The sequence below is a fragment of the Pseudophryne corroboree genome, chromosome 10 (assembly GCF_028390025.1).
Source record: "Pseudophryne corroboree isolate aPseCor3 chromosome 10, aPseCor3.hap2, whole genome shotgun sequence".
In the NCBI taxonomy this organism is placed as follows: Eukaryota; Metazoa; Chordata; class Amphibia; order Anura; family Myobatrachidae; genus Pseudophryne; species Pseudophryne corroboree.
Window position 1 is genome coordinate 361,283,172 of NC_086453.1, and position 72,089 is coordinate 361,355,260.

Genomic DNA, 72,089 nt, shown 5'->3' on the forward strand with positions numbered 1-72,089 from the left:
TGGTAGGTTAATTGGCTCCCAACAAAAATTAACCTTAGCATAAATGTGTCTGTGTGTACATGTGATAGGGAATATAGATTATAAGCTCCACTGGGGAAGGGACTGATGTGAATGGGCAAATATTCTCTGTAAAGCGCTGCAGAATATGTGTGCGCTATATACATAACTGGTAATAAATAATAATAAGTAAATAAATAAAGTATGGGTAACCATTCTGTTGGCTGTTTGTTATTGACTTCTTGTGGTAATTGAATGAACATATTATTAAGTCAGATCAATTAAAGTACTGACATCTACTTTTATAGGTGGGATGCAGCCAGTGGCGGGCTGGGATGGGGGCATGGTGCCACCTGCCATCTTAGCACCGGCGCCATCTGCAGCCATGCTCTGCTTGCACATGGCCTGTTGTGGAGGCAGGAATGAAGTAGGCAGAGAGGATGCTCCATGCCTGACCATTCTGCACTATAACACAATAAGAGTAGCTGGCCAGGCAGCTCTTCCTCCCTGAGCTCCTCTGTCACTGACAGTCAGGTGTGGCTACGCATATGCATTGGGCTGCTGTGTACCACTGCTGGGGAGCTTGCATCATCAGACAAAAAGACCTGAGCAGCCACAGGGGACTAGGAAAAAGTAGAGCAGGTAAGTTTGTTTGTGCTGATGAGTGGTGGTTATTGGAGGAACCAGAAAGATTGCTGTGGACTGGGTCGGGGAGAGAGAGAGTGCTGTGGGGTACACACTGAGGGGGTCTGAGTAGAATGTTGATGTGAGGTGGACTTTGAAAGGGTTAGGGAGTGCTGAGGGGTGATTGTTAGAAGGGGCTGGGGAAGGGGGGACTAAATGCAGGGAGGACTAAATGAGGCAGCTATGGAGGAGACAGTCAGGATAATATGTGGCACCCCACCAAAAGGTCACTTTCCCTTTTCATATTGACTGTGGAATGTCTTATTTGTACTCATATTTGTATTATGTGTTGTTGTGGTATATTTATTTATTTATATCTACAAATGTATAGAGTGCCTCTTCTACATTGGTGACAGTAGACAGGAGTGTGCAGTGCTGAAAGTAGGGTGGTATGGGGTGGTACGACGTACCATTAAGAAAAAGGTGGTGGTCCTCAGTACCACCAGCCCACAGCTGGGGCATAATTTATTAGGGACATTTTTTGTGTGGGACATAAAATGGTGAAGGAATTTATTTTTTTAAGACATTGCACAGTTTAACCATACATGCAGCTAGAGTAATGTGTGCAAAGTATACACCAAGAATACCTGAACAACAATAACAGAAATAGAGAAATAATACAAACTTCCCAGCACAGAGTATAGTACCATGTTTAACACCAGTGGAACAACACCACAATTAATAGATGTATATCACCTAAATGAAATAGGAATCCTAGAATCTTTGAATATCGCAATTATGTAGATAAAGAGACAAAAGAAACAAGGAAATAGTGAGGCAAGTTTTCACAAACTGCACACTATTTTATTTCCAAGTTTGCACTTACAAAAGAAGATGTAATCAGGCATGTAGTGTGGTTTCCATAGTAGCCACAAATCACTCCAGATGCACCACCTGATTTAGAGCTGAATAGTGCAGGGGCTTTCCTCAGCAATATATAAAGAAAAATAATAAAACAAAATAGTGCAGTGTCTCAATTAAAAAACACATTTAACACAAGATGCACTTCCAACATAAATGATAAAACACAGCATGTAACATCCCCACAAAGGCTAAACAGCAGCAGGCTGGATCCTTCAATGTCCAGATGTAGTAAAGGACAGGATGGGTTTGCAGGTCCGGACACTCAAAAACCATTCACGTAACCAGGACAGAAGTGGTACTAGCCAGGGGGGAAACAGAGCCACTCTTAATGCGGTTCAGACTTACGTCCTTTGTCATAAGCGTGTACTGGCTCTGCTGGATATTCCTTATATATCATGATGAACCCCGGCACCTAAGTAAACTTAATTATCGCTAATCAGTATCCGTTCTGTGTGTGCACGTCTCAGGAACGCCACAGTTGGAACCAAGAAGTCTGTGCATTCTATATGGGCAGAAGTCCTGTGTGTGCACGCCCCAGAAGCGCTGCAGCTGGGATCAAAATGGCCGTGCTTTCCAAATGGATGGAAGTCTCTTCATATGTGTTCCAAATAGGTGGAAGTCAGTTTATATGCGTTCCACAAGCGGGATTTAGACGTCAGGATACGTTACAATGTACACAATGGTTAGAAGTAGTTTCCATAGTTTCCAGACTAACAATCTAGTCCCAGAAAGTCCATATTAAACTTAGATGTAAAAAATACTAATACATATAAAAAGCAAAAAAATAATTAGAAATATACAATACAACAATAAAATACATCAATAAAAAAGATCAGAGACGGCACATCATACATGTAAAGCAAAGTGCTGACATCCATATATAAAACAAAGGGAGGAATACTCCTATGTTATAAAGCATTTCAACTCAAAATCAGTGTAAAGACCATTGGGAACAACGTTGCTCAACTTATATATCCAACGCATCTCAGATTGGAATAAATGTTTTTTTCACATCACTTGTTCTTACTCTCGGGAGTACTTGCTCGACACCCCAAAAGTTTTCAATATGACATTCTTCAGAGTTGTGCTTACATTTAAAATGTGCTGAGAATGTATGCAATTCTAATGACTTGCGGATGTTATATATGTGTTCAGCCAATCTAACTTTCAGTTGTCTTGAGGTCTTCCCAACATACAACAAACCGAAAGCACATTCCAGCACATATATAAAATTTTCAGAGTTGCAGGAAATAATTTCCTTGATATTGAATATCTTCCCATTAACCACTAAACTAGTGAATTTTGTGTCTTTAGTTTTTACTGTCCGACACATTAAGCAGCAACCGCAGCGATGAAAGCCTTTGGTTCTAATGCTTTATCTATATTCAGTTTCAATGCTGCTTTTAAGAAGATGATTTTTTAAATAAGGTGCTTTCCTATATATAAAAGATGGGTAATGGGGTAGAACTTTCCCCAATATTGGGTCTTGTTGCAAAAGCTTCCAATTATTTTTAAAGACACCCTCAATTTCCTTGTGTCGATTATTAAATTGACTAATACAAGACCATTGCTGTTTTTCTTCAATGGGATTTATGTTTCTTTTTTTCTTTTAAGAGTTCTACCCTTTCTATGGCATCAATATTTAACTTTGCTTTATTCAAGAATTCAGAGGAATAGCCTCTCACAGCAAATCTTTGAGGTACCTCATTAATTTGTTCTTCACAAATCTTGATGTCAGTGCAGTTTCTCTTGATCCTAGAAAATGTACCAAAAGGTATTGCCTCAAGCCAATTATGATGGTGTTGACTGGACATTTCAATGTAACTATTAGAATCTGTTACCTTCCTAAAAGTTTTAGTTTTTAGTGAACCATTTTCCACATAAATTGTTAAATCCAAAAAGGAGACCTCTAATGGACTCCGAGAAAATGTAAACTTAATGGAAAAGGGGTTATCATTAAGTCCTGTACAGAAAATGGTGAAGGACTATTCATCACCCCTCCATGTAATTAGGACATCATCAATAAAGCACTGCCATGACACCAGGCAAGCCACCAGGACACGATCACACCAAATGTGATGGTCCTCCAAGTACGCAATATAAAGGTTGGCATAACTGGGGGTGAACCTGGTGCCCATGGCAGTGCCAATACATTGTAAATAAAAATTTAACTCAAACTGAAAATAATTATTAATAAAAATAAATTCAATGCTCAATAAAATAAAGTTCTTTAGGTCCTCACCCAAATCTCTTCTATTAAAAAAATATGAAACTGCTTTCAGGCCCAGATCTTTATAAATTATTGTGTAGAGAGTGCTTTCATCAGCATTACACAGTATGTCATTATCCCTCCAATCAAGATTTGCCACCTTCCGTAGAACATCCCCAGTGTCCTTTAGATATGCTTTGGTCTGTACTATGAGGGGCTGCAAATATGAGTCAATCATAGCTGACAAATGACTGGTAATACTATTGCAACCAGAAATAATCAGTCTCCCTGGAGGTTGGAGGGGGTCCTTATGTACTTTGGGTAGACCATAGATACATGGGACTGATGCATCCTTAATATTTAGAAAATCAAATTCACTTTCAGTAATAATGTTCTTCCCCAGAGTGTCTGTACATAACTTTTCAAGAGCTTTTCCAATTTTTATTGTGGGATACCCTTTTAATTTTTTATATGTATTCCCCTCGTACAGTTTGTTTATGGATCTCACTGACATACATATTTTTTCCATAAGGACCACCCCTCCACCCTTGTCAGCTGGCTTAGTAACAAAAGATTTGTCCTCCTTTATGGACTTCTTTTTTATTTAAAATAATTTTGTTTTCTATTGTTGCCCTTTAACACTATTTTCTCAATTTCCTCACAAACTACTTTATTAAAACTCTCAAGAAAACTCCCCTAAAAATAAGTGGGGTTAAAATTGGATGGTAATTTAAACTTAAATGTCACAATTGGACTATTTGGGACCTCTCCCTCCTTATTTTCATTTAAGAAAAAACGTTTGATGGATAATTTTCTGATGTATTTCTGAACATCTAAAAATAAATCAAAAGAGTTTGGATGATAGGAAGGGGCACTCCTGGGATGTGCATACACAGGACTTCCACCCATATGGAATGCACGGCCATCTTGGTTCCAGCCATGGTGTTCCTGAGACATGCACTCACAGGACGGATACCAATTAGTGGTAATTAAGTTTACCCTGGTGCCGGGGATCATCAGGATATATAAGGAATATCCAGCAGAGCCAGTACACACTTATGACGAAGGAAGTAAGTCTGAAATGCATTAAGCGTGGCTCTGATTCCCTCTGGCTAGTAACACTGCTGTCCTGGTTACTTGGATGGTTTTCGAGTGTCTGGATCTGCAATCCCATCCTGTCCTTTACTACATCTTGACATTGAAGGATCCAGCCTGTTGCTGTTTAGCCTTTGTGGGTATGTTACATGCTGTGTTTTATCATTTATGTTGGAAGTGCATCTTGTATTAAATGTGTTTTTTAATTGAGACATTCTACACTATTTTGTTTTATTACTTGTCTTTTATATTGCTGAGGAAAGCCCCTGCACTATTCAGCTCTAAATCAGGAGGTGCATCTGGACTGATTTGTGGCTACTATGGAAACCACACTACATTCCTGATTACATCTTCTTTTGTAAGTGCAAACTTGGTAATAAAATAGCATGCTATTTGTGAAAACTTGCAGCACTATTTACTTGTTTCTTTTGTTTCTTTATCTACATGATCAAGATATTCAAAGATTCTAGGATTCCTATTTCATTTAGGTAATATATATCTATTAGTTGTGGTGTTCCACTGGTGTTACACTTGGTACTATACTCTGCGCTGGGAAGTTTGTATTATTTTTTCATTTTGGACATAAAAAGGTGTCACTGGCATATCTGGCATAACATGTAATAGGCCTTATGGTGTGTGATATAATTTATAAGATATTACAGTGTGTATCATAATGTTTAATGTGCATTATGGTGTGTGGAATAATGTGTAATTAGCATTACAATGTTTGGCATAATGTGTAATGGGCATTATGGTGTGTGGAATAATGTGTAATGGTCATAACAGTGTTTGGCATGATGTGTAAGGAGCATTACGGTGTGTGGCATAATTTGGCCATGCCCCTATTGTCATGTAGCCACTCCCCTTGTTTTGTTGGACCATGCTACCTTGTGACATGTGATCACACCCATTTTTAGAGGTAATTAACAGACTACAAGGTATGATATATATATTCTCTGCAAATTACCAAACTGTTTCCTCATCAAAAGACAAATGTGGGCGCTGATTAGTTCAAAATTAGCAAGGATAATATTAATTTTTTTATATAAATTGCTAACTACCCTTCTGGCTGCCCACAATGGTAGACCTGGGTATCTACCGTACTCAAGCAAAAAAAGAAAGAAAATATTGTGGGCGCTCGGAGGGGATGTTGCACTATCATCCCCTCCGAGCACCCACAATATTTTCTTTCTGTTTCCTCATCAGCCAGCACTAATAGATGTGAGAAGGTATAGAACAACTTTTTATCAAAGTAATTGATTTTGACAGTTACCATGCCCCACTACCACAACCCTGCCAATACCCTTTAGATAGGAACTTGATATAAAGTTTATAGAATTTTATATCAAGTTTATAACAAAAGATAACTGTTTTGAATAGAATGTCGCGCAATGCCGCACGTCAAAACAATCAGATGAAAATTGCATATTACACCTTTTTTTAAAACTGGTAGTTTTTGCGGTTTTGATAACTACTATGAATCGGTTAAAAATAAATTTAAAAGAGCCGACGTAAGAAAATGGTTACAAGAGCAAGACACATACACATTTCACAAGCCAGCAAGATAAAACTATAAAAGGAACATTATTTGCCTATCAGGTAGAAATCACCAGTGTCAACGCAATGTATTTTTGCTCATAGATCTTTCAAATTACAACTACGGTATTAAATATATATTAACCATCATCGATATATTAAGTAAGAGGGCCTAGGATGAAAGTCTGACTGATAAGAATGCCACAACAGTCACTAATGCTTTTGAAAAAAAAATTCAGCAGGGGAGGTGCCGAAGAAGCTATATACCGATAATGGTAAAGAGTTTCTAATCAATTTCCTAAAAAATAGAATTAGAAAAATATGGTATACAGCATTTCACAACCAATAACTATGTGAAAGTGGCTGTTAAAGAGCATTTCAATAGGACTTTAAAAACACAAATGTGGCACTATTTTACGTCGAATAATACCTAAAGATATATAGACATTTTACAAAACTTCATATGTAGCTTTTTTAACACTTACTATAGAACGATTAAGTGCACTTCAAGCGATGTGAATGACTCTAATGCTTTGATAATATTCAAGATGACGTACAGTGATTATGTTAAAAGTAAAAAAAACACGTGTTTGTTTAGGAATTGGTGACCACATCCGTATATCCAAATATAAGGACATATTTCAGAAAGGCTATGAACACAGCTTTTCTGAGGAAATATTTGTAGTACGCAGCATGAGCACAAAAGGTCTTAAGCCGCTTTACACATTGGCAGATCTCTACGGTGAGACTTTTACACTCTGTTTTTACCCTGAAGATCTCCAAAGCATACCAAAAAACTATAATAGAATTTGTAAAGTGGAAAAGATTTAAAAAAATAAGATGGTCAGAGGTTGGAAATACGCATTAGTCAAGTGACAAGGATACCCCGAAAAATTAACAGTTGGGTTGCAGCATCAGAGATAAAATATATATAAACATATATGCAAATTGTTTGTTCCGGCACTCAATATAAGTCAATGGTGTCTTACCCCGGTGTCCACGTCCTAGGCCGGAAACCAGCATACAAAGATACAGAGGGGGACGGCACTCAGAGGATTTTGAAAAAAGCTTGTATTCAAATAGAAGTATCCATCAACATTTCGGTGCTCGACAACACCGTCTTCAGGATGTACAAAACAACAGTGAAATGACAATACACATAAACCACACTTACCCTGCTTATAAAGGTGCTCACATAAAAAATCCACCAATCCACTCTAATCAGGGCTCGTGTCTCGCGCCCCCGCCGCTAGGCGCACAGTGGTGACGTCACGCAGCTACCCACACCACGTAGGCTGGCGCACGCTACGTCTCCTACGACGTGCACCCGTTGCCATGGGGACTTACTTAAACAGCAACATGGGTTACTAGGGACGCGTCCAGCGTCTCCCTGGCGCCGTCAGCTCTTTGTAAAAAGGGCCCGCGGTTAACACAGCCATCCGATCTATTATAACAGAACAAGACATGTATAGTTAAAACCGTGGTGAGAGTGCAGATATCTGCACACTCCCACAAACCAAACTGCCATCTACTAAGTGAAACATTGTTTAAACCATGAACGATTATTCATTATTATTTCTAAACGCTATTTACTGTAGCGTATTCTACATAACCAAGATCAGTAATATGATTATACTCAAAAATGCATTGCATATGCTTATATCAAAGACCCAGTGCATCCCCCAGGCCGTCCCATTGTGTCAGCAATGGGATCTCTGTACCAACCGGTGTCTAAGTATCTAGATACGTTATTACAACCATGTATTACTCAGGAGAAATCATACATAAAAGATACTACCAGCTTCTTAGAGCGTATTCAACTATTCTGCAGCGCACCTTTTGATCTACTAATGTGTACATTAGACGTACAGAGTTTATATACATCTATACCCCATCATGAAGGTCTTAAAGCAGTGGAAAAATTCCTTAATACAAGCCAACACTACTGTGGTCCCCCTATTTCATTTGTCATTCAATTACTTACATTAGTGCTGTATAGGAATTATTTTTTATTTGACGGGCAATATTATTTACAGAAATCTGGTTGTTCAATGGGTCTAATGTCTCTCCCACTTATGCAAACATCTACATGTATCTACAGGAACAAGTCCTATTTTTTGATAACCCAGTATTTGTACAACATGCTAGGCTGTTCCTTAGATACATAGATGATCTGATTATCTTTTGGGCTGGGACGCAATTAGAGTTTGAGCATTTTGTACAGTCCATTAATGACATCAATGGTCCTATCAAATTCACTTATAAGAGTAGTTTCCAAGAGATTGAGTATTTTGATGTCAAATTAACTAATTGTGGGTGACGCTTAATTAGCTCCATGTACAGTAAAACCACTGACCGGAACACATTGTTGAGATACTCTAGCCACCACCCGGTGTCATTAAAATCTGGATTACCTTATTCCCAGATGTTAAGAGTGGCCAGGATCAACAATGACAGAGGGTTATTAGAAACACAATTGGATCAGATGGTAAAAAAATTCTCCCTTAGGGGATATCCTGTACAATTATTATTAAAGCAGAAACAGAAAGTATTGAATACCTCACGGGAACTCCTCTTTTAATCATCTCCAAGTAGTAAGCACGCCAACAAAGCAAAGGAAGATCGGATCATATGGACTTCGACATATTCTACTAGCAGTCGTATTACTCAACCAGCTACTAAGGCATTGTGGCCTATTGTAAGCACGGACAAGGAGCTACAGAGCTTTAAGAACCGAACACCGATGGCAAGCTTCCGACGTGGAAGGAATATAAAAGATATAGTAGTACGCACAGACATTACTGATTTTAAACAACCCACTAGTTGCTTTTTAGGGACTAGACGAAAGGGATGTTATAAATGCATCAACTGTGCCACATGCAGCCATATGAATGTAGGCACTACATTTAGACACCCCCATAGTGGTAAATATATCACCATAAACCATGCGGTGACCTGCACAACACCATTTGTTATATATATAATAAGATGCCCCTGTGGGTACTACTACGTGGGCAAAACCATTCGGCCCTTTAAGGAACGAGCCACGCAACACCGGTCTGCGATTAAAGCAGCCATACAAACTGGGGATAGTGATCAGCCAGTGGCTAAACACTTCGCAGTGCGGGGTCACAGTATGTCGAGTGTTAAGTATATGATCATTGATCATCTTCCCGAAAATAGGAAAGGGGGTGACCGGAGTAAACAACTTCTGATTATGGAGGCGAGATGGATCACAAGGTTGGACACTGTATGGCCCAGAGGCCTTAATGAAAAGATCTGCTGGAACTCTTTGATATAAGCATATGCAATGCATTTTTGAGTATAATCATATTACTGATCTTGGTTATGTAGAATACGCTACAGTAAATAGCGTTTAGAAATAATAATGAATAATCGTTCATGGTTTAAACAATGTTTCACTTAGTAGATGGCAGTTTGGTTTGTGGGAGTGTGCAGATATCTGCACTCTCACCACGGTTTTAACTATACATGTCTTGTTCTGTTATAATAGATCGGATGGCTGTGTTAACCGCGGGCCCTTATTACAAACAGCTGACGGCGCCAGGGAGACGCTGGCCGCGTCCCTAGTAACCCATGTTGCTGTTTAAGTAAGTCCCCATGGCAACGGGTGCACGTCGTAGGAGACGTAGCGTGCGCCGGCCCACGTGGTGTGGGTAGCTGCGTGACGTCACCACCGTGCGCCTAGCGGCGGGGGCGCGAGACACGAGCCCTGATCAGAGTGGATTGGTGAATTTTTTATGTGGGCACCTTTATAAGCAGGGTAAGTGTGGTTTATGTGTATTGTCATTTCACTGTTGTTTTGTACATCCTGAAGACGGTGTTGTCGAGCACCGAAACGTTGATGGATACTTCTATTTGAATACAAGCTTTTTTCAAAATCCTCTGAGTACCGTCCCCCTCTGTATCTTTATAAACATATATATATATATACATATATATATATATATATATATAAAAACAAAGAGGTTGATAGATGATTAATCGTTCTACATAACACTGTCAAGTAACGCCTCAGCTGCTACATTTCCGCAAAATAAGATTTCTAACTATACGACAAAGTTGGCTATGTCGATAGACTTAAACCTTGAATGGGAAGTAGCTCTTACAGAAATAGAATATCTGCACACATGGAGTACATTGTGTCAAAGTCAAAAATATTACATAGAGAGAACATACAAACTACACACATTTAAGTCGCTATACTTGCAAATACGCGCAGCGAGCACAGCAATAAATGGTAGCACACGCATTTACACGGACATGCCACAGAGATGGATTCGACACTTATTTCATACAGTACATAATTATAATAATATCAAGCGCCAGTCATCATGATGATTTAAAATTATCTAATGAATTAATGTAATGTATGTGTATTATTTGAACGAAACCAGATACACTGTTCATATTTACTATTAAAACAACCAGCTTAATGTGTAGATTAATTTGATACTTGTTATTAAGTTGTAGGACATTGCAGCAGATAGTTATGATTACATGTATAAAAGCTAAAATCGCTCTTATTAGAACAATAGATATTCCTAGAGGTAGAGGACAGGAAACTCAGGCCAGGCCTTTGGATGTCTTCAAGGCTGAACCTGATCAGCATATGCAAAGAAACTGGTGACTCATCATGAACCCCTCCCCCAGAAACTAGATAACATATTGATTACACAGGAGGTCACTTACTTGCTTTTTGGTCTCAGAGGATGATGGAGGAGTTGCTGGCAGTTCAATTCCTGTATTTATCTACAGAGAGAGGGAGACAAAAGCTGCAATGGAGGGAATGGTAATTGTATCGCTGGCATGTAACTGAAATTGTAAGTAATTGTATGTAACTGTATGTTTTTAACTGCCTACTGTGTGAGTGTAACCATGTAACTATAGGTATACTGTACTTTGTAATATATATTGAATCCATATCCTTTTTAATAACAAATATATACATCAATGAGCTTTGGAACTCAGATAATGTGTGGGTGTATTGTTTTCTCTTATGGGATACAGTGTTTTGCGATGTACAGCGCACTTTTATCGTATATGGTAATAAGATGTGCCTGGCGTCTGCAATATATATTAGAGTGGGCATTTTAAATATTTGTGAGAAATCAATTTTGCATTCATAGATGAGGGCTCTTACGGGATATCAGGGTCTTAATGATGCACTGTACATTACAAACGCGGCTGTAATTGACTGGCTCCAATGGACGCATTGAGAAGCTGATGAAAATAACATCCACGTGTATTGTTGTGGTATCAGTAAGCCAATGATATGAAATTCAAGGGACAATGCATTTCTCAAAATATTTAAGATGCTAAAATGTATTTTTATTGTTGCAAAACATGGTTCAAATAAGTCATATTGTGTTTGATTCAGATTGGATTGTTTATCTGTTTAAGTAGGTTTAAAAGTATATTTAAAAGTTGCTGCATAGCTTTGATATAGTTTTTATTTTTAACTCAGGCCTAAAATAACTTCAAGTGCTTGTATGATGTGTGATTTCTTTGTGACAAAGGAAGCCGCATGGTCTATCCTCCATTTTGGACTAACCACATGGCCTGTCCACCATTTTGTGTAACCCTCATGGATGTGGAAGCGGGAGGAGCAGCAGCCATTTGGGGAAGGTCATTTTTCTAAATAGCTGATTTTCACTGCTCAGAAAAATCAGCTTTCCTTGGTCACATGAAACACGATTTATGAGTTACCAATGCATTTATTTAACCCATGCCATAGTCAATTACAAATAGTTTCAATGGGGCCTAGTGAAAGTTAAAAGTGAGATGAATACTTGATGTAAGAACTACACACAGATAAAAACATAGTTTTTTTTATCTATAGGATTCAGTTAACTCTGCTTGCTATAAGATAGCCATTGAAATGCAAATTAACCTATCTAACTGCTTTTTCTTAGCAGTGAAGAACCACTTTTACAGGCAGACAAAAGCACACAGCATTGATATGCAAATTAGAAGCACTGAATGGGTAAATGAGTCTCAGAGGAGACCAGTGAATGGTACATATATATAATATTATTATAATTATGTGTGTGTTTATATCAGTGTATGTTCTGCAGGATAGCTATCCAATCTGAATCATAACATTTAAATTAGTGATCATTGCTAGATTCATATAGACCTATGTGAAACCGGAGATATTTTAGTTGCTATATAGTTAAAACTAAAATAAATGTTAAGGAAGTAAGTGTAAGACACACACGCAGCCTGGCCTAGTTGTAAGGGTTTATACAGAAAGAATGTGTGTTGTGTTAAGTGAGCAATTATAGTTGGTATTGCTCACATTTATAGAAATTGTATGATTTGTGCTATTGCAGACGTACGGTTTTGTACACGTGTCTCGGACAAAGTACGGAACTGCACACGCGGCGTAAGTACGGTCGCGTGTTTTCGTAAATTGCGTAAGAATATGTTCGCTAAGTACAAATTACACAATAGTTCATTTAGTTTAAAGGTGGGACAGTAGCCACGCTACAATAGCACCAAACTACCCGGTTTCTAAAGAAATTTAGTATAAAAACAAAATTTAGTATAAATATTTTTTTTTAGATTGCCTCTGGGGGTAAAGCTGCCAACTTGAATGAATCCTAATTTTCTGTACAGAAAAATAAAGTGTATTTGAGTGAGCGAATGCAGGAGTGAGTGGATACTGAACCCAAGAAGCTAGGTGGTCGAAGTGGTAACACTGGGTTAGTAGAGGCCCAGTGGCGTAGGGTTCGCTACCCTATGTGATAAGAACTAAGTGTTCAAATTGAACTAAGTGTTCAAGGTGAACTATGTTTCACAGTCCCAAGTGAACTAGGTGTTCAAAGTGAACTAGGTGTTCAGGTGGTCATCAGCAATCGTAGGGCATATAGATAACTAGTATCTATAGGCTGTGCTATTGCATCACATGTCCGTTTGTTCTGCACAGCGCAACGTGATATTATTGTGTCATATGCGCTGTGGAAGAGCATACGCAGACGTGATTGTATAGACAAAGGGGTTTTTCTTTGATAACTTCGGGAAATCTCCCTGGTGGGCTTCACTAGAAAGGGTGAAAGACAGTTATCTAATTTCTCTGTTTTTCACCCTACAAACAATTCCAGTTGAAAGATACCGAAAAGGAAATTTTCACTGCCTCTCTCAGGAAAATATTCCAAACAGAACTTCCACCGAAAGAAATTACGGTGTAAGGTCTGATAGGAGCCCTAAGTTGGGTACATTGCCTTCGCTATCGACAGTGTATGGTAGTACTGGCCAACGTGGATGAGAGCGAGTGGAAGGCGCTCGGGTATACTTCCTCCGTCTACTTATATTGAGTATTTTGGTGTTTGTGGGAATTTTTTAAAGCTATTAGAAGAGACCCACAAATATGGGAGCCAGTTGCTCAAGTAAGAGAGGTTTAGACAGGGTTCAGGCAGAATTGTGGCCAAAAGGCTCAGCAAGGTTTATCATGTGTGAAAAATATGGTTCACACACAGAAGTTTTATGCAATGAGTGGGTACGTATGACTGACAAAGATAGGGAACCATTCCCTAAGGTGGGCAGCTTTGAACCAGAGGTATTGCAGAACTTCAGGATAAGAATATGTCTGATAAAATCCCGAAAACAAAGGGTCAGACATACAAATTGTTTAAACCTGTGACAGCAAGAGGGGTTGGTGAGTTTGATTCTAAGGTATTGCAGGTGGTATGTTTAACCAAAGTCATATAAGACAAGAATGGGAATATAAGAACTGTTTGAACTTGTAGCAACAATAAATAAGTAGGAAAAAAAAAAGAGAATGCAAGTACACCGCCTTATGTAGATGTGGAAGCAGTTACGGCCAGGATACAAACTATAGAAAATAATAAAAATATGAAAAATATGACTGTAACCTATATATATATACTAATGAATGTTGAAGTTTTATTTAGGAGGAGAAGGTGACCTGATCGTTTTCAGACATTTCTCATGCACCCAGAGGAGTATCCAACCAGTAAAAGAAGAGCAGTAGCCTGTGGGGGAAGTGGCTGAGACCAGTGGAACAGGTAAGTATGGTATTATTCGTGTACATATATAGTAAAATCCAAAAAAATTAAATTAAAAATATCAAGAAAGTAACGTCAGAAATGTAGAAAAACCTGTCTGCACTTTATTAATTGCCAGCAGGAAAGCGGACAGAGACAAGGTGACCCCAGGGTATTTCTTTCAGTTACCATATAAGAAGTATTTGTTCCTAGTAATGCCCCTAGTAAAGATGAGCTCGGAAATGTATGATGGACCATGTACAGACCCTTAATACAGGATGTGAAGGATTGAATGAATACTTCGCATGACCTAGAAGCTTGTTAAACTTTTTTTTTGTTTTTGTCTCTTGCAGTAATAGAAAACTCTCCATCTGGATAAGACGACTGGTAAACACTAAGTCGGCAAATGGGAGGTGGCTGTCTCTGTGCAAATGGACGGGCTCAAAAAGGCATTGAGTGTCAGGGTGCAGACTTCTTTGCAAAATTGGAAAGGGGTCACAGTAGCTAATCTTAGATAGTGAGCTATTAAACATCACAAGAATAGTGTTAGGCACAGAGAACAACAGGTGGAGAGGTTGAGGACGGTAAGTATACTGGCACATACAGGAAAGACCCATCAGTCCAAACCCCAGAACCCAAATGGTCAATAATATGTTACACTTGTAGGAAGGAAGGGCATTTTGCCAGAGATTGTAGGAGTAGTAGGACACATAGTCAATATAGATCACCTAGACAGAAAACACAAGCCACATTATTAAACACATAGACGGGACCAAGGTACATATAGTAAGGAATCATAAGCCATATAGAAAACACAGATTCGGCTAATGGGAAGAACAGAATAAATGCAACTTACTAATGTTACATTTTGCTGTTCTAGATGCATGTCCATCACAGGTAGAGAAAAAAAATTAACTCACAGATACCGGGTTCCCTATGAACTTAGGATAGACAGTACACTGGATTGATGGCTGGCAAAGTCCCAGTAGAGATAAGAAACACAGAATTTTTTTTAAGGGGAGTAGACCAAGTAGAGAATCACTTCCCCGTAGTGCCCAATCCAGTTGTCAAATTTTTATAAAATCTTCTCCACCTCTACAAACTCATCTGTCACCAACCTCTATTCTGTTTCTCTACAGTTTTCCTCTTCATCTTTTGCATTCACACAGGGTGGTACAATACATGGACCCAAGTACAGTTCAAACTCCACATGCCTAGGTCCTTCAAAGTTCTGCCCAAACCCAGTATATCTCAACAGCACGATGACACCAGTATTACTGCAGTGTGCCTTGTCATGCACAAAGGGTGGAGAATGGGAATACTGGTGAAGGGAAATTTTGTATAGACACTGATATGCCTGTTGGTGAATGACAAACCTTACATTTTCTTTTTCATTTTCTTCTTCTTCTCTCCTCTAGAGATGTTTCTTTTTTCTTTTTTTTTCTTTTTGAGTTATGCTCATGGTACTATACATTGCAAACACACGATAGTTAAATTAAGATACAAAAATGTGTGTTCCCTGCAGGAAGAGGCAGTCTGGAGGACAAAGGGGTATGGCCAGGAGTCCTCAGGACTGTGGGCAGGTGGACACGGTAAGCCAGTAGCCCCCAGAGCATACCTTCCAAGTCTAGCTGAGGTGGCACACGGTCTGACTCATCTAGGCAAAGAGGGTAGGTACAGGACAGGCTGATGAGAGTCTATTGGTGTACGCCAGGATTCTATTCTCATGCAGGTAATGGTTATATACAAAATTGGTTGCATTTTGTTCTTAGAAGTCATGAGGTTTGTAGTTGGTAAAATATTTACATACGCTGAAATGCACAGATAGATTCCAAGTACAAAGAACATAACAGCTAGGGTTTTCTTGCATTCCTGCATTCGTATAGTCGCTGCCCACAGGGTAGTGTATTTTAGCTGTGCAAGTGTGTGATTGCATGTGTAGCAGAGCTGTACAAAAAGATTTTGTGCAGTGTCTGAGTAGTCCAGAACTTACTCAGCCGCTGCATTCATTTCTGCCTGTGTGGGACCGGAATTGACGTAAGACAACTGCCCTGCAAACGCATGGACATGCCTGCATTTTTCCAACCACTCCCTGAAAATGGTCAGTTGCCACCCACAAATTCCTTCTTCCTGTCAATCACCTTGCAATTTCCCATGCAATCGCTTTTTTCACTCCAACCCGCCACTACAGTATGTCCCGATGCACTGTGCAGTCGTCTGATATCAAAAGAAGGATAGGTAAGATGGACTATTGCGCACTGGGAGAAAAATGGCTGCACACTTAGAATACCAAATAACATACAAACACCATATGTTGAATAATTGGATTAGAAAGGAAATGGATGATATCTATGGTGTGCGCTAATTTTCCCAGGGAGGTAGCAATGATCATAAAACAAAGTCTAGTTTATGACAAAAAAGACAAATGTTTTATTTTTGGACATCCATAGTTATAAAGTGACACAGTGCACATAACATGGCTCAAACAGACAATAACATATATTAAAAAGATGTATTGCACAGACCCTTAATATGTAAACATTAGCAGTGTAAACATTGAAGGACAGTCTTTGTGCAAGATGTTTTATCAATGGTGAGACTTCTGACTCATACCGTTTTGGGTATGTGGTGTGTGCGTTGATGTAAAAAGGTGGGTTCCAGCCGGGCAGCCCAGCAACACACCACACGCTTGGCCCAATCGCAGATGGAAGCAGCGAGAACAGCGGTAGAAGTCCAAGGAAGCTTGAAAGTCCCACTCCAGGCACAACGCGTTTCGGATATGTTATCCTTTTTCAAGCACTTTTGGCCAAGCGTGTGGTGTGTTGCTGGGCTGCCCGGCTGGAACCCACCTTTTTACATCAAGGCACACACCACATACCCAAAACGGTATGAGTCAGAAGTCTCACCATTGATAAAACATCTTGCACAAAGACTGTCCTTCAATGTTTACACTGCTAATGTTTACAAATTAAGGGTCTGTGCAATACATCTTTTTAATATATGTTTTTGTCTGTTTGAGCCATTTTATGTGCACTGTGTCACTTTATAACTATGGATGTCCAAAAATAAAACATTTGTCTTTTTTGTCATAAACTAGACTTTGTTTTATGATCATTGCTACCTCCCTGGGAAAATTAGCGCACACCATAGATATCATCCATTTCCTTTCCAGTCGTCTGATATGCCTGAGCATTGTGGTGCACTGCACACACTTGCGCAGTTCAGACCTGATCGCAGGCTTTGAAAAAACACAGCCTAGCGATCAATTCTGAATTACCCCCTATATCTCAGAGAAGTCTAACATCAATTAGAGGACAAACTGTATTAACGATAAATAACTTTAACCCCACTGAGAATTTCTCCATCCTCTATAATCAGATCATCATTAAGGCCAAAGCAGACGGCATTATAACAAAACCTGATAATGTATTTCTCCATGTAGCCCACCCCAAGATACCCACATTTTACCTCCTGCTAAAGATGTATCAATATCGTACCGGCCCACCAGATAGGACAATTGTGTCTGGCATAAGGGGAATCTCCAAACAGGTGAACATCCTTGTGGAAAACATTTCATGGATCATGTAACAATCTTACCCTTTTATGCCCAGGATACCGCAGACTTTCTCAAGAGGATTAACAACATCGTACTGAACAGAGATCACATGCTAGCCAGTATAGACATCAAATCCCTCTACACCATCAGCATTCATCTACAGGGAATAGAAGCCATCATTTTATTTTTCTGGATAGAGAAAAGACATCGGACTTCCATAAGTTAATTCTGGTTCTACTGGAATTCATACTAAACAGGAATTATTTTGTTTTAAATAATATTTTTTTCCTCCAAACCAGGGCATTGCATGTGCACCCACTTATGCAAATCTGTTCATATGGTGGTAGGAACATGTTTATGTCTTCAATGATGCGAATTATGAATTTACCACACTTATATAAATGTGGATTTATTACATCAATTAAATTTTTCTGATTTGGAATGGAACAAAACAGAAATTCCATAACTTCATGATGAAGCTCAAAAGGAAAATCACCTATGCCATTCATTTTCTAGACCTTTTACTTAATATTTATGAAAAGAGGGCAATCTCTTTTCTCTCCTATATAGGAAGCCAACTGCAACAACAGCCTTCTTCTTTACAAAACACATCACTTTCCACCATCAATTAAAAATGACCTGAAGGGTGAGTTTATAAGATTATGGAGAAATTGCTCCAATGACCTCACCTTTAAAATGCAAAGCAAGGACTTGGCTAAGGAATTATGCAAGAGGGGGTTCCATAATATAATGATCAAAAAAGACCAATACATGGTTGTCAAAACAGCAAGGGACTCATTTATCTTCACTCATAAAAATACTGCTGAAAAACAAATTTTAGGTTTATTAATAACTACTGTAACAAGTGGAAAGATTTGACTGACTATAATCATGATCACCGTCATCTCTTATGTTTTATTTTTATTATATTATTTGAATATGCACTTTCTCTTTTTTTTTCTTTTTTTTTCTATTTCTATTTTCTTTTTTTATCTTACTTCTCATTTTCCCTTTTTCTTCTTTTTGTATTCCCCACCTGCTTCCACTCTCTCTCGCAATTATATCCTGGTTGGCATATATCTATTATTAGTATTCTACTTTCACTGTTCAAACTTTATTTTTTCAAACAAATGACTGTGCCTTTGAATTTTAATTCCAAAATGGCAGGCCCAATATCTGTATACAGTATGTGTTTGCACTAGAAATATTTTAATTAAATTGCCTGAATATTTTACAATATTTAAATATAAATCTGAAAAATAATTAGTATGATGATTTATTCTGCTTTAGGAGATGATCACACTGTCACCTGCATTCCCATGTCAGATCCTGAGGCTGATAAACCATCATGTGATAACACTGATATCCTGGTTACTGATGAATATAAATAACGGGGTCCTAGTGAATATAAACAGAATTCCTGAGCCAGTAAATTAATAGACATGAGCGTCAGACAGCCTGTGACACAGTAATACAAGATGGATTCCAGCGCCCATAAATTCTATCCTGTACACGGCATTGATTCTAGAGAACATCTGGAAACATATTTTTCTAACAAAACAGACATGGTCTTTAGAGACGATTCAATTCAATTTCCAATGGAATGTTTACACCGTGCATTCAGTGAGGGTATGTATATTATACTGACAGTATGTATACTGTACTGACCAACTTACCTTAGTGTGAGTGATTGCATGTGTGCAGGTGTGTGTTTGGGAATTTAGACTGTATTCTCTAATGGGGCAGGGACTGATGTGCATGACAAATATATTCTCTGTACAGCGCTGTATAAAATGCTCGGACTACTGTATATAAATAAATTGTAATAATGGTACTTTATGATGGATCTAAGATTATATATTTCTATGCAGTTGTTATAGTGAAGAATTACTTTTTTCATTTGCTAAATGCAATGCCTATGACTCTTTCTTTGATGACGGAACATGACTGTGTACAGTACATACTGATTGCCATTGAGTGTTAGGAATATGCATTACATCATTATATCTGTCCACTGACATGTCTATTTAACATACAGTACTGTACAGAAAGTAGTTCTTACACTATAGTGTATTTCAATGGAGACCTCTCACATGTGCAATGGTGATTCTTGCACTATAGTGTTTTATTTGACACCTCATGCATGTGCAACAGTGATTTTTAAAAGCAAAATCTGGTGGATGATCACTTGTATTACACTGGCCAGTAATGCCATACGCCAAACGTCAGTGACGGATAGATGAGCGAGGCTCCATCTGTATGCATTATATCATTAGATCTGCCCACTTACATACTGTAGTTACAGTGTATTGAGTGAGGATTGGAGAACCCTGTGTAATCACACTGTCAGATGACAAGGACTAGAAGGGCAAATTGAGCACTTGAAATGGCCTCAGACAAGACCAACTAAAAAGTACTTACATACCTCATACATTACAGTGAAGCAGCAACAGGTGTGTTGTGAGGAAGTGGCTTACCTGTATCTAGGGATGTGCGGGTTCTCACTTGTTTTGGATAACCAATAAGATAAATCTGGATAAATACGAACTTGCAATAAATTTGACAAAAAAATAGTAAATCTGAACCCGCACATCTCTACCAGTAACAGGACATTACAGAATGATGCATAGAGTACTGTAGATGCTACATAATATATTACACTCTGTAATCACTGGGATCTTTCCCTGCAGGTCACATTAATGGAGATCTATTGATTGACATCAGTGTTGGATCCGTCATTCACCATCTCTATACAGCCAGTGGATATTTCAAACAGATCCTTGTGCTGAAGTGCTCTGAGCAATGTATTATGGAGCTAAACAAGTGGATTAACACACGTACCGGAGCGTTTGATTGGTCTCACATAATGGAATATATTAAATGCACAGAAGGAAACAGGTAAGAAATTGTATTTTCCAAAACATCTATCAAGCTAAAACCTAGTGACAGTACTCAGTAAACTTTTCCAAATACTTTACACTGGGCCTCATTTAGCATGGGATGAAAAAAAAATATTTCTGTTGTACAGCGCATGACATGGGGGGGTCATTCTGAGGTGATCGCTAGCTGCCATTGTTCGCTGCATAGCGATCAGTTAAAACAATGCAAATCTGTGCATGCGTATGCACCGCAATGCGCACACGTGTCGTACGGGTACAAACAGCATCTCGGTTTTGCACATGTTCTAGCGACGATTCCGTTCGCACAGCTGATCGCAAGGAGATTGACAGAAAGTGGGAGTTTCTGGGGGTCAATTGACCGTTTTCTGGGAGTGTTTGGAAAAATTCAGGCGTATCTAGCATTTGCAGGGCGGGTATCTGATGTCAATTCCAGGACCTCCATCGCTAGAATTATTGCACAGAATTATTAACTACAGGGCTGGTCTTGTTTTGCACTAGATGTGTTTGCAGGTGCACTGATGCAAAGGTGTTCGCACTCTTGCAAAGTGAAAATACACTCCCCCTTGGGCGGCAACTATGCACTTTCACGGCTGCTAAAAGTAGCTAGCGAGCGGTCAACTCGGAATGAGGGCTATGGTCTCCTGTTATATGTATTTCAACAGACTTAGCTAATATTACTAAACCCATTACTGTTTAAATCTTTTCTTTGAAATGAACAACTTGCCCAAAACCATTGATTTTAATCTCATTCATCACCTAAATCCTTATGGATTCTACTTATCTTCTTTCCTGAAGGAGAGCAATAGGTAAGAATAAAAAACCCTTTATTGAGGGACATGAAGTTGCTCTTTGCAGAATATAGACATGAATTAATCAAAAGGAGCCTTATAGCACATACCCATTGTGAGTCTGGCTGCAGTATGGGAAACCATTCTGTTGGCTGTTCATGATTGACTTCTTGTGGTCAATGAATGAACATATTATTAAGTTAGATTGATTAAAGTGCTGGCATCTACTTTTAAAGGTGGGATGCAGCCAGTGGAGGGTTAGGATGGGGGGCATGGTGCCATCTACCATCTGAGCTCCTGTGCCACCTGCAGCCATGCTCTGCTTGCACATGGCCAGCTGTGGGAGGCAGGAAGGAGGTAGGTAGAGAGGATGCTCCCTGCCTGGCTGCTCTGCACTATAACACAATAAGAGAAGCTAGCCAGGCAGCTCCGCCTCCCTGAGCTCCTCTCTAACTGACAGTCAGTTGTGACTATGCATGTGCATCGGGTTGCTGTGTGCCACTGCTGGGGAGCTTGCCATCATCAGACAAGAAGAGCTGAACAGCCACAGGAGACTAGGCAAAAGTAGAGCAGGTAAGTTAGTGCTGCTGAGGGGTGGTTATTGGAGGAACCAGGGAGATTGCTGTGAACTGGGCGGAGGAGAGAGTGTGCTTTGGGTTGGCCATGTAGAGGGTTGATGTGTGGTGGTTGTTGAAGGGGGAGTGCATTGAAGGGAGATGATGTAAGATGGACAATGTAGGGGGGGTGCTGTGTGGGGTGGATAGTGAAGGGAAGTTCTTTGATAGCTGGACAGAAAAATGTGGAGGCGTGCTTTGACATGGACATGGAAGGAGGGTGAGTGCCAGGTGGTGTGCATTGGAGAGGCAATGGGGACTGTAAGGCAGTTATTAAAGGTCGGGAGTGCTTGGGATGGACATTGAAGGCTCCGGTAGGAGTGCTGTGCGGTGGATATTAAGGGGCATGGTTGCTGTGGGGTGGTTGTTAGAAGGGGCTGGGGAAGGGGGGGTGCTGTGAAGTGGATAGTAGAGAAAACAGGAGGTAATCAATAAATGGAACCAACATGGATTTGTGAAGGACAGATCATGTCAAACCAACTTACTTGGCTTTCATGAAACAGTAAGTGCGAACCTTGATCAGGGTAAGGAGGTGGATGTAATCTTTTTAGACTTTGCCAAAGCTTTCGATACTGTACCACACATGTGTATTATCTATAAGCTACAAGAAATAGGGCTATGGAGCACAATATGCACTTGGGTTAGTAATTGGTTAGTTAATAGGGAGCAGTGCTTTGTGGTCAATGGATCATTTTCAAATTGGACTAAAGTACTAAGTGGTGTGCCACAAGGGTCTGTTCTTGGACCTCTTTTGTTCAACATTTTCATCAACGACATAACAGTAGGTCTAGAGAGCATGGTGTCAATTTTAGCAAACGACACCAAATTGTGTGAGGTTATAAATACGGAGGGGGATGCTGAGTCTCTTCAGAATGACTTAACTAAACTGGAAGCATGGGCGGCAAAATAGAGAATGAAATTAAACACAGACAAGTGTAAGGTAATGCACTAAGAGGGCAAGACCAAAAATTACACCTACATACTAAATGGGGTAACATTAGGGGATTCTGTACTGGAAAAAGACTTAGGGGTTCACATAGATAACAAATTAAGCAGCAGTACCCAAAGTAGGAGTGCAGCAAAGAAGGCAAATAGTATATTAGCATGCATAAAACTGGGAATTGATGCAAGGGACAAGAGTATTATACTCCCATTATATAAATCACTAGTGAGGCCACATCTTGAATACTGTGTGCAATTTTGGGCACCATATTACAAAAAGGATATCCTGGAGCTAGAAAAGGTTCAGAGGCGGGCGACCAAACTAATCAAGGGCAAGGAGACGCTGGAATACGAGGAAAGGCTTGCAAGGCTAGGCATGTTAACATTGGAAAAGAGGAGACTAAGAGGGGACATGATCAACCTCTACAAATGTATAAGGGGTCAATACACAGAGCTTGGGAAGGACCTGATTTCTATAAGATCAGCACAGAGGACACGTGGTCACTTGCTTAGGTTAGAGGAGAGGAGTTTCCGCACATTGAGGCAAAAAGGTTTTTTCACAGTAAGGACAATACATGTTTGGAATTCCCTGCCTGAGAGAGTAGTAACAGCGGACTCAATCAATACCTTTAATAATGGGTTAGATAAATTCCTTTTAGATAAAGATATTCAGGGTTATGGTGCGTAGTCACGCATTATAGTTAATCTAATTAGTCCTAACATAAAATTAAGGACAGCATAGGAGACCAGAAATAGGTTGAACTCGATGGACAATTGTCTTTTTTCAACCTTAGTTACTATGTTACTATCTTTGAAAGGGACAAGGGTGACACATTGTAAACAATGAAGGAGAAGGTTCTGTAAGGAACCAGTGAGGGTGTCTCTGAGATGGAAAGTGAGTGCTGTTGTTGGTACAGTGAGTTTAGTGTGTGCTGTGCAGTCAGTGAGTAAACTGTGGGGGAGGGGTCAGTGGGTGAGCTGTAAGGTCAGTGAGTGCTGCAAGGGGCTCAGTGTTATATGGAAGGAACTTACTGAGGCTGAGAGCTATAGAGGGGTTATTAATAGACAGCTTTGGAGGGTAAAATTTAAGATATATGCAGGGAGGACTAAATGAGGCAGCTATGGAGGGGACAGTCAGGGTTTTATGTGGCACCCCACCAAAAGAAAGTTCCTGATTGAATAGTCAACAATTCATGTGTCGACATTTCATGTGTCAACCATTTCCGTGCGTCGACTAGTTGCCCACGTCGACCATTTCAATGTGAACCAATAGTGGTCGACCTAATGAGTGTCGACCTTAACATTGTCGACCATCTGGACGGATAACCCAAAATAAACCTTTCCCTTTTCATATTCACTGTGGAATTACTTATTTGTACTCATATATTTGTCTTATGTGTTGTTGTGATATATCTATTTATTAATGTCTATAAATGCAGAGAGTGCCCCTCACACATTGGTGACAATGGACAGGAGTGTTTGTTAAGATTACAACTTCCTGAGAGCTACATTTTGAATTTTAATGAGACAGCAATTAAATTGATGGTCTCTTACCATAGTAGCGAAGTGACCTACCCTGGGTTGCCAGACTTTCAGGAGGTGGGCAAGGGAAATTCTTCATGAACAAAAGAAGTTGCTTCTCAAGGGGCCCAGAAGCCATTCCCTGATCAGCTACAAAAATTGATAGGGCGAGTAGAGAAACTAAGTGCTGGCATGGCAAAAATGTGCAAGGAATTAAAAAAATTTGCTACACAAGCCATGGAACCTCAAGAGGCCAGACAACAGCCAGAATGAAGGAGAGTGAACACTGACTGGTGGACTACTCAATGTTCAATGGGGCATTGACCCACTGACAAATTTGTTTCACAGGGGTGCCCAATCTGCCGTCGGTGCAACCGGAGCGGACACATTGAGAGGAATTGCGGTCAAGCCAGATCTTTAAACTCCCCTGCCCAAAAGATGGAGGATAATCCTCGGGGGAACCAGCTAGAATAGACCTGACACCAGAAGTGTGGTGGCAACAGTACATGGGACAGTGTCCAATTATAAACATCTTATTGAATGGCATAGAAATACCAGCCATGCTTGACACTGGGTCCCTGGTCACCACTATACAGTTAAAGACTTACCTAAAGTATTTGGGAGCGAAACTGGTTCACCTTCCACCGCCAACACGGTTACAGTTAATCACCAGTTATGGAATGGGAATATCTTGCCATGGATACTGGGAAACTGATATTCAAATTGGCAATGTTCAGCTGCCTAAGCAAGGATGTATTGTTACTAATGTAGATGATGCCAATTCTACCCCTGTTATAATATACTAACCTTTTATGCCTGAGATGCTCTAGCGGAACCTGGTAAAAGAAGACACAGTGACAAAGAGTTCTGGAATAATAAAACTCATTTATTGTTTTTGGATGTGCAAACTTTACTGCATTGTTGTAATGTAATTCTGTTCAAATAACATATTGCTATTGCGAGTTCTTTATGTTAAACACACCGTGTAGCAAAATCTTCCAAAAACTCCTTATTATGGAAACCATCTTTTCCTCTCTGCGAAGTGTGAATTCTTAAAGCAGAATTCTTAAAGAGACCCTGTAGAATCAAGAAGAGACAAGGTACTTCTATAGAGACTGCATACTTACCTGCAACTTATAAAAGCATACTTAGCTTCCAACACCTACCTCTAGTACCTACTCGAGTGTGACAGATAAGCCGGTAAGGGCTAGTAGGAAAGCAGGTGCCAATTGGTTGAATTTGCCCCCACAGGCTTAAAGTTGCCAGCCAGCCCCTGGATGTAACATTCTGCACTAGTGGTAACCAGTATATGAGGAAAAGATATACAGTAATCTGTACAGAACTGACAGTAAATGTCTGTTTCCCTATTTTGTATTTAGTAACATCATAAATACTTTCTTTGTGGAGCCCCAAATAATGTGTCTAAAGCACGTGGCAACAAATAAAATATTCTCAAGGGTTCTTTGGCTCCGAGGCATAAGTTGATCCCAGAAGTGCCTCTTCTTGTGCAGCAAATCTCTGTTAAAGCCTCTAAGCCTTAAGAGCCACCACAGATTCCACTGTAAAAACAATGGATGGTTGCAAACTAGCGCTGATTTAAAATAATAAAACTTTAAAGCTAAAAAAACTTGAGGTTTTTATCTTCATCCAAAACTTCGTTCAGATGTTCTCCCGTTTATCAGAAAGACACTCACTTTATAATTCTGTCTCGCTTTCACATAAAGGTATCTTTCTGTCACCAAACATCGGGGGTACATTCATTTAAAACGAGCTGAACTCTTGGAATAACACTTACATTAGTGTCCTGTCTCGCGTGCACAAAAAGGTATCTTTTACATCCCTCACAGTGCGGGCGGCAGGAATCAGGCAGACCGGTGTTAAAAACACACGATTTTTTATTCATCCGATACAGCAAACAGATGGTCAGATGTAGTATATAGTAACAACTTCAACGCGTTTCGGGGATCCCCTCCCCTTCCTCAAGAAGTAAGGTGTCTGCTCTGGTTATCCCAGATATATTTAAACTTCAAAAGGTCACATGGTACATTCTGACCAATCATACACAGAAAAAAATGCACAGGTGTACATGTTAAACAATTAAAACTCCTATAACAGGTGTACATATTAGACGATTAAGACTCCTGTGACAGGAATAACTTTCAAATAAGATATACAATGTTTTTTTCAACAAGGATTAGAAACATAAAAGCACAGAAGCAAAAGCATTACTGATCGCTTGGATCTAAAGTTCCTAATTCATAGATATAAATGGAAATGAACCTCACCCGGGTTCAAGAAAATTCAACATTCAGGGAACGAACAGCTCAGTGCCAAAAAGCAGAACTTAGTTTAATGCGCCCATATCGAGCGCTGAAGCACGGAAGATACAAGTGCTGTCTGTTTATCTGCAGCGCCGGAGGACACGCTGCGTGGTGAATGGAATAATACTACATGCCCATTAACGCGCTGTTGTACTGAGCTGAAATAGTTAGTTCCTAATAACGGGCTGTGCTAAAAGTGACGTGTCACGTAGATAAAAAAATTATAAAGTCACCTTTTGGCAAGTTGGCTATTCGATCCCTGAAAGGGGAAACAACTACACATGTTCACATATATAAATTATCTTCCAACATGAAACATTGTTATTAACCACGATGATCGCTGGACATAGAGATCTTCCTGTTGCTGTCCTTAGTGAAGCTGTGGTATCGAGCAAGTCTTATGTCCATGATTCGATATTCATGTTCCACATAGATCACGTAATTGCGATGACCATGATTCAGAAGCAGAAAGAGACATAGACAACATGTCCAGCGATCATCGCATATGCATTGCATGGACTTAATCATGTGTGTGAATAGGCGTAGCCAGGCATGGCTAGTCATTGCTGTGATGTGTATGCATGTATGTACATATTGCAGCAGTGATGAACGTGGTTATATCTGTAAATCTCCTAATCCAATGGCTCTCAAACTTTTTTAATCATGCCGTCTTACAGTACCAGAAATCTTTTCACGGCACTCATAGGATAAAAGTTTCTTTATAGAGTTATTAAGAAAGAAATATTAAATTAAGTAAATTGTCTTTTTAGTTATCCTTAGGTTCAATTCTGTGGTGAGGGGCAAGATCTGCTTTTTTTTGTCCACATATATTATGATTAGCAGCCACCAGCACTGGTTTTTGACTATTACATTGACCATAAATAATTTGAATTAGTCCTGGACCATAAATCCAAGACTCCGTTGCACGTTTCCTGAGGCACACCATGGAACCACGACACACAGTTTAAGAACCACTGTCGTAATTGTAGAAACATCTCAAAGGATGAAATGTTCCTGACTTTAATATAGTTGTAATGTTTCTGATAATAATAACAAGTGTAATACCTGCCCGGTGCTAATGCTTCATATTTAACTGATGCAATCTGTATTACCATTTGTCTAACCTGGCCAGAGTCAGACTGGCACACACCACCCAGTGAGCCCATTGCCTGTTGGCCCTCCTCCTCCTCTAGTGATCATGTTCCAGACTGTGCACTTGAATTTTGTCATAGGCACAGAGGCGCAGCAAACTGAGCCAGCACGTGGGGGTAGGAGACATTATGACACAGTAGTTTGAGCAAATTATCTATGGTATAATACCAATAGCTGTAAAATGTATGTGTAGACTGCAATAATCATCTGATTAGTATATACTCACTCAATGGAGTTGTTACTGAAATACAGTGCATTTACAGAACATTATATATCATCAATAGCAGGGATAAGTTTGGGATCCTGCCAGTCACCAGATTACCTGTGAGGGGTGCGCAATGTAGCCCCTTGTGCTCGCCATATAGTGGGCTCAGTTGCTGCTGCACTCGCCACAGGTTCTGTTCCCTGTCTATAGGTGTCGTGGACACCCACATGTGTGAATAGTCCCTGTTAGCATGCCGGCTGTCAGGCTGTTCAGCGCTTGGGATTCCAATATCAAAATAGTGACCGGCGTTCTCCCATGACCACACCCAATAGCAGCTATATTAATACACAAGTCTAATGAAGTTCTCTAAGGTATAATACTGATGGCTGTAATTAGAATGTATTGACTGCAATTATTAAAAACAGCTGACTAGTATATACTCACTCAATAAAGTTGTTACTGAAATTAAGTGAGCTTATACAGTAATATACTATATATCATCAAATAGCAGCTACATTAACTGACTGTGACTATAGATACTCCCACTAAAAGCCACCTTATAGCCTATAATGATATCAGACTTTGAGAGATACATTGTGTGATAATAGAACACTTCAGATAGAGTTTGTGTATAAATATGTCACACCAGAACCAATTGCAGCAATTGTTACCCCTTATGCAAACTGAAGAACACTAATAGGCAGGCCTGGCGCTTACCGCTCAGCAAAGGGATGCAGAGCAGGCAGATGCCAGACAGGGGAGGCGCTCTCCCTGCTCTGCATCCCTGTGCTGAGTTCCCCTGCTGCTGCTGCCAGCTGCCGCTGCGCCTGTCACACTACAGACACAGGCAGCGGTGTCAGTAGCTTGAAGAGTCCGTCCTCCCTCTCCCTGTCAAACTTTGAAGCAGTAGTGTTGTTGATGAGAAAGGCGCAGAGCTAAGTCGGATGGATGGGCAGAGGCACACGGAGCAGAGAGTCGGAGCTATACAATCCAGGCTGCTGTGAGTGAACTGTAAAGAGGGAGAGGATGCTGCTCCTGTTCAGGTCAGACAGACCTCGGCGTGGAGTGAGTGAGTGTGTGTGTGTGTTGGGGGGATTATGTGTATAATTGCCACTACTATTGGGGGAATTATGTATAACTATTACTATGGGCACTATACAGTGGGGATCGAAAGTTTGGGCACCCCAGGCAAAAATTCATTTTAATGTGCAAAAAGAAGCCAAGGAAAGATGGATAAATCTCCAAAAGGCATCAAATTACAGATTAGACATTCTTATAACATGTAAAAAAAAGTTTGATTTTATTTCCATCATTTACACTTTCAAAAGAACAGAAAACAAAAAATGGCGTATTGCAAAAGTTTGGGCACCCTGCAGAGTTAATACCTTGTACTGCCCCCTTTGGACAGCTGAGACCTGGCAGTGTCATGGATTGTTCTCAGTCATCGTCTGGAAAGACCAGGTGATGTCAATATCAAAGGTTTTAAAAGCCCAGACTCATCTGACCTTGCTCCAACAATCAGCACCATGGGTTCCTCTAAGCAGTTGTGTAGAACACTGAAACTGAGAATAGTTGATGCTCACAAAGCAGGAGAAGGCTATAAGAAGATAGCAAAGCGTTATCAGATGCCCATATCCTCTGTTCGGGATGTAATTAAGAAATGGCAGTCATCAGGAACAGTGGAAGTTAAAGCAAGATCTGGAAGATCAAGAAAAATATCAGACAGAACAGCTTGCAGGATGGTGAGAAAAGCAAGTCAAAATCCACGTTTGACTGCACGATCCCTCCAGGAAGATTTGGCAGACACTGGAGTTGTGGTACACTATTCCACTATAAAGAGATACTTGTACAAATATGGTCTTCATGGAAGAGTCATCAGAAGAAAACCTCTTCTACGTCCTCACCACAAAAATCAGCGTTTGAAGTTTGCAAATGAACATATAGACAAGCCTGATGCATTTTTTGAATAAAGTTCTGTGGACCAATGAGGTTAAAATTAGAGATGAGCGCCTGAAATTTTTCGGGTTTTGTGTTTTGGTTTTGGGTTCGGTTCCGCGGCCGTGTTTTGGGTTCGAACGCGTTTTGGCAAAACCTCACCGAATTTTTTTTGTCGGATTCGGGTGTGTTTTGGATTCGGGTGTTTTTTTCAAAAAACACTAAAAAACAGCTTAAATCATAGAATTTGGGGGTCATTTTGATCCCAAAGTATTATTAACCTCAAAAACCATAATTTACACTCATTTTCAGTCTATTCTGAATACCTCACACCTCACAATATTATTTTTAGTCCTAAAATTTGCACCGAGGTCTCTGTGTGAGTAAGATAAGCGACCCTAGTGGCCGACACAAACACCGGGCCCATCTAGGAGTGGCACTGCAGTGTCACGCAGGATGTCCCTTCCAAAAAACCCTCCCCAAACAGCACATGACGCAAAGAAAAAAAGAGGCGCAATGAGGTAGCTGTGTGAGTAAGATTAGCGACCCTAGTGGCCGACACAAACACCGGGCCCATCTAGGAGTGGCACTGCAGTGTCACGCAGGATGTCCCTTCCAAAAAACCCTCCCCAAACAGCACATGACGCAAAGAAAAAAAGAGGCGCAATGAGGTAGCTGTGTGAGTAAGATTAGCGACCCTAGTGGCCGACACAAACACCGGGCCCATCTAGGAGTGGCACTGCAGTGTCACGCAGGATGTCCCTTCCAAAAAACCCTCCCCAAACAGCACATGACGCAAAGAAAAAAAGAGGCGCAATGAGGTAGCTGTGTGAGTAAGATTAGCGACCCTAGTGGCCGACACAAACACCGGGCCCATCTAGGAGTGGCACTGCAGTGTCACGCAGGATGTCCCTTCCAAAAAACCCTCCCCAAACAGCACATGACGCAAAGAAAAAAAGAGGCGCAATGAGGTAGCTGACTGTGTGAGTAAGATTAGCGACCCTAGTGGCCGACACAAACACCGGGCCCATCTAGGAGTGGCACTGCAGTGTCACGCAGGATGTCCCTTCCAAAAAACCCTCCCCAATCAGCACATGATGCAAAGAAAAAGAAAAGAAAAAAGAGGTGCAAGATGGAATTGTCCTTGGGCCCTCCCACCCACCCTTATGTTGTATAAACAAAACAGGACATGCACACTTTAACCAACCCATCATTTCAGTGACAGGGTCTGCCACACGACTGTGACTGATATGACGGGTTGGTTTGGACCCCCCCCAAAAAAGAAGCAATTAATCTCTCCTTGCACAAACTGGCTCTACAGAGGCAAGATGTCCACCTCATCTTCACCCTCCGATATATCACCGTGTACATCCCCCTCCTCACAGATTATCAATTCGTCCCCACTGGAATCCACCATCTCAGCTCCCTGTGTACTTTGTGGAGGCAATTGCTGCTGGTCAATGTCTCCGCGGAGGAATTGATTATAATTCATTTTAATGAACATCATCTTCTCCACATTTTCTGGATGTAACCTCGTACGCCGATTGCTGACAAGGTGAGCGGCGGCACTAAACACTCTTTCGGAGTACACACTTGTGGGAGGGCAACTTAGGTAGAATAAAGCCAGTTTGTGCAAGGGCCTCCAAATTGCCTCTTTTTCCTGCCAGTATAAGTACGGACTGTGTGACGTGCCTACTTGGATGCGGTCACTCATATAATCCTTCACCATTCTATCAATGTTGAGAGAATCATATGCAGTGACAGTAGACGACATGTCCGTAATCGTTGTCAGGTCCTTCAGTCCGGACCAGATGTCAGCATCAGCAGTCGCTCCAGACTGCCCTGCATCACCGCCAGCGGGTGGGCTCGGAATTCTGAGCCTTTTCCTCGCACCCCCAGTTGCGGGAGAATGTGAAAGAGGAGATGTTGACAGGTCGCGTTCCGCTTGACTTGACAATTTTGTCACCAGCAGGTCTTTCAACCCTAGCAGACCTGTGTCTGCCGGAAAGAGAGATCCAAGGTAGGCTTTAAATCTAGGATCGAGCACGGTGGCCAAAATGTAGTGCTCTGATTTCAACAGATTGACCACCCGTGAATCCTTGTTAAGCGAATTAAGGGCTGCATCCACAAGTCCCACATGCCTAGCGGAATCGCTCCCTTTTAGCTCCTTCTTCAATGCCTCCAGCTTCTTCTGCAAAAGCCTGATGAGGGGAATGACCTGACTCAGGCTGGCAGTGTCTGAACTGACTTCACGTGTGGCAAGTTCAAAGGGCATCAGAACCTTGCACAACGTTGAAATCATTCTCCACTGCACTTGAGACAGGTGCATTCCACCTACTATATCGTGCTCAATTGTATAGGCTTGAATGGCCTTTTGCTGCTCCTCCAACCTCTGAAGCATATAGAGGGTTGAATTCCACCTCGTTACCACTTCTTGCTTCAGATGATGGCAGGGCAGGTTCAGTAGTTTTTGGTGGTGCTCCAGTCTTCTGTACGTGGTGCCTGTACGCCGAAAGTGTCCCGCAATTTTTCTGGCCACCGACAGCATCTCTTGCACGCCCCTGTCGTTTTTTAAAAAATTCTGCACCACCAAATTCAAGGTATGTGCAAAACATGGGACGTGCTGGAATTTGCCCATATTTAATGCACACACAATATTGCTGGCGTTGTCCGATGCCACAAATCCACAGGAGAGTCCAATTGGGGTAAGCCATTCCGCGATGATCTTCCTCAGTTGCCGTAAGAGGTTTTCAGCTGTGTGCGTATTCTGGAAAGCGGTGATACAAAGCGTAGCCTGCCTAGGAAAGAGTTGGCGTTTGCGAGATGCTGCTACTGGTGCCGCCGCTGCTGTTCTTGCGGCGGGAGTCCATACATCTACCCAGTGGGCTGTCACAGTCATATAGTCCTGACCCTGCCCTGCTCCACTTGTCCACATGTCCGTGGTTAAGTGGACATTGGGTACAACTGCATTTTTTAGGACACTGGTGAGTCTTTTTCTGACGTCCGTGTACATTCTCGGTATCGCCTGCCTAGAGAAGTGGAACCTAGATGGTATTTGGTAACGGGGGCACACTGCCTCAATAAATTGTCTAGTTCCCTGTGAACTAACGGCGGATACCGGACGCACGTCTAACACCAACATAGTTGTCAAGGACTCAGTTATCCGCTTTGCAGTAGGATGACTGCTGTGATATTTCATCTTCCTCGCAAAGGACTGTTGAACAGTCAATTGCTTACTGGAAGTAGTACAAGTGGGCTTACGACTTCCCCTCTGGGATGACCATCGACTCCCAGCGGCAACAACAGCAGCGCCAGCAGCAGTAGGCGTTACACGCAAGGATGCATCGGAGGAATCCCAGGCAGGAGAGGACTCGTCAGAATTGCCAGTGACATGGCCTGCAGGACTATTGGCATTCCTGGGGAAGGAGGAAATTGACACTGAGGGAGTTGGTGGGGTGGTTTGCGTGAGCTTGGTTACAAGAGGAAGGGATTTACTGGTCAGTGGACTGCTTCCGCTGTCACCCAAAGTTTTTGAACTTGTCACTGACTTATTATGAATGCGCTGCAGGTGACGTATAAGGGAGGATGTTCCGAGGTGGTTAACGTCCTTACCCCTACTTATTACAGCTTGACAAAGGGAACACACGGCTTGACACCTGTTGTCCGCATTTCTGGAGAAATACCTCCACACCGAAGAGCTGATTTTTTTGGTATTTTCACCTGGCATGTCAACGGCCATATTCCTCCCACGGACAACAGGTGTCTCCCCGGGTGCCTGACTTAAACAAACCACCTCACCATCAGAATCCTCCTGGTCAATTTCCTCCCCAGCGCCAGCAACACCCATATCCTCCTCATCCTGGTGTACTTCAACACTGACATCTTCAATCTGACTATCAGGAACTGGACTGCGGGTGCTCCTTCCAGCACTTGCAGGGGGCGTGCAAATGGTGGAAGGCGCATGCTCTTCACGTCCAGTGTTGGGAAGGTCAGGCATCGCAACCGACACAATTGGACTCTCCTTGTGGATTTGGGATTTCGAAGAATGCACAGTTCTTTGCTGTGCTGCTTTTGCCAGCTTGAGTCTTTTCATTTTTCTAGCGAGAGGCTGAGTGCTTCCATCCTCATGTGAAGCTGAACCACTAGCCATGAACATAGGCCAGGGCCTCAGCCGTTCCTTGCCACTCCGTGTGGTAAATGGCATATTGGCAAGTTTACGCTTCTCCTCCGACAATTTTATTTTAGGTTTTGGAGTCCTTTTTTTACTGATATTTGGTGTTTTGGATTTGACATGCTCTGTACTATGACATTGGGCATCGGCCTTGGCAGACGACGTTGCTGGCATTTCATCGTCTCGGCCATGACTAGTGGCAGCAGCTTCAGCACGAGGTGGAAGTGGATCTTGATCTTTCCCTAATTTTGGAACCTCAACATTTTTGTTCTCCATATTTTAATAGGCACAACTAAAAGGCACCTCAGGTAAACAATGGAGATGGATGGATTGGATACTAGTATACAATTATGGACGGGCTGCCGAGTGCCGACACAGAGGTAGCCACAGCCGTGAACTACCGCACTGTACTGTGTCTGCTGCTAATATATAGACTGGTTGATAAAGAGATAGTATACTCGTAACTAGTATGTATGTATAAAGAAAGAAAAAAAAACCACGGTTAGGTGGTATATACAATTATGGACGGGCTGCCGAGTGCCGACACAGAGGTAGCCACAGCCGTGAACTACCGCACTGTACTGTGTCTGCTGCTAATATATAGACTGGTTGATAAAGAGATAGTATACTCGTAACTAGTATGTATGTATAAAGAAAGAAAAAAAAACCACGGTTAGGTGGTATATACAATTATGGACGGGCTGCCGAGTGCCGACACAGAGGTAGCCACAGCCGTGAACTACCGCACTGTACTGTGTCTGCTGCTAATATATAGACTGGTTGATAAAGAGATAGTATACTCGTAACTAGTATGTATGTATAAAGAAAGAAAAAAAAACCACGGTTAGGTGGTATATACAATTATGGACGGGCTGCCGAGTGCCGACACAGAGGTAGCCACAGCCGTGAACTACCGCACTGTACTGTGTCTGCTGCTAATATATAGACTGGTTGATAAAGAGATAGTATACTCGTAACTAGTATGTATGTATAAAGAAAGAAAAAAAAACCACGGTTAGGTGGTATATACAATTATGGACGGGCTGCCGAGTGCCGACACAGAGGTAGCCACAGCTGTGAACTACCGCACTGTACTGTGTCTGCTGCTAATATATAGACTGGTTGATAAAGAGATAGTATACTCGTAACTAGTATGTATGTATAAAGAAAGAAAAAAAAACCACGGTTAGGTGGTATATACAATTATGGACGGGCTGCCGAGTGCCGACACAGAGGTAGCCACAGCCGTGAACTACCGCACTGTACTGTGTCTGCTGCTAATATATAGACTGGTTGATAAAGAGATAGTATACTCGTAACTAGTATGTATGTATAAAGAAAGAAAAAAAAACCACGGTTAGGTGGTATATACAATTATGGACGGGCTGCCGAGTGCCGACACAGAGGTAGCCACAGCCGTGAACTACCGCACTGTACTGTGTCTGCTGCTAATATATAGACTGGTTGATAAAGAGATAGTATACTCGTAACTAGTATGTATGTATAAAGAAAGAAAAAAAAACCACGGTTAGGTGGTATATACAATTATGGACGGGCTGCCGAGTGCCGACACAGAGGTAGCCACAGCTGTGAACTACCGCACTGTACTGTGTCTGCTGCTAATATATAGACTGGTTGATAAAGAGATAGTATACTCGTAACTAGTATGTATGTATAAAGAAAGAAAAAAAAACCACGGTTAGGTGGTATATACAATTATGGACGGGCTGCCGAGTGCCGACACAGAGGTAGCCACAGCCGTGAACTACCGCACTGTACTGTGTCTGCTGCTAATATATAGACTGGTTGATAAAGAGATAGTATACTCGTAACTAGTATGTATGTATAAAGAAAGAAAAAAAAACCACGGTTAGGTGGTATATACAATTATGGACGGGCTGCCGAGTGCCGACACAGAGGTAGCCACAGCCGTGAACTACCGCACTGTACTGTGTCTGCTGCTAATATATAGACTGGTTGATAAAGAGATAGTATACTCGTAACTAGTATGTATGTATAAAGAAAGAAAAAAAAACCACGGTTAGGTGGTATATACAATTATGGACGGGCTGCCGAGTGCCGACACAGAGGTAGCCACAGCCGTGAACTACCGCACTGTACTGTGTCTGCTGCTAATATATAGACTGGTTGATAAAGAGATAGTATACTCGTAACTAGTATGTATGTATAAAGAAAGAAAAAAAAACCACGGTTAGGTGGTATATACAATTATGGACGGGCTGCCGAGTGCCGACACAGAGGTAGCCACAGCCGTGAACTACCGCACTGTACTGTGTCTGCTGCTAATATATAGACTGGTTGATAAAGAGATAGTATACTCGTAACTAGTATGTATGTATAAAGAAAGAAAAAAAAACCACGGTTAGGTGGTATATACAATTATGGACGGGCTGCCGAGTGCCGACACAGAGGTAGCCACAGCCGTGAACTACCGCACTGTACTGTGTCTGCTGCTAATATATAGACTGGTTGATAAAGAGATAGTATACTACTAATATTATATATACTGGTGGTCAGGTCACTGGTCACTAGTCACACTGGCAGTGGCACTCCTGCAGCAAAAGTGTGCACTGTTTTAATATAATATTATGTACTCCTGGCCCCTGCTATAACCTATAACTGGCACTGCAGTAGTGCTCCCCAGTCTCCCCCACAATTATAAGCTGTGTGAGCTGAGCAGTCAGACAGATATATAATATATATTATATAGATGATGCAGCACACTGGCCTGAGCCTGAGCAGTGCACACAGATATGGTATGTGACTGACTGAGTCACTGTGTGTATCGCTTTTTTCAGGCAGAGAATGGATATATTAAATAAACTGCACTGTGTGTCTGGTGGTCACTCACTATATAATATATTATGTACTCCTGGCTCCTGCTATAACCTATAACTGGCACTGCAGTAGTGCTCCCCAGTCTCCCCCACAATTATAAGCTGTGTGAGCTGAGCAGTCAGACAGATATATATAATATTATATATAGATAATAGATGATGCAGCACACTGGCCTGAGCCTGAGCAGTGCACACAGATATGGTATGTGACTGAGTCACTGTGTGCTGTGTATCGCTTTTTTCAGGCAGAGAACGGATTATAAATAAAACTGGTGGTCACTATCAGCAAAACTCTGCACTGTACTGAGTACTCCTAATGCTCCCCAAAATTAGTAAATCAAGTGTCTCTCTAATCTATTCTAAACGGAGAGGACGCCAGCCACGTCCTCTCCCTATCAATCTCAATGCACGTGTGAAAATGGCGGCGACGCGCGGCTCCTTATATAGAATCCGAGTCTCGCGATAGAATCCGAGCCTCGCGAGAATCCGACAGCGTCATGATGACGTTCGGGCGCGCTCGGGTTAACCGAGCAAGGCGGGAAGATCCGAGTCACTCGGACCCGTGAAAAAAAACATGAAGTTCTGGCGGGTTCGGATTCAGAGAAACCGAACCCGCTCATCTCTAGTTAAAATAGAACTTTTTGGCCGGAATGAGCAAAGGTACGTTTGGAAAAGGAAGGGCACAGAATTTAATGAAAAGAACCTCTGTCCAACTATTAAGCATGGAGGTGGATCAATCATGCTTTGGGGTTGTATTGCAGCCAGTGGCACAGGGAAAATTTCACGAGTAGAAGGAATAATGGATTCAATAAGATTCCAGCAAATTTTGGACGCTAACTTGATGCCATCTGTGAAAAAGCTGAAGTTAAAGAGAGGCTGGCTTCTACAAATGGATAATGATCCTAAACACACCTCAAAATCCACGGTGGATTACATCAAGAGGCGTAAACTGAAGGTTTTGCCATGGCCTTCACAATCTCCTGACCTCAACATAATTGAAAATCTAGGGATAGACTTTAAAAGAGCAGTGCGTCACAGACAGCCCAGGAATCTCAAAGAACTGGAAGACTTTTGTAAGGAAGAATTGGCGAAGATACCTCAAACAAGAATTGAAAGACTCTTGGCTGGCTACAAAAAGCGTTTACAAGCTGTGATACTTGCCAAAGGGGGCAGTACAAGGTATTAACTCTGCAGGGTGCTCAAACTTTTGCAGACGCCATTTTTTGTTTTCTGTTCTTTTGAAAGTGTAAATGATGGAAATAAAATCAAGCTTTTTTTGACATGTTATAAGAATGTCTAATCTGTAATTTGATGCCTTTTGAAGATTTTTCCATCTTTCCTTGGCTTCTTTTTGCACATTAAAATGAATTTTTGCCTGGGGTGCCCAAACTTTCAATAACCACTATATGTCTAAGTTGTGCGAATACTGGGGGCACTGTGTATAAGTGGATCTACTCCTGGGGGCACTTTGTGTGCAAGCGGTGCTACTACTGGAGGCACTACTACTGGGGGTGCTATGCGCATAAGCAGCGCTACTACTGGGGGCACTATGCGTGTAATCGGCGCTACTACTGGGGCCCTATGTGTGACAGCAGCACTCCTTCTGGGGGCACTGTGCGTGTATAAGCAGCACCACTACTGGGGGGCACTGTGTATAAGTGACACTACTCCTGGGGGCACTATGCATGTAAGAGGAGCATTTACTGGAGGCACTACTACTGGGGGCACTATGCGCGTAAGCAGCGCTTCTACTGGGGGCACTATGCATGTAATTGGTGCTACTACTGGGGGCACTATGTATGACAGCGGCACTACTCCTAGGGGCACTGTGCGTGTATAAGCAGCACAACTATTGGGGGGCACTGTGTATAAGTGGCACTACTACTGGGGGCACTATGCATGTAAGCAGCACTTCTATTGGCGGCACTATGCATTTAAATGGTGCTCCTGCTGGGGGCACTATGCATATAAGCAGCGATACTACTGGGCGGACTATGTGTGCAATCAGCACTACTACTGGGGGCACTATGCCTGATAGCGGCGCTCCTCCTGGGGGCACTGTGCATATAAGCAGTGATACTACTGGGAGCACTATGCATGTAATCGGCCATACTACTGGGGGCACTATGTGTGACAGCGGCACTCCTCCTGGGGGCACTGTGCGTGTATAAGCTGCACAACTACTGGGGGGCACTGTGTATAAGTGGCACTACTCCTGGGGGCACTATGCATGTAAGAGGAGCTATTACTGGAGGCACTACTATTGGGGGCGCTATGCATATCAGCGGCACTACTACTAGGGGCACTATGCATGAAAACGGCGCTACTACTCAGGGCCGTCAACAGAAATCTTGAGGCCCAAAATAGTGATATCTCTGGTCCCCCCTCAGATATATATTTATATATTACAGCGCAACAATTTTTTCTGCTCTATATAAGAAACGGTTAATATATATATATATATATATATATATATATATATACTTATACACATATATAAATATGTATATATCTCCTTCCTCCCCCACACACCACAGTCTGTGTTTCACTCTCTCCTTTCTCCCACACACGCTAAGGTCTGTCTCTCCCCAATGACTCCATGCTCCATTCCCAGCTCCCCCACCCTATCCCAAAGCACTGTATCTCCTCACCAATCTACTCTTACCCCAGGGAGAGACTCACCTGTGCTGCACTCCCCCGTACCCAGACCCGAACACCGCACAGCAGACCCCACCAGAAGAGGCCGTGCAGGGCACGGGAATCTTGGCCAGCAGAGCTGCTGCCATGTTTCATAACTATCACATAAAATTACATCCACAGGCCCCCTTACTTTTACCTGCAAGGGCTTCCGTGTATGCAAAAAGGGCGCCGGAACTTACTGAAAAAAGGAGATTTATAAAAAGGCAGATGCTGCTGCTCTCAGTTTATAAAGATAATTGCATTCCTTACAAAAGACAACAATAGTTTACAGTTTCTGTAAGTTCTGTAAATTTACTGGGATAAAAATCCCTATATCAAACCAAGAGCGCTGCCACCGCCCATCAATACCACAATAAGTAATTATAGAACTTCATATACTTAGATTCACAATGGATATTTTTAATATATCTTTTATTCCCCAAAAGAGTTTCAATAAAAATATATAATGCTGCAGCATTTAGAAAATACAATTTACATATATTCAACACACATTAAGATTCCCTAGAGGCTTGCCAGTATTCCTTACGATATCCCAATCATGTGTTTAGACCACAGATGGGTCCACTACCTTATTCAATTGAAGAGTGTCCACAGATAATTAATAAATCCAAATGGACCATATAGGGATTACTTGTTTGACTCTCACATATAGAGCCAATTCCAATATCCCATGGTGGCTATTAGATTAATTAATTTAAGTTCCAAAAGAAGTCCCAAGAACTGATAAACAGCCTGTTAAAGATAATCTCAGTTTCAGAGAGAATTAAAGACTCTATTAAATAGAGCATTTGATATAGGTGCTGTGTCCAGAGAAACACAGTGTTTTCTATTTTGTGATAATCCTGTGATTCCTATATATAATTTTTTGCCAAAAGTACATAAAACTTTAATTAATCCACTGGGTCGACCCATAATTGCGGGAATTGGATCACTAACAAGTAACTTATCTTTTTTTGTGGATAGTCATCTACAGGGATATGTGAAAGAACTAAAATTTCACATAAAAGACACCACACAATTTTGAAATTTAATTAAAACAGTGAAGTGGCAGTCTAATTACTGTTTTATCACATGTGATGTTGTATCACTATATTCAAATATTGAGCATCAGTTGGGGATTGATGCCATTGAGTTTTATCTCTTGGAGAACCCCAGCATGAGGTAGTTGATGGTAGTTGATCATTGAAGGGATTAGGTTTAAATTAAAGCACAATTATTTTCTTTTTGATCATCAATATTATCTGCAGGTCAGGGGGACGCCCATGGGGACCAGGTTTGCCCCAAGTTTCGCCAATCTATTTATGGGTCGCTTCGAAGAGCAGCACAGTTGGGGTGGCAATCTCAGGGCGAACCTGGTCCTCTATGGTCATTTCATTGATTACCTATTTTTTATTTGGCAGGGGAGCACAGAATCAGCAGAATCCTTTATAAATGGCTTAAACTGTAATCAGTTTGGTCTAAAATTTACTGGACAATGCCATCGAACACAGATGACTTTTCTGGACATAGCACTAAAGGTTGAGAACAAGAAAATAATAACGGAAACTTATGTAAAAGAGGTGGATCAGAGCATGTACCTTCACTATAAGAGTAGCCACCTTCAAAGGTGGAAAGATAATATACTGAAGGGTCAGTTCCTTAGTGTGAAAAGGAACTATTCCACTGAGGAAGTAGCTCAGAAACAAATGAAATCTATATATAGGTCCTACATTACACAAAATTATCCCAAACATATATTAGATCAAACGCTGAGGGAAGTTGAAAATACTGAACGGAATACATTGTTGGACAATACTCGGACCATGGCTAAAAATAATGAGGAAATGGGGAAGGATAGGACACTGATGTTTCTGACTAAATACAATACCAGTGCATATGAAACAAAAAAGAAAATTATTGAACCGAATTTGTCCATTCTTAGGCTGGGTGAAACTTTGAACTCCAGTGTAAGAATGAGTGAACAAGCTATCTTTAGAAAATCTGACAGTTTAAGAACCACGCTGGCACATAGTTTTTTTGATAGCACATGTAAGAAACAGTCATTTCAGGAAGGAGGGAAAAAAGCCCCGACTTGGTTACCAACATTACCGCCAGGTTTCCATAGATGTGGACGGACGGAATGTATAACATGTGCTGATACCAGTAAGAAAACATTACAGATGATTTCCACGGTCTCTGGAGAAGTTTACAGGATCAAAAATGAAATGTAAATCTACATTTGTAATCTACATCCTACGGTGTGGATGTGAATTACCGTAAGTGGGGCGTACAACTAGGACGCTCCACATTAGGTTCATGGAAAATAAACGGAGAATAGAAAAGAAGGTAGGGAACACCCATCTGTATCAACATATTTTAGATTGTGATAAAGGGAAAGGTGAGAATATTAGTGTTACTGCGATTGAACAAGTTGCAGAAACTAGTAGGGAGGGTGATAGGTTCAGACGTTTGTGCAAGAGAGAGGCGTTTTGGATGTTTAGATTTAAGACTCTGATTCCATATCGGTTGAATGATTCAGTGGAATTAAATATTTTTTAAAGTTGAGGTAACTCTATGGAGAGTGAAGGAGATAGTAAAGAAAAGTGTATTTTCCCTGTGATAGTGAAAATTGGAGATGGAATTTATTAATATAAATGGTGATATATATATGCATATGTATATATATATATATATATATATATATACAGTATATTAGAGTTTTATTTGTTTTTAGTGTGTGATATGGCACTATATATATGTACTGAGAATTGTACAAATAGGACTATAGGTGTATGTCTGATAAGGGTTACATATTAAAGGGTAAAATATGAGGAATAGTAAATGAAATTGGATAATAAAACTAAATAAAATATAAGATGTAGAATTTGTGGGTATATCCTTAAAAATGTACATATATATGTGGCTCTGTATATATTCTGACATATGAGATTGTTTTGTATAGAAAGGGGTACCAATATGTCCACTGAGGGTGGAGAAAGATGGCTGCTAATTTATGCTAAATAGTTGTAACATTAAGGTATTTATGAATTGGAAAGATGGCTGCCAGTATCCATAATGAGGCTTGTATCCACTAAGACAGGCATTCCCAACCACGGTCCTCAAGGCACACCAACAGTGCAGGTTTTAGTGATATCCAGGCTGCAGCACAGATGGTTGAATCAAAATAACTGAGCTACTGATGAAGTCACCTGTGCTGAAGCCTGGATATCACTAAAACCTGCACTGTTAGTGTGCCTTGAGGACCGTGGTAAGACATGAGAATGAGTCTTGAATACAAATGGAAAAATGGCCGCCGGAGGAGATATAAGAAAGGAGTCCAAAATGAGGCTGGGAGCGCACGAGTAAGTGTGCATGCGCAATGTCACGCGGGAGATTGGAATTCTGGGCACTATATAATGAGAACTTGCGTAGCACAGTCATTTGAACTGAGAAAGCCGCTGAGGTAGCACTAAGGTGGAGAAACGCATTTTTGATTGACTGTGCCAGAGACGATCACCTCCACATCATTGGTACATTGGGCTGTAGAAACCATCCACACAGTGTGTTTGCAATACGGGCCAATACCAGCAGAGGGAGCCTGAACACTGTGAATGACTATATTGAGTCATCAATTCTACTATACCTGTAAAATAGGTATTATACCAGCAGAGGGAGCCTGATTATTGGATCATATAAGCACTGCATTACCTTGGAGGTGACGTAATAGCAAGTATGCATGGTAATTACCAGTGATTCTATTTGATGTGTGCATACATGTAAAAAAGGAATCCAAGTGAACTGGGACATTGGAATTGTATCTACATGTGAGAGTCAAACAAGTAATCCCTATATGGTCCATTGGGAGTTATTTATTTTCTGTGGACACTCTTCAATTGAATAAGGTAGTGGACCCATCTGTGGTCTAAACACATGATTGGGATATCATAAGGAATACTGGCAAGCCTCTAGGGAATCTTAATGTGTGTTGAATATATGTAAATTGTATTTCATATATGCTGCAGCATTATATATATTTTTATTGAAGTTCTTTTTGGGAATAAAAGATATATTAAAAAGATCCATTGTGAATCTGAGTATATGAAGTTCTGTAATTACTTATTGTGGTATTGATGGACGGTGGCAGCGCTCTTGGTCTGATATAGGGATTTTTATCCCTGTAAGTTTCTTTTGATGTTTCATAACTGCCTGCAATAGAGGTACACCGGGAAGAGCGAGTAAACACTCACGCCATACAGTCACTGTATGTTAGAGGCTCCTGTCACTCTGATGCTGCGCCCACACTGCCTACAGCTCCCTGCCCTATTTGGACAAGACGGCTCACATTCCTGCCAGGTACTAAGTGGTTTATCCTTGGGGCCCCTCTGATCCTTAGGGCTTGGTACAGGTGTCCCCTTTGACCCCCCTGTCGCCATCCCTGCTACTACTGGGGGCACTATGTGTGTAATCAGTGCTACTACTGGGGGCACTATTCGTGTAAACGGCGCTACTACTGGGGGCACTATGTGTGTAATCAGTGCTACTACTGGGGGCACTATTCGTGTAAACGGCGTTACTTCTGGGGGCACTATGTGTGTAATCGGTGCAACTACTGGGGGCACTATGCGTGTAATCGGCACTACTACTGGGGGCACTATGTGTGTAATCAGCACTACTACTGGGGGCACTATGTGTGTACTTGGTGCTACTACTGGGGGCACTATGTGTGACAGCGTCACTACTCCTGGGGGCACTATGCAGATAAGCAGTGATACTACTGGGTGCACTATGCGTGTAATCAGCGCTACTACTGGGGGCACTGTGCATATAGTCAGCACTACTACTGGGTGCACTATATGAGTAATCGGCGCTAATATTGGGGGCACTATGTGTGTAAGCAATGCTACTCCTGCGGGCACTATGGGGGTCATTCCGACCCATTTGCACGCAGCGGTTGGTCGCTGCAGTGCGAACGGGTCCGGAATGCGCATCCGTGCCGGCCGCACTGGTTACGTTCAGGAGTACGAAGAAAGCAGTCACACAGCCGACCTCAAGAAGATTGACAGAAAGCAGGTGTACCTGGGCATCACCGGACCATTGGAGACTGTTTTTGGGGAGTGGAGAAGAAAACACAGGCGTGTCCAGCAGAATGTAGGGCGGATGTCTGACATCAAAGCCTGCTTTAGCATCGCAGAGATCGTCACACAGGGTAAGTATGTCCAGGGTTAGTCTTCTTTTACTTAAAATTTTATTAGCTTAGCAGGGCTGCACAAGCGATCGCAGCCCTGCTAAGCTAGAATACACTCCCCCATAGGCGTGGACTAGTTGACCGCAGCAGCAGCAGCAAAAAGTTGCTGGCTGCGATCAACTCGGAATTACCATCAATGCGTGTAAAAGGTGCTACTACTGGTGGCACTATGCTTATAATCGGCGCTACTACTGGCAGCACTATACATGTAACACTAAATTCCCCCTCGGCTACCCGAAAGGGACACTCCCATCTGCCCGCAAGAAACATTAACTCCCACCTGCGGCTGCCCACAAGAGACACCCTTCCCCCACAATAGACACACTGGGGTGGCCAATAGGTGTCACTCACGGATCTCCTGCTGTAGCAGGGACTTCACTTGAGTGACCAGCAGGTACAGTGCGTTGGAACGGTCACTGTCTCGCGGGATCCCCTTTCACTGTCCAACGAGACTAACTGTGATTGGAGGAGCTCCTCGGCGGTAGCTGTTACTGAACAGCGGAGCCGCCAGAGGGAGAATCCTCAAATAGACAACGGACAGTGTGGGGGCCCCCAGGACTGCCGCCCCTCCCTTAATTCGGCCATGCCCATAGGCAGTACCTGTGCAGCACAGCAGATAGCAGCCACTGGAACTTGAGCCGGAGTCCAGCACAGCGCCCGCACTGCAATGAGCAATGGAAACTCTAAATAAACTGAAGTTCCCAGCAGTCATTGCTGCCAGGAGGTCATGGCAGCAAGGGCTGCTGGGAACAGTAGCTTTAATCAAGTTTCTTCACTGTAGTGCGGCCACGGCGTCGGACACCGACTCAAGTTCCAGTGGCTGCTATCTGCTGTGCTACACAGGTACTGCCTCTACTAATTGATTCTCCACCCTGGCTGCGGGTGGCACCACCGGACGGCATCCCTACTCTGCCGGCGGCCCTGGTGAGTGCCATCCTGGTCAAGGCATAGATATGCCACTGCACACTTTTACTCTTCTTTATCACTATCCTTTATTTTATATTTCCATGTTTTAACAATGAAATAATGAGATATTTTAGTGCATACCGATAAAGTGTTAAACTTTTAATAGAAATTGTGGTGGTCCAGTGCACCCTGGTAAACTAATTACTCTCTTCTTTCTCTTACATCTCTAATGTATTTACCTTGGTTCTGATTTATGCTTTCAACTATAACCAAATCTCATTTCTTTAAAAATTATTCAGAAAGTTATCCTTTGTGCCAAAAGGTGTTGTTATCATGAATCCCACCATGGCTAGTAATGTGGAAACATCTAGAGCAGAGGTTCACAAAAGTGGTCCTCAATGAACCCCAACAGTCCAGGTTTTAAATGTATCCATGCTTGGCCGCAGGTGACTTCATTATCACCTCAGTCAATTTGATTTAACCATCTGTGCTGAGCCATGGATATACCTAAATCCTGGACTGTTGGTTTGCCTTGAGGACCGCGTTTGGAAACCTCTGATCTAGGGTAAATAATTTGTGAGCCACTTAGATTGTCAATAATAAAATAACTCAGCCAAACATTTCACACCCTATCCTATAAGGCATATTCTCAAAACGATTACATGTAAATAAATGCAATAACTCACTTTCCAGTAAGTGCTAATAAAGCGTCAGTTGTCTTGTCAGATCCTCCTTCTTTCTCCATGATAAGAGTCACCCTACTTGGTGACTTGATAGCTCTATAGTTTTGAAAGCTCCTTTGCAACCAATAGTTCTTGTACAACCATTTATTGTACATGATGCACAGTAGAGAGTAAACTAGGAATATAAAATGGAAGCTGCTCAAGCAATTTAGTAATACTTTTCAGATGCATGAAAGGGAGGGGATATACAAGAAAAGAAAATGTTTCCCCAGCACACCAAGGGGTATCAGCAAAAACTTGAAGGATATTAGAAAATTCAGTGATTATAAAGATATAGTTAAGCCACCAGGCCTCCGCAGGGCTTCTCTGTAATATTCAAGTCTTATTGCTGGTACTTCTTGGTGTGCTGGGGGAAATTTCTTTTTTATTCTTTTTCTTGATTAGAAAGTAAAATAGGCAGAACAATATACCATCCTCTATGTCACAGATCTTGGATGGAAACATGGACTTTCCTGTAGTAGGAATTGGCTTTACCCAGTGCAGAGGCACGGAGGCTAATATGCTGGAGGTGTTCAATATTCTGTTCCCAGCACACAGGTTGCAGTCATCTGCCTGGGTTCCTAGGGCAGGAGCTGGAATACACTGGAAAATGGAGAGAACACTTGGACCTGACTGAAACTGGCCTCTCAGGACACCAGACCGGGACCAGAACGGGTAAAACCCAGGCTAGAACCGGATTAACTTGATGCTGGGTATTGCTGGGTATAGTGGTGTAATGGATTAAATAAATCTAAATTAGGATCAGAATTGCTGAGAAAGTCTAAGTGCTGCAAGTCTGAACTGAACTGGGAACTGAGTAACAGACAGGAAATGGAATAGCTTGTATTAATATGCAGGGAAATACTGGAGTAATCAGAGACACAGAGAAATATGAACACAGTACTGAGCTAATAAAGTCCTGTAGTGTGAGCGTACTGTAACTTGGATCGGGTACACAAGTTAGATTACTTGCTTACATCTAGTCGCACTGCATGTTAAACAGCCCTTCTAGTCACGCCATGCCATGGCATGACTCGTAGCACCAAATTTCTTTATGTGTAACTTTTCCATTCAAATGCATCTTATTTAAAACAATGTGAATAGGACGCACAAACAACTTATGCTGAGTAAAATGATATGCAGCATGCCTATATTCTGTGTGCGACTGCGGCTGTATCTGCACATGAAATGCTACATTACAGTGTTTTCCTAGTAAAAACTGTAACATACAATTTTGTATGCAGATACAGCCACACATACAAATATCATTCTAATCGGCAGTGTCTGCGTATACATCATATTCACATTGTGATGCAAATAAGATGCATTTCAGCAAAAAACATCTGTAGTTATGGTACATGGAATCAGCAGACAGAATCATGCTGGAGATGATTACAGCAGGCTGAGAAGAAGCTCACAAGGAAACTAGCAATCAGTGCAGATGGTGGTCAGATCGCAGGAAGCAAATGAGGTGATATCTGTATGAACACTCTGGAAGCACTTGATGTACTGTACTTGTAACAAATTTCAACAGCACAGATCCTTGCTGTCTGGTGCTGGGGGTTTTCCTCCGGAGCCGGGGTCCGTGGCACACCCGTTCGCATGCTGGTGGTGCTGCGCGGCCTTGGCGAGGCACAATGGTGCTGGCAGTGGTGATGGTGTGGCTGCCGGAGTATGGGAGATGGGTGAAGTGCTGGGTAAGAGGGAGCATGCTCCTTTGTGTCTGAATCACTGGGAGCCACCATGTTGGAGACCAAGGTTCTCTGTGTCCAATCGCTGAGCTCTGTGGAATGCTCAGTTTAATAGGAGGCAGCTTCCTCTTACAAAAGTGATCAGCCCACTCTTGCATGCTGACAGTGCTTTATGTTACTGCCTACAGCAGAAGCTCCAGCTATGAGCTCCCTCAGGTGTCCCCTGTGGTTTCACATGATCCAAAGGGTCTCCAACTCCACTGAGCAAGCCTGTCTGTCACCTTCCACTGCACCTCTGCTGGCGACTCTCTGTTACGCAGTCTACAGCTGTCCACCCTCTACCTTCAACAGTAACATTTAGTGTTATTTAGTCATGCCTCTGCAGCATTCATTCTTCAACAGTTACATTCAGTGTTCTTTAGTCACGCCATCACAGCATTCATTTTTCAACAGTTACATTCAGTGTTCCTCAGTCATGCCAGCATTCATTCTCCAACAGTAATATTCAGTGTTCTTCAATCACGCCTCATCGGCATTCAGTCTTCAGCAGTAGTTTTCTGAGTACTTCAGCATTGTCTCTCAGTGAACATTCTTACAGCTCCTTCCAGAGTATCATAGCCTAGCTCTAAGTTTTGTTCTTCAGTTACTCATCCTAGAACCTCGAGTTATATGAGAAGGAATTACATCCGGACTCCCCAGTTCCTCCCTGCTTCCATAGCCACTCCTCAAGCGAACGCCCAGCCTTCAGATTCTCAACGTCAGCCCACTGTGATACTTGCAGAGTGAAACCCAGCAATGAAGGAAGACACAGGAATCTAGGAAGACTGCAGTAAATTGCAGATCTGCAGCCAGATAAAGAGCAATGCAAATAGAAGCCAAGGATTAGCAGAGTAATTTAGGGAAGCAACAGTTTGCTCTGGCCATTAGCAGGAATCCTCACAGGGAATATGTAGAAACTGCAAATCCCTTATTGGCTGCTAGAATCAGCTGAGGCAGGAACACTTCAACTGTAGGACAGCAGTCAGCTGACAAGCTCCTAGATGGCGATGTCAGTACATCATGTTCTCAGACAGGGCAAGCAGGAATCCTGACTTGTAGGACAGGTGGCAGTGGTAAGTCACACAATAATTTTCCAGAGTGTGACTCTATTACCGAATAGAAACAGTATAAAAACATATTTCAATGTGTCTTCAATCTACACTGTACAGTATCTCTGTAGCTGATTCCTTTCCCACATCATGATTTTCCAATTGGGTATGCTTAATAACTCATTCTCACAATATAGGAGATCCCTAAGGTAAGTCTAGATGGAGTTACAACAATCCTCATACACAGTGACCTTTCAGGCATTCATTTGGCAAATATATTTAACATCTTTCTTGATGTAGCTCAGTATGACAACCCACATTCTCAGTATCCTCAGAATACAAATCGTTAAGCACTTTGGAAATGCATATACCATGTGACACTTTGTTTCCGTCCTCTGTAGAGACATAAAAGGCAACTTTTCTGAATGGAAGACACTACTAATCTTGTGGTTTATAACATACCTCAGCTGTCTAATGAGATATTGTTACTCCATTAATTTGGGCAGTGGATTTAGGGTTTGATTGCCACAATGGCCCTTTGTGCGAGTTTGTATGTTCTCCCCATACTTGCATTAGCTTCTTCTGGGTGCTCCAGTTTCCTCCCACACCCCAAAAAATATATTAGGTGGTTAATTGGCTTCCACCCAAAATGAACCCTAGTGTGTGTGTGTGTGTATGTGTGTGTGTGTGTGTGTGTGTGTGTGTGTGTGTGTGTGTGTGCGTGCACACGTGTACATGGGCAGACGAGATTGCCTAAGTATTCTTTTCTGTCATCACATTCTATGTTTCTACAGTATATTTCTTTAAAATAATGCTGATATTGTAGTTATGTAATTTCAGCAGGTAAGGTAAATAAAACTTGTTATTTTACAATGTATTTTATTATATTCTCGTCATTTCTCCATTCACTATGACAGTATCCAAAAATTATATTCTTCCTCAATCAAATCTATAAATTAAAACTTAAATAAATAGGTTCTATGCATTTCCTGAGTAGAAATTAGGCAGAATTATCAGTTCCCCAATATGTGGGAAAGGCCGCCTGATGCTGTTATGGTCCCCTCATAATGGGAGCCAATCATGAGACTGCCTGTCAGGATCTCAGCGATCACAGTGCTGATGAGGAATCTCAACAGGTGGTGAAATGCCATCACTGGAATTCAGGCACAACAGGATTTTCTCCCTCTGTAGGTGTCCACGACAGCCATAGAAGTAGAATAAAATCTGTGGTGAGCACAGCAAGCCACTGTGCCTGCAGCGTGGCGAGCACAGCAATCCTGCAATACGATGTCTAGCGCTCGCTTTGCATTTTATAACACTGAGGAAGCCACTGACACCAAGTTCGGAGGCGGGGAAATGCGTTTGTAACAGGACAGGACATTATTCCAACTATTGCAGCATTTATCTGCCAGCCAATTTTCTTCACTGCCATACCCCAGTGCTAAGGGGACAAAAGCAGGAGTCCATTCACCATCATGTGATCCCAGGTAGAAAGCTGCTTGCTGTACAGCCACGGGGATAGGTATTAAATTGAGTGCATCACATGGTGTATCCTAAATGTTTGCTGGACCTGATTATAGCCTTTATGCTGCTGGATCTTATTATAACCTGTATGCGGCATTACATGAGTGCACCAAAATGAATTACTAACCGGTTTTAAAGTGTTAATATCTTGGAGAAAGCTGCATGCCATACTATCTGTGCTTTACTAATCCATTAGTAAGCATGGATTCAAAGTCAGAATTGTTTTGAGTGGAGGCCTCATTGGGACTGAGAGTTAATTAAACATCTTATTGGAGCCATAGGATCTAATAAGGGGGGTCATTCCGAGTTGATCGCTCATTGCCGATTTTCGCAATGGAGCAATTAAGGCAAAAATGCACATGTGCATGGTACGCAGTGCGCATGCGCTAAGTATTTTAGCACAAAACTTAGTAAATTTACTCACGTCCGAACAAAGAATTTTCATCGTTGAAGTGATCACTCCTGTGAATGACAGGAATTGGGTGTTTCTGGGCGGAAGCGGGCTGTTTTCAGGGAGTGTGCGGAAAAACACAGGCATGCCAGGATAAAACACGGGAGTGTCTGCAGAAACGGGGGAGTGGCTGGCCGAATGCAGGGCATGTTTGTGACGTCAAACCAGGAACGAAACGGGCTGAACTGATCGCAAGTCTGGAGCTACTCAAAAACTGCTTAGAATTTTCTATTCGCAATTCTGCTAATCTTTTGTTTGCTATTCTGCTAAGCTAAGATACACTCCCAGAGGGCGACGGCCTAGCGTGTGCAATGCTGCTAAAATCTGCTGGCAAGCGAACAACTTGGAATAACCCCCAAGAACTGTTTGTGGTGAAATCTTGGGATATATATGCTGCTAAAGTTTAGGGGCTCATTTGGTTCAATAGTGTGTTAATATTGTGCTTATATTGTTTTTATGTGTAATTTTATGATATTGGCCGGTATCTGTGTGCTGTATATGTTTTAATTATTGATAAAATTGTCATGAAATTTAGAAGTGCAGTCTCATTATTTTTGTTTTGTTTTTGTATTTTTGTATTGTTCTTGGTGTGTGATTGAGGTTAATTGGTGATGTGAGAAGGGGAGTTAATGAGTGCTGTGGGTGAATTGATTAATAAGTGCTAGATGACAGGATTAGTGGGTGTGGAGCATGAAAGGATAAACAGGTGCTGGGAGTGGTGTGGGGTGATTTTTGCTGTGAGGGGGGTTAATGAGTGCTTGAACTAAAATGACTAATATATGCTGGGAAGGTGTGGGGTAGGAGGTAATTTTTGCTGTGAGGGTCTTAATGAGTTCTCTGGGTGAATTGGGTAGGTGTTGGGTAGCGGGAGGATAGGGGGTGCTGACAGTGTGGACAAATGTGTTAATGGGTGCTGTGAGGGTTGATAAATGGATGTGTATATGAAAAATGACTCCGCCCCCATTGTCATAGACCAAGTGTGATTTTATCTAAATCGACTGAAGGATTATATTGGGGAAATAGGGCAGTAATGTAAATCTTGCCTGGGGTGCCAATAGTTACCAGCCCACATGCCGCTAAATTCTTCCATTAACCCAAAAGTGGCAAAAATATGTTTAGATCCACATGCACCCCTTGTTTTGTAAGAGGTTAAGCAAAAAGGAAATCTGATGCTCTGATCTTGTTCATTCTTTTGCTCTGCTTTATAATTGATTCTAGATGGGTTTTATGCAGAGAATAAGTCTGAGGAATAAAGGAATAAAGCTGGAAGGAGCTGAGTATTCTGGATAAAGGTATCTAATGGCCACCTGTTTCCCACCACTGCCATCTAAAATGCAGCTGGAAGATGAAAGGGGTGTCTGATTGAAAGTGTAGAATAATGCACAATCTCTACCACGTTCGATGAACCCTTCTAGAAAACAAACAATGCCTCTCTAAATTATACCTTCCCACTCATTCAATCTCCATATAAAACTATATCCTATTTCTCATGTGGTGGCATGGCTAGTCCTAGATCCCAATGAACCTTATTGTGTTTGTATATTTCAGTGACCAGTATCCGGACAAATACATGACATTGAAGACAGCAATAACAAAGATCATGAAATGTAACACTGACAAAGAGAATCTCACAGACCCGGAGGTGCTCCCACCAGCAGACTGTGTCATCAGTGCATGGATGTTAGATACCATCAGCAAAGATCAAGATGATTATATAAATAATTTCAGAAAATTTGTGAAGCTACTAAAACCTGAAGGATACTTGATATTGATTGGGACTTTAAATACAACTTATATGATGGTTGGGCAGGACAAGGTACATGTGTTCAGATATGATGAGAAATTTGCAAGAAAAGTTCTCACTGATGAAGGGTTTGTTATTGATCACTGTGCAGTCCAGAAAAGAACAGCAGATAGTGACCTTACTGACTATGAGGCACTTATGTTTATTACAGCTCATAGAGATTAATAAGGGCCTGATTCTGAGTCACATGCTGTGTCGGGTGCAGTTACACATTTTGTTATACTGCGCATGTGTATAAATCGCACTGTGCATACATTGTGCTTGTGTTTGTACACAGTTGAAGTAGATTTGACATACGCACATAGAAGTGTATTGAAAATGTGTTATGTGTTCCCAGGTGTGGTTTCAGAGAAGAGGGGACCCATATACAGGTTCCGTATGAATCATCTACTCTCCGGTGGTGCAGTAGACTCTGGCTTCGTGCCACAGTTTGCTCTGCATGCACAGGTCTCTGAGAACTTGGCACCTGCACCTTGTTCAAGGGAAATCTCTACTGCACAATTCACAAGAATAATGGCCACGGAGGACACTTTCCCTGTGATTTTTGCAGCTCTGCAGCCAGTGCTGGGACAGCGGAGTGATAAGTATAATTATATGGGTGCAGGGTGTGCGGGGTGTGGGTTTGAAAACAGGGGGCGTGGATCACAATCACATCATTCCTGTGAAGCCATGTCACCTTTTGCCAAGTCCATGTCCCCTTTTTGGGTGCAGGTGTCCCTACTTCATCATGGAGAATGTTGGGTGGTATGTATGTGAGTGTCATGGAAGTGTTGCAGGTACAGATGTGACCACTTACACCTTTTCTGTACATACCGCGGCTAAACTTTTTCTAAGTGCAGCGAGTGGATGGATTTAAAAAAAAATTGTTTCCCATAACAGAATATGTATAAAGTAGCATAATAACCATGGCCCAATCTCTGACACTATGGCATGCCAAACCGTGCTATACATGGCAGGATATAGGAAAGGTGTATGAGGACACATCTGTATGTCATGAAGTGGCTGTGTATAGAGACGTTTAGGCGCTCACACCTAGCATGGGGCTGGGGTAAGTGTCTATGGTGTGACTGACGGTGACATGTAATGATGTACTGAGTGGTGTTACAGTGTCTACAGATGCTGGAGGTCAGCGTCTCAGTCCTGGCACAGTCAGACGCAGCTTGTACACCAGGGGAAGGGCTATTACCAGCATTATCATATAGTCACAGACACAACTACACCAACAGAAGCGGCCGCAGCGTGTGACTCAGATCAGCCCCTACTGTAAGTCTGAGATACAAATAGACATAAATACACCAGATCTTCCTGACAATGTGCAAATGATAAACCTTAATAAAAAATAATCACATATATTACTGTACATTTATATTGAGCTGATGTTAAAACCTGATCAACAGATAAAGTAATTGTCATTTCTTGCAGATTACTGTGTGATTAAAGAGTCTGAGATTCCTGTGTGATCTGTGAGTGGTTCTGTCACCCACCAGGGATCATTGTTGTCATCCGCTCAGCAGATTTATAGTTACTACAATAACCCACATATCATTTTATCATCCCCCTGATATCTGACTTTGGGGGTAATTCAGACTTAATCATCGCTGTGCTAAATTTAGCACAGCTTTGATCAGGATCACAGACATGCAGGGGTACACCCACCACAGGGCTAGCCCACCCCGCATGCCAGTCCCTGCCCTGTCACAGAAGGGCAAAAGCATCGCACCGTGGCAATGCTTTTGCACATCAGGAGTAGCTCCCGGCCAGCGCAAGCTCCTGAGTCCTGAGTGACCCATTTTCTTGCAAAAAAACGTGGATCCAGAACTATTTATTTTCATGGGGTCAATTGTGAAAATGGGTCAGTTCTCAAGGTTTTTCTCAGGTCAGTTTTCAGGGTTTTTCTCAGGTCAGTTCTCAGGGATTTTCTTTGCGTGCCTCCAATCAGGTGAAAAAAAATCCTTGATAGCACTGGCTTTAGGGGCTACTTGGATAACCCTCGAGGGATCCATTAGCCATGGTAAGTGACCACAGTTAATTTAATTCCACTTTTTTCATCAATAATTTTTATTAAGAGCACAAAATGCAATATTTTTTGGGGGAGAAGGATAGGATACAGAAAAGAAAAAGAGGGGGGGAGAATAAAACCATGGAAAAGGGATGTAGCAAACAATCCAGACAAATCAAACATACAAATAAAGCGAGCATGTTAATCAGAGAGTACATACACAATAAGAAATAATTATACAAGTATGCATTAGACAAACTATAAAACTGAACAGTAGGTTATAACCCCATAAACGCAGTGAGACAAAGAAAAAAAAGGGGTCTAGGGACATTTAGGATGGAGAGGAGGCACCTGCACCACCTGACACATATTCATGCCATGCCATCCATTTCACCATAGGTGAGGATGCCAGAGATGAATAGGGCATAAATTCAGTTTCCATAGTATAATGAAATAGAATCTTTTTACAACCAGAGAAAGGGAGGGAGGAGATGGTTCCTTCCAGCACTGAGCTAATGCAGTTCTAGCAGCTATACATATATGTCCCAACAGATATCTCTGATGAGGCAATACTTTTGCAGGAAAAATGTGTAATAAAGCCAAGGCCGGAGAGGGAATCAATGACAAATTCAACACCTCATCGATTAGTTGAAATATTGCTGACCAAAAGCTTTGGAAAGATGGGAAAGTCCAAAAAATATAAAAAATATGACCCACCTCCCACAATTCCTCCAGCAAAATTTAGAACATGAGGGCCAAAAAGTATGAATTCTATCATGCGTTAGTTACAAGAGTTTAATGTGCATCTCTGTGTGATTCAGACATCTCGACATGGGATAGGTTGAAATAAATATCCTTTCCCACTGACCCTCAGATAGTGGAATCCCCTGGTCTGTCTCCCATTTCAATTGTGCCCTAGATTTTGTGGTATGGAATAAACCTAAAAGAATTTTATACCAAAAAGAGATATCTTTATTTGAGTTAAGAAGTGCTAAATGTGCTACAATGGCCTGAGCTGAAGGTCCCAAGTTAACTAAAGATCTAGGCAAACTTTTAAACCAATGTAGTACCTGAAGGTAGTGAAATAGTTCCCTGTCAGTAAGATTTGCAGCAATGAAAAGGGGAACATGACAGTACCATCCAAGAGAACCCCTAAGCACTGTAGGTTACATGTATAGCAAATGGAGAGATTAAGGTTGGGGATTAATTTAGCTACAGAGTGTAATGATAAAGCTGATTATGGATTTAAATGCCCAGGGCGGCATACTACCAATTTATCCCAAACCTGTAGGGATGATTTTAAGGAAGGGAGAAGTGTCAATGATGAAGGTCTTAAGCTTAATGGTATTTTGAGAAGGTCTTCTAAGGGAAGATCTGGGCACCCCGCTCTCTCAATAGCTATCCAGCTGACAAGAGAAGGTCCACCCAACCAATATTTAAGTTACACTAGCACACAAGCCTCCTGATATAAAACAAGATCTTGCAGAGCCAAGCCTCCATTTCTGTGGGGAAGGATCATCCTAGAGTGACCCAGTCTAGGGGTTTTTCCCTTCCACACATAATGAAATAATATAGTGCGACCCTTATCTAAATACGTTTTAAGAAAGGAAAAGGGTATTGTACAATATAAATACATAGTCATTTTAAAAGCTGCCAATCTCCCCAACCACAAGATCTTATAAGAGAGCCAAGATGGAGTCAAGCCCAACAGACTATCAAGCGGTGGAAGTAAACTAACTTCAAAAACTGAAGGGGTGGCAGTGGGAATATGAATCCCTAGGTATTAAAGTGAAGTTGAGTGCCAATTGTGTAGATACTGGGTTTTAAGGACAGAAAAAAACAGGGTTAGAATATTAATGGGGCAGGCATCAGTTTTAGTCGTATTTATCCTGTAATAGGAAGCTGCACTATAGTTTTGTAATATACCATGTAAACTGGGGAGGGAAGTTAATGGCTCAGTAACAAAAAAAAGAACATCGTCCACAAATTACATAATTTATGTGTACTATTATCAACTGTAATCCCGGGAAATTACCTAGTCATCCGAATTTTTTCAGCAAGGGGTTCAATGCCCAAAGTAAAAATCAAGGGCGACAAAGGGCATCCGTGTTGAGTGCCATTCGTGATTGAGAAAGCATCCAATAAAAACCCATTGCTGAAAACACGGGCAGAGTGGCAGCTGTATAAGGCTAGTACAGAAGATAAAATTTGATCACTAAATCCGAATTTCTCTAGGATGAACACATGTACAACCAATTAAGTCCATTGAATGTTTTTTCTGCATCCAGAGAGAGCAGCAGGAGGCCATTACTAGAACCAATTGTGTCAATCAAGTCAAACACCCTACGGGTGTTGTCCGAGGTCTGTCTTCCGGGCACAAACCGACTTGATCAGTATGAATTAAGGATGGCAAAAAATCATTCAAATAGTTAGTTATAAGTTTGGTGAATATTTAACATCTCCATTCAGGAGTGCAATAGGCCTATAGTTTTGACAGTGCGCTAGGTTTTTGCCAGGTTTGGGCAACATGATAACCTGGGCTTCCAGCATTTCTTTCTGGAAAGCCTCAAGAGTAGACACCTTATTAAATACTAAAGATAGGGTAGAGGAAAGGTGGTCATTAAGGGAGATGTAAAACTTGTTAATGAAGCCATCTGGACCTGGAGCTTTGCTACGAGTAAGCACCTTAATCACCTGTGCCACCTCTGAAGGAGACAAAGAAGTATTCAATGATGCCAAATGTTCCTCATTCAGAGAGGGGAGTTTTATGTACATTAAAAAGGTATTAACAGTTTCCAAAGTTGTCTGGAAAGTGTGGGGATTGGAGGATAAATTATATAAATTAGTATAGTAAAAGCAAACAGATTGGCCACCTTAGTATCTTGGGGGGAATTCAATGTTTAATCCTGTTGCTAGCCTGCATAACACAAAGCTTACGGGCTAGCATCCTACACGACCTGTTATCAGACAAATAAAACTTCTGCTGCATCCTGTTTAGAGTGAACTGAGAGCCTAATTCAGACCTGATCATAGCCGTGCAAAACTTTGCTTGGCTACGATCAGGCACATTGACATATGGTGGGACGCCCAGCACAGGGCTAGTCCGCCCCACATGTCAGGCACAGCCCTGTCACACAAGTACAAAAGTATCGCACAGCGGTGATGCCTTTGTAGTAGAAGAGTAGCTCACAGCCAGCGCAACTCCTGCGCATTGGCAGGGAGATACTTGTCACTGTGAGGGTCACAGCAGCTGCGTGTGACATCACGCAGCCGCCGTAGCCTACCCCGGGCATGGTCCGGGCACACCTGTGTTGCCTTCAGTGTGCCCCCTAAATGGTGGCCAAATGCCACCAGCCTGCCCCCTCCTGCCCAGCGACCACCTCTGCATGTCAATCAGGCAGAGGCGATCACAGGGCTAAGACAGTCATCAGCTGTCTGCAAGCATCGGCGCATGCGCAGTTCAGATCTGATCGGCTGCTGTGCGATAACGCACGGCACCGATCAGGTCTGAATTATTACCCGAGTTGAGGAGTTTCTGCAATTGGTCCCTAATAGCATTCGGTTCTCTACAAAGGGAACTAGAGGTGCGCAGCTTATTTTTATCCTCAACTTCCTTAAGTTTAGCTTCTAAATCCTTTTGTTGTTGTATTGTCTGTCTTTTCAGCCCGGCTCCTGCTTGGATTTCAGCGCCCCATACTACTGCCTTAAGCGCACATCAAATAGTGGATGAGGATGTATCTGAGGAATCAGTCGCCGAATAAGTTAAAACACAATCAATTTTTGCCTTCTTAGACAGAGGATCTGAAAGAAGGTGGGAGATAAGCACCAAGGTCTTTGGGGAACAAATTGATGGGAAACATTCCAGGACCAGAGGAGAGGGTCATGGTCAGACCATGATATAGGTAGAATATCCACCTGGTCTGAATGTTGTAATGTCCTTTTATCACACAAACTAATGTCTATGCTGGAGTAAGAATTGTGGACAGTCAAAAAACATGTATAGTCCCATCCAGACAGATTCTGAACCCTCCATAGATCATATAGATACTCAGACAACAAATTATGAAAGGCTAAAGAGGAACTATTGTAAGACTTGGCAGACTGTAGTGAGATGGTTAGATCTTTCCATTTTTGGGTCTAAAACTAAATTAAAATCACCCAAAACAATCAATGCACCATAGCGGACCTTCATGACAGCATAGCAAACTTTAGGTAACAAGGGGACCTGATTTGAATTTGGGGCATAGAGAGAGACTAATGTAACCAGTAGAGATGAGCGGGTTCGGTTTCTCTGAATCCGAACCCGCCAGAACTTCATGTTTTTTTTCACGGGTCCGAGCGACTCGGATCTTCCCGCCTTGCTCGGTTAACCCGAGCGCGCCCGAACGTCATCATGACGCTGTCGGATTCTCGCGAGGCTCGGATTCTATCGCGAGACTCGGATTCTATATAAGGAGCCGCGCGTCGCCGCCATTTTCACACGTGCATTGAGATTGATAGGGAGAGGACGTGGCTGGCGTCCTCTCCGTTTAGAATAGATTAGAGAGACACTTGATTTACTAATTTTGGGGAGCATTAGGAGTACTCAGTACAGTGCAGAGTTTTGCTGATAGTGACCACCAGTTTTATTTATAATCCGTTCTCTGCCTGAAAAAAGCGATACACAGCACACAGTGACTCAGTCACATACCATATCTGTGTGCACTGCTCAGGCTCATGCCAGTGTGCTGCATCATCTATTATCTATATATAATATTATATATATCTGTCTGACTGCTCAGCTCACACAGCTTATAATTGTGGGGGAGACTGGGGAGCACTACTGCAGTGCCAGTTATAGGTTATAGCAGGAGCCAGGAGTACATAATATATTATATAGTGAGTGACCACCAGACACACAGTGCAGTTTATTTAATATATCCGTTCTCTGCCTGAAAAAAGCGATACACACAGTGACTCAGTCAGTCACATACCATATCTGTGTGCACTGCTCAGGCCAGTGTGCTGCATCATCTATATATATTATATATCTGTCTGACTGCTCAGCTCACACAGCTTATAATTGTGGGGGAGACTGGGGAGCACTACTGCAGTGCCAGTTATAGGTTATAGCAGGAGCCAGGAGTACATAATATTATATTAAAATTAAACAGTGCACACTTTTGCTGCAGGAGTGCCACTGCCAGTGTGACTAGTGACCAGTGACCTGACCACCAGTATATATAATATTAGTAGTATACTATCTCTTTATCAACCAGTCTATATTAGCAGCAGACACAGTACAGTGCGGTAGTTCACGGCTGTGGCTGCCTCTGTGTCGGCACTCGGCAGCCCGTCCATAATTGTATATACCACCTAACCGTGGTTTTTTTTTCTTTCTTTATACATACATACTAGTTACGAGTATACTATCTCTTTATCAACCAGTCTATATTAGCAGCAGACACAGTACAGTGCGGTAGTTCACGGCTGTGGCTACCTCTGTGTCGGCACTCGGCAGCCCGTCCATAATTGTATATACCACCTAACCGTGGTTTTTTTTTCTTTCTTTATACATACATACTAGTTACGAGTATACTATCTCTTTATCAACCAGTCTATATATTAGCAGCAGACACAGTACAGTGCGGTAGTTCACGGCTGTGGCTACCTCTGTGTCGGCACTCGGCAGCCCGTCCATAATTGTATATACCACCTAACCGTGGTTTTTTTTTCTTTCTTTATACATACATACTAGTTACGAGTATACTATCTCTTTATCAACCAGTCTATATATTAGCAGCAGACACAGTACAGTGCGGTAGTTCACGGCTGTGGCTACCTCTGTGTCGGCACTCGGCAGCCCGTCCATAATTGTATATACCACCTAACCGTGGTTTTTTTTTCTTTCTTTATACATACATACTAGTTACGAGTATACTATCTCTTTATCAACCAGTCTATATTAGCAGCAGACACAGTACAGTGCGGTTGTTCACGGCTGTGGCTACCTCTGTGTCGGCACTCGGCAGCCCGTCCATAATTGTATATACCACCTAACCGTGGTTTTTTTTTCTTTCTTTATACATACATACTAGTTACGAGTATACTATCTCTTTATCAACCAGTCTATATATTAGCAGCAGACACAGTACAGTGCGGTAGTTCACGGCTGTGGCTACCTCTGTGTCGGCACTCGGCAGCCCGTCCATAATTGTATATACCACCTAACCGTGGTTTTTTTTTCTTTCTTTATACATACATACTAGTTACGAGTATACTATCTCTTTATCAACCAGTCTATATATTAGCAGCAGACACAGTACAGTGCGGTAGTTCACGGCTGTGGCTACCTCTGTGTCGGCACTCGGCAGCCCGTCCATAATTGTATATACCACCTAACCGTGGTTTTTTTTTCTTTCTTTATACATACATACTAGTTACGAGTATACTATCTCTTTATCAACCAGTCTATATATTAGCAGCAGACACAGTACAGTGCGGTAGTTCACGGCTGTGGCTACCTCTGTGTCGGCACTCGGCAGCCCGTCCATAATTGTATACTAGTATCCAATCCATCCATCTCCATTGTTTACCTGAGGTGCCTTTTAGTTGTGCCTATTAAAATATGGAGAACAAAAATGTTGAGGTTCCAAAATTAGGGAAAGATCAAGATCCACTTCCACCTCGTGCTGAAGCTGCTGCCACTAGTCATGGCCGAGACAATGAAATGCCAGCAACGTCGTCTGCCAAGGCCGATGCCCAATGTCATAGTACAGAGCATGTCAAATCCAAAACACCAAATATCAGTAAAAAAAGGACTCCAAAACCTAAAATAAAATTGTCGGAGGAGAAGCGTAAACTTGCCAATATGCCATTTACCACACGGAGTGGCAAGGAACGGCTGAGGCCCTGGCCTATGTTCATGGCTAGTGGTTCAGCTTCACATGAGGATGGAAGCACTCAGCCTCTCGCTAGAAAAATGAAAAGACTCAAGCTGGCAAAAGCAGCACAGCAAAGAACTGTGCATTCTTCGAAATCCCAAATCCACAAGGAGAGTCCAATTGTGTCGGTTGCGATGCCTGACCTTCCCAACACTGGACGTGAAGAGCATGCGCCTTCCACCATTTGCACGCCCCCTGCAAGTGCTGGAAGGAGCACCCGCAGTCCAGTTCCTGATAGTCAGATTGAAGATGTCAGTGTTGAAGTACACCAGGATGAGGAGGATATGGGTGTTGCTGGCGCTGGGGAGGAAATTGACCAGGAGGATTCTGATGGTGAGGTGGTTTGTTTAAGTCAGGCACCCGGGGAGACACCTGTTGTCCGTGGGAGGAATATGGCCGTTGACATGCCAGGTGAAAATACCAAAAAAATCAGCTCTTCGGTGTGGAGGTATTTCACCAGAAATGCGGACAACAGGTGTCAAGCCGTGTGTTCCCTTTGTCAAGCTGTAATAAGTAGGGGTAAGGCCGTTAACCACCTCGGAACATCCTCCCTTATACGTCACCTGCAGCACACATTCATAATAAGTCAGTGACAAGTTCAAAAACTTTGGGTGACAGCGGAAGCAGTCCACTGACCAGTAAATCCCTTCCTCTTGTAACCAAGCTCACGCAAACCACCCCACCAACTCCCTCAGTGTCAATTTCCTCCTTCCCCAGGAATGCCAATAGTCCTGCAGGCCATGTCACTGGCAATTCTGACGAGTCCTCTCCTGCCTGGGATTCCTCCGATGCATCCTTGCGTGTAACGCCTACTGCTGCTGGCGCTGCTGTTGTTGCCGCTGGGAGTCGATGGTCATCCCAGAGGGGAAGTCGTAAGCCCACTTGTACTACTTCCAGTAAGCAATTGACTGTTCAACAGTCCTTTGCGAGGAAGATGAAATATCACAGCAGTCATCCTACTGCAAAGCGGATAACTGAGGCCTTGGCATCCTGGGTGGTGAGAAACGTGGTTCCGGTATCCATCATTACTGCAGAGCCAACTAGAGACTTGTTGGAGGTACTGTGTCCCCGGTACCAAATACCATCTAGGTTCCATTTCTCTAGGCAGGCGATACCGAAAATGTACACAGACCTCAGAAAAAGAGTCACCAGTGTCCTAAAAAATGCAGCTGTACCCAATGTCCACTTAACCACGGACATGTGGACAAGTGGAGCAGGGCAGGGTCAGGACTATATGACTGTGACAGCCCACTGGGTAGATGTATGGACTCCCGCCGCAAGAACAGCAGCTGCGGCACCAGTAGCAGCATCTCGCAAACGCCAACTCTTTCCTAGGCAGGCTACGCTTTGTATCACCGCTTTCCAGAATACTCACACAGCTGAAAACCTCTTACGGCAACTGAGGAAGATCATCGCGGAATGGCTTACCCCAATTGGACTCTCCTGTGGATTTGTGGCATCGGACAACGCCAGCAATATTGTGTGTGCATTAAATATGGGCAAATTCCAGCACGTCCCATGTTTTGCACATACCTTGAATTTGGTGGTGCAGAATTTTTTTAAAAACGACAGGGGCGTGCAAGAGATGCTGTCGGTGGCCAGAAGAATTGCGGGACACTTTCGGCGTACAGGCACCACGTACAGAAAACTGGAGCACCACCAAAAACTACTGAACCTGCCCTGCCATCATCTGAAGCAAGAAGTGGTAACGAGGTGGAATTCAACCCTCTATATGCTTCAGAGGTTGGAGGAGCAGCAAAAGGCCATTCAAGCCTATACAATTGAGCACGATATAGTAGGTGGAATGCACCTGTCTCAAGTGCAGTGGAGAATGATTTCAACGTTGTGCAAGGTTCTGATGCCCTTTGAACTTGCCACACGTGAAGTCAGTTCAGACACTGCCAGCCTGAGTCAGGTCATTCCCCTCATCAGGCTTTTGCAGAAGAAGCTGGAGGCATTGAAGAAGGAGCTAAAAGGGAGCGATTCCGCTAGGCATGTGGGACTTGTGGATGCAGCCCTTAATTCGCTTAACAAGGATTCACGGGTGGTCAATCTGTTGAAATCAGAGCACTACATTTTGGCCACCGTGCTCGATCCTAGATTTAAAGCCTACCTTGGATCTCTCTTTCCGGCAGACACAGGTCTGCTGGGGTTGAAAGACCTGCTGGTGACAAAATTGTCAAGTCAAGCGGAACGCGACCTGTCAACATCTCCTCCTTCACATTCTCCCGCAACTGGGGGTGCGAGGAAAAGGCTCAGAATTCCGAGCCCACCCGCTGGCGGTGATGCAGGGCAGTCTGGAGCAACTGCTGATGCTGACATCTGGTCCGGACTGAAGGACCTGACAACGATTACGGACATGTCGTCTACTGTCACTGCATATGATTCTCTCAACATTGATAGAATGGTGGAGGATTATATGAGTGACCGCATCCAAGTAGGCACGTCACACAGTCCGTACTTATACTGGCAGGAAAAAGAGGCAATTTGGAGGCCCTTGCACAAACTGGCTTTATTCTACCTAAGTTGCCCTCCCACAAGTGTGTACTCCGAAAGAGTGTTTAGTGCCGCCGCTCACCTTGTCAGCAATCGGCGTACGAGGTTACATCCAGAAAATGTGGAGAAGATGATGTTCATTAAAATGAATTATAATCAATTCCTCCGCGGAGACATTGACCAGCAGCAATTGCCTCAACAAAGTACACAGGGAGCTGAGATGGTGGATTCCAGTGGGGACGAATTGATAATCTGTGAGGAGGGGGATGTACACGGTGATATATCGGAGGGTGAAGATGAGGTGGACATCTTGCCTCTGTAGAGCCAGTTTGTGCAAGGAGAGATTAATTGCTTCTTTTTTGGGGGGGGTCCAAACCAACCCGTCATATCAGTCACAGTCGTGTGGCAGACCCTGTCACTGAAATGATGGGTTGGTTAAAGTGTGCATGTCCTGTTTTGTTTATACAACATAAGGGTGGGTGGGAGGGCCCAAGGACAATTCCATCTTGCACCTCTTTTTTCTTTTCTTTTTCTTTGCATCATGTGCTGATTGGGGAGGGTTTTTTGGAAGGGACATCCTGCGTGACACTGCAGTGCCACTCCTAGATGGGCCCGGTGTTTGTGTCGGCCACTAGGGTCGCTAATCTTACTCACACAGTCAGCTACCTCATTGCGCCTCTTTTTTTTCTTTGCGTCATGTGCTGTTTGGGGAGGTTTTTTTGGAAGGGACATCCTGCGTGACACTGCAGTGCCACTCCTAGATGGGCCCGGTGTTTGTGTCGGCCACTAGGGTCGCTAATCTTACTCACACAGCTACCTCATTGCGCCTCTTTTTTTCTTTGCGTCATGTGCTGTTTGGGGAGGGTTTTTTGGAAGGGACATCCTGCGTGACACTGCAGTGCCACTCCTAGATGGGCCCGGTGTTTGTGTCGGCCACTAGGGTCGCTTATCTTACTCACACTGCGACCTCGGTGCAAATTTTAGGACTAAAAATAATATTGTGAGGTGTGAGGTATTCAGAATAGACTGAAAATGAGTGTAAATTATGGTTTTTGAGGTTAATAATACTTTGGGATCAAAATGACCCCCAAATTCTATGATTTAAGCTGTTTTTTAGTGTTTTTTGAAAAAAACACCCGAATCCAAAACACACCCGAATCCGACAAAAAAAATTCGGTGAGGTTTTGCCAAAACGCGTTCGAACCCAAAACACGGCCGCGGAACCGAACCCAAAACCAAAACACAAAACCCGAAAAATTTCAGGCGCTCATCTCTAGTAACCAGCCTATCCTCCAGTACTCCAGTTAATATAAGGTAACGGCCATTCTTATCTGCTGTATGGGATTTCAATTCAAAAGAGACTGAATTTTGGAAGAGGATGGCCACTCCATTGTGTTTAAAAGGGCCATTTGCAAAAAATCCTACTGGATTGCTCTGATCTTTCACTGTTTGGGCCCAATGTTGAGAAATGGGTTTCCTGCAACGCCACTACATCAGCCCTATGCTGGAAGTCAGGGCTAACCTACTGTACGTTTATGAGGGGAATTCAATCCTTTAACATTTAAGAAATAAACTCATACCATTCAAAAAGTTAAAGTATGATAACAAATAACATTCCATAGAGGTGGGGAGGACAAAACACAGGGAAGGAAAGGACAGGACAAGGAATAAAAAACCGAAAGGACACAGGAAATTGGGTCTGCATCACTACCACAGGGGAGAGGAGAGTGGTAGGAAAAAAAGGGAGGGTAGCGGCAATAACTTCACCACCCACGGCACCAAAAATATATATATATATATATATATATATATATACTGTATGTTGAGTGCAGAAATATACCCTATCAAAAAGCAGCATTGCAGGTAGATCTGGACAACAAACACAGTATCAAATATACAAGTTATCTATGGCTAATTTGTGCACCCAAACAAAATAAAATAACAAATGAGAGAAATGAATGTACTCACCTGATTAGTGTGATTCTGGAGGTCTTTCACTTGTTTCTTAAGATGGTGTAGAGCATAAAGCAAACAGAAAAACACAAAAGAATCCTTGTGTAATACTGCTGGGCAGAATTGCACTTTTACAAAGTAATGGAATAACACTTCAATAAGAAGAGAGTATTGACTGCATAGGAGAGGAAAGAGTTAAACATCTGGGGAGGGGTGGACCTAGCTGTGAGGAAAGTACAGCCTTCTTTAAGGGGAGGGCTTGATATATATAGGGAAGGTGAAGCCATTTTAAGTCTCTTGGTGATCTGGTTTGGTGAGTGCTGCAGTGCCAGCAAAAAACAGTTGTTTTATTTGCCTGCTGTCTCACAGATATATACTGCCTCATTATTGCTCTCCTCTCCAGTAGCCCAGGGAGTCCCTTGCTTTTGATTAAAGGTTGCCAATATGTCCTCTCGCCCCAGCGCATGCTAAGGGCCCCGGCTCGGTTCCGTGGGTCGGACGGACGAGCGGACCCTGAGGCGGCGGTGGGCGGTGGGGGGGACGGGGCTCCGTCCCCTAGGGCCTCATCAGATGCCCCCTCAGGTAACGATGGCGGGGCCCGGGCTGACTCGTCGCCGGGTGCCGAGTCGGACACTCCAGCCAGACGAGGGCGGCGTGGGGGACCAGTTGTCCCTGCAGGCCGCTCGAGTGTTGGCGGGCGGCGGCCGTCCCCGCCGGGAGCCGCCGAGCCCGGTTTCATGGCGGGCGCCCGCGGGCGCGCGCGTGCGCGCGGCGGGGGACACCAGGGCACAGCAGAGGCAGTCTCTCCTTCCCCGCCGCGGTCGGCTGTTCGGGCCGGGCGGGAGGTGAGGAGGGTGCAGGGAGCTGGCGGTCGCCGCGCGGGGACTAGTCAGGAGCCTCGCGCGGCGGCCGGACAAGAGGAGCAGGCCGGGAGGCAGCTGGCGGGTGGACGTGGGGCGCGCGCTCGCGGTGCGCGCGCGCCCACGCTCGCTCCGGGCGCCGCTTGCCGCGCACGTGCGCGCGCAGCGGCGCCAGCTGAGCACACAGCAACCTCGTCTTCTCCCCGGATGCCGGAGTCCGGCCGGGGGAGAGGCAGGTTGAGGGGGGTGCAGCGTGTGCCTCAGGGAGGCAGCGCTGGGGGCATGTTTAGACATATAAACGAAGGGGGCACAGCAGTAGTAACAAGGGGCAGCCACCAACATCTCCTGGGTGCACCCTCCGCTGGTCAGGTGACACGCGGGGGAGCACGCGCGGGGGGGCAGCAGGTCCCTGTCACCGTCGCCGGACGCGGCGGGGCCCGCGGCAGGAGGGGTGACAGAGAATGGGTCAGCGGCCGCAGGGCCGCGGCCCGGGCAGCTGTACAAGTCAGCGGGTCCTCCCCCGGATCAGGGGATTCTTCTCCTTCCCTGGATAGGGAAGAGGAAGGATCGGAGAGGGAGAGCCTCTGGGCCGGCCGGGGGGCTCTTGCCTTCGGGTCAGAACAGGAGGGGCGGGACCCCCGGGGCGCGTCGGGCGGTCAGGGGGCGCGGGCTCGCGCCCAACCAAGGACCGGTCGTCCTTTGGGCGGCGTTTCCGGGGGTCGTGCCGCATGGGATCCCCCTGGGGCCATAGCGTCGGCACTGGCCACGGTGGTGCAGGCTCTTGGGCCATTAGCTGCAGTGGCCTCCCCCAGGACAACGGCGGATTCCGGCCGAGCTGCAGGGCGCAGGGGGTCAGACAAGGTCAGGTCATCAGCGGCGCAGCGAGTGGCAAGAGCCTGCCGAGAGCTGGGGGCTGCAGCAGCGGAGCTGGAGCTAGGGCCAGACCGCGAGCGGCAGGGAGGCTCGGGCCCTGCGCATTCCACACGGGGTGCCCGGCGTGCGCCGCACGCGCGGGCCGGGCCCTCTTTTGTTTTGTCTTCCACAGAGGACCAAGGTGAAAGGGACTCGGCAGACTTCGCGGTGGACGAGGATTGGAATGAAGACGACGAACAATCTGAGTCGGAGAGGTCGACGGCATCCGGTGAGTTGGTGCAGTCTTTTTCAAATTCCACCGCGAGCTCGAGTTCGCGTAGCTCTTCGTCCTCCTCCTCATCCTCCTCTTTGGCGTCACAAGCGTCCGAAGCTGATAGCACTGCTAGGGCAAGGAAGGAGGCCGAGAAACTTGCCAAAAGAGCGGCTAAGCAACAGAAGAGGCGTAAGCGGCGCAGGCGAATTAGTGAAGAGGAGCGTAGGGCTAAGAAGAGGCGAGATCTGCCGGGGGTAGTGCGCTGTGAGTACACCGCAGTTATGCTGGGCCTGCGAGATAGCTGCCGCAAAAAGATACGTAGAGGTGACTTTGTGGATTTATTTGGTTTGACTAAGGCCATGAAGAAGGATTACAAGGCGGCGGCGGCTACGAAGGGCATGGGAGCAGAAGCTTTCAGGTCATTTGATAACTGGCTGGCCGGATTTTGGGTGTTTGCGGCGTGCTATTTGGAGGACAGGCCGGAAGAGCACATGAATATCATCCGGTACCTTCATCTCGTACACGACATGCAGCGCACATCCTCGGGTTCGGAATGGCGGCGTTATGACCAAGAGTTTAGGGAGAAGCAGGACGGGTTACGGGTCATGGACTTTGGGTTCAAAGACGTGGAGGTCTGGCTCAAAGTGACCCGGGCATCCCAGCGGGAGGATGAGACCCAGAAACAGGTAACGGGGGGGCGCCGCGGAGGGTCGTCAGCGCAGGGGGCGGGCACGGACGGGGGATTTGCCAAGACAGGCGGATTGGCCGTTCGCACTGGCGGGCGGTCGGCCCCTCGGGGAAAATGCTTCGCTTTTAACAGCGGAGCATGTTCATTTGGCAAACAGTGCCGTTTTCGCCACTCTTGCCAGCAGTGCGGTGGAACCCACCCAGCCTCCTCGTGTTTCAAAGGGGGAAGACAGGGCAATCGGGGGAAACAACCCTACCCTAAGCAGGCCGCGAGCGGGACCGCTCAGCAAAGCACCAACGCCAGTTAAGTTGGAAACTATGGGTAAATGGTTGGGTCTTTATCCTAATAAGAGGGATGCAAAGTTTTTGTTAGACGGTTTTAAGTTCGGTTTCCGCTTGCCTGTTGCAAGCGAAGTGTTTGTGCGTGCGCACAAGAACCTTCAATCCGCCCGAGCCTTGCCGACTGTGTTACGGGAAAAAGTGGATAAGGAGGTCAGGTTGGGCAGGATGGAAGGGCCGTTTAGGTCGCCCCCGGTGGATGACTTGGTCATCTCCCCGGTGGGGGTGGTACCGAAGAAGACTCCGGGCGCCTTCCGGCTGATTCAGCATCTTTCTTACCCGCCAGGGGCATCGGTCAACGACGCAATACCACCGGCTCATTGCTCGGTGGTGTATCAGTCGTTTGACGAGGCGCTAGGGATGGTCCGCAGCTACGGGAGCGGGGCCCTCATGGCGAAGATTGATGTTGAGTCAGCTTTTAGATTGCTGCCATTGCATCCGGACTCATTTCGTTTTATGGGTTTCCGGATTGGGGCGGAGTATTTCATCGACAAATGTCTGCCGATGGGATGTTCCGTTTCATGCTCGTTTTTCGAGCGCTTTAGCACTTTTCTTCATTGGTGCGTGGAGTCTGCGTCAGGCGGTCACGGGGTGGCACATTACCTCGATGATTTCCTTTGCGCGGGGCCGGCTACCGGCACAAGATGCGGCGACTTGCTGTTTAGCATACGAGCCCTTTTTTTACCACTTCGGTGTTCCGGTAGCCAGGGATAAAACGGAGGGTCCGGCCTCCAGTCTATCTCTTTTGGGGATTGAAATTGACACCGTGGCAGGAGAATGTCGCCTACCCCAGGACAAAGTGTCAAAGCTCCGCGAAATTATTTGCCGTTTCAACGGCTCGCGTAAAGTCACGCTGCGGCAAGCTCAGTCCTTGCTGGGCATGCTGAACTTTGCTTGTCGGGTGATACCGATGGGCAGGGTTTTCTGCCGGAAGCTCGAAAGGGCTACAGCAGGGTGTGCCAGGCCGCATCATTTCGTTCGATTGTCCTCTGAGTTAAAAAGGGATTTGGCCGTCTGGGCTTCATTCCTTGAGGATTTCAACGGGGTGAGCATATGGCAGGAGCCAGCCGTTGACAGCGAGAGCTTGCAGCTTTTTACTGATGCTGCAGGTTCCTCTGGATTCGGCTGTTTTCTGGAGGGATCGTGGTGTGCGGCATCTTGGCCGGCGAATTGGCATAGCGAAGGTCTTACAAGGGATCTGGTGCTGCTGGAGCTTTTTCCCATTATGGTAGCGCTGGAAGTTTGGGGCGATCGGTTGGCTAACCGCAGCATAGTGTTCAGGTGCGATAATCTGGGCGTAGTGCATGCGATTAATAACCAAAGGGCGAAATCGCTGGTTGTACTACGGGTTCTTGGGCAGTTGCTTTTGACTTGCTTGCGCAGGAACCTTTGGTTCCGGGCGCAGCACGTGCCCGGGTAGGAAAACGAAATCGCAGACACGTTGTCGCGTGGACAGTGGGAGAGATTTTGGGGTTTGGCACCTGAGGCCGAAGAACAAGGTTTTCACTGTCCCGGTTATGTTTGGCAGGTGATCGGACCGGACTGGAGGGTTTAGCGTTGCGGTCAGTCGCGCCGGCCACGCTCAAGGCGTACGGACAAGCTTGGAGTGAATGGGAGGAGTTTGTCCGGGGGCGGCAGCATCAAGGTAAGAGCAGGCATCGGCTGATGCTTTCTTTTATGTGGCAGCTCTACGTTTCCGGTAGGTCACGAGCAGTGGTTTCTCGGTACTTGGCAGGCATTTCGTTTTTCTGCAAGCTGCGAGGCGTCCCTGACGTAACAAAAAGCGAAGTTCTGCGGAAGGCAATGAAAGGGTGGGCGCGAGTTGCGCCGTCGCCACCAGATAGGAGGCGGCCCATCGATGCGGCGTTGTTGCCGGCCGTAATCAAGGCGGTAGGGCGAGTTGCGTCGTCCAGGTTTGAGACGCTTTTGTTTAGTTTGGCGTTCTCAATGGCTTTCCACGGAGCCTTTCGAGTTTCTGAGTTGGTAGCGCCTTCCAAGAGAGCAGATTCGCGTATGCTGGTCGAGGACGTGGTAGTGGGTGAGAGGTCCTTGCTGTGCAGGTTACGACGCTCCAAAACGGATCAAGTGGGGAGAGGGCGCTGGGTTACAATGGTTACAGCGCTGGAGGAGAGCGTTTGCCCGGTGAGGCTGGCGATGCAATACGTGGGGGTGCGACCCGTTAAGGAGGGGTCTTGGCTGTTGCATTATGATGGGCTGC

At 43.4% G+C, this 72,089-nt stretch overlaps 1 protein-coding gene across 1 annotated transcript; it reads left to right on the forward strand.

The window, feature by feature from the left end:
- The first annotated feature begins 19,449 nt into the window (after positions 1–19,449).
- Positions 19,450–53,653, forward strand: LOC134965656 (nicotinamide N-methyltransferase-like). Its single transcript, XM_063941988.1, has 3 exons — positions 19,450–19,600; positions 20,662–20,869; positions 53,233–53,653. The coding sequence occupies exons 1-3, from the start codon at positions 19,450–19,452 to the stop codon at positions 53,651–53,653; spliced, it is 780 nt and encodes a 259-aa protein (XP_063798058.1).
- The last annotated feature ends 18,436 nt before the right edge of the window (positions 53,654–72,089 follow it).

Excerpts from the sequence above, each read along its gene's own strand:
- LOC134965656 (XM_063941988.1), top strand. The coding sequence starts at position 19,450 with ATGGATTCCAGCGCCCATAAATTCTATCCTGTACACGGCATTGATTCT. Across the intron at positions 19,601-20,661 it reads ACACCGTGCATTCAGTGAGG|GTCACATTAATGGAGATCTA; the intron begins GTATGTATATTA and ends CTTTCCCTGCAG. Across the intron at positions 20,870-53,232 it reads AAATGCACAGAAGGAAACAG|TGACCAGTATCCGGACAAAT; the intron begins GTAAGAAATTGT and ends TGTATATTTCAG.